The 66,561-nt window shown below is 46.1% G+C and overlaps 1 protein-coding gene and 1 pseudogene across 1 annotated transcript; both read left to right on the top strand.

Moving 5' to 3' along the window:
• Positions 1 to 4,403: 4,403 nt before the first annotated feature.
• LOC144099603 (U2 spliceosomal RNA) lies at positions 4,404 to 4,524 on the top strand (annotated as a pseudogene).
• Positions 4,525 to 16,172: 11,648 nt separating this feature from the next.
• Acat1 (Acetyl-CoA acetyltransferase 1) lies at positions 16,173 to 37,003 on the top strand. Its single transcript, XM_077629928.1, has 12 exons — positions 16,173 to 16,226; positions 17,449 to 17,566; positions 17,731 to 17,826; positions 18,702 to 18,802; positions 20,553 to 20,645; positions 27,187 to 27,237; positions 27,850 to 27,951; positions 29,396 to 29,543; positions 33,971 to 34,084; positions 34,648 to 34,712; positions 35,573 to 35,730; positions 36,842 to 37,003. Exons 1-12 carry the CDS (start codon positions 16,191 to 16,193, stop codon positions 36,960 to 36,962), a joined length of 1,203 nt encoding a protein of 400 aa, XP_077486054.1. The 5' UTR covers positions 16,173 to 16,190; the 3' UTR covers positions 36,963 to 37,003.
• Positions 37,004 to 66,561: the final 29,558 nt, after the last annotated feature.

A 66,561-nucleotide genomic window follows, 5' to 3' on the forward strand; every position in this document is an offset into this window, starting at 1 on the left:
CTGGCGTTCCACCTGCTGAGATAGCAGCTGTTCTAAGCGATCCAACCGCTCTGTCAAGAGAGCAACCTCAGGGTTGAGCACCGCTCTCTCTATGACGCGTACTCTCGCTGCGGCTGTCGTTAACGCCTCATTTCGTTCCTCATCCAATGCGGCCGCCACGGCTTGGTCGAAATTGCTCGGCTTGCGCGAGAGCACGAACCGGCGCACGGGGTCTTGCAGACCAGCCACGAACAAAGCGGTCATTTCCTCTTTAAGTAGATCCTCCGCGTATTTCTTCCTTAGCTGGTCTCCTTCCTCCTCCCTGCTTAACGTATCGCGTGCTAGGCGCTGAAGCCGCGACGCAAACGTTCGCACGTCCTCCCCTACCATCTGTCCGGCGTCACGGAACCTCTGTACCCGCACGTGACGTGGTTCAGTGTCGAAATGCTCAAACGCCAGCTTCTTAAATTCCGCAAATGATTTTGTAGATTTTACTTTTTCGTCTCGCCATGCAAAATCATGAGCAGCTCCATCCATCTTACACCTCGCCATTCCCAGCATTTGAGCATCGGACCATCCCCCCATTTTCCCAATCTCTTCTAGCATGGAAAAGAATTCGCAGATTGGAACCCCTGTCTTATCTCCTGTAAACGTCGGAATGACGCTTCCTAATGCCAGCATGCTTGCTCCGAGCGACGGCTGTGGAGTGGGAGCTCCCTCAGATACAGACATTTTTTTTTCAAGCCCTCCGGTGCCTCAAGCCTCTCAAATGGGGGTAAAAGTCCCACAATCAGTCCCGTGATTCCCTTTTGATTACAATTTCGAAGTCATGAATGTCGCAGCATTCAGAGGACATTTGCTTTTGAGACCCCACTTCTGACACCAGTGTGATGACCCCCCATAATGCGCAGGTCCACACGGGACGGAGAGGCAAAGAGACACCGTATGGCTCAGTTTAAACAAACAGATATATTCAATAATTACACATGATTAAGCTTATACATCAGAGGCTGGGGCGTCCGAGCTTACGTGCCGACAACTTCATGGGGACGATGGAGGGGCTCCGGAGTTGAGCTCGAACGGTTGCTGGCAGAAGCTGCACGCCGTCGGGCTTCGGCGCTGAAGGCCCCCTTGGCGAACGATGTCGTCCTGAGCGTCCTTCTTCGGTACTGCTTGTCGATTTTTATATCCTCTTATCCCCACACTCCCTAGGGTGAGGACGCCCACGCCGGAGTGGGGGGGGGGGGGGCCTAGGGCTTTCACTTGGGCGCACAAACACACCACCGCACTTATGATCTCGCCCCCTTCACGTGTTGAGTCCGAGGGAAAGAAGGTTGTCGTCGAGGTAGCGCATAGCGTCGGCTGTGGTAAGGCGCGCTCTGGCCCGCTGTCGGTTCCCGCGGGTCACCTGCCTCCGTTCTCCATCAAATGACACTCGCCCCTCAAGGCCGGAACGCGAGGTCACTAAAAGGCCGGGAAAGTGGTCCCTTGTCCTGGGATGTGCTCGGGAGGGTTGATTGATGATGCCCGCCGTCTTGCCACGGGGCCAGGCCCGCCGAAACGTGCCCCCCTGGAACGGCCACGGCAATTGGGGAAGATAACGCCCGTCTCCCCGCGGCGGCGGCGGCGGCGGCGGCGGCGGCGGCGGCGGCGGCGGCGGCGTTCGTCTCGTGCCGACACTATGGAAAGGGGGTCCGGTTGTGCTTAAACCCCTTCGTTCTGGTCGTCTCCGTGCGGTCCACGGCGGCAGGCCCGAAAGCAATCCCACTCAAGTTGCTTGCAGCCATATACAGTAGAAACATGAAAGGGGGTCCGGTTGTGCTTTCGCCGCCACTGGGGGCTCCGTCTTCGCCGCGCCGTCGAACGCGGACGCTCGTAGCACATACAAGGAACGTCACACAGCACATTCTATTGTTATACAAAACATTTGCCGCCCTGGCAATTTTTTGCACAACAGAACGTGCTGCTTTAATTTCTTTTTTATGTGGAAAATCTTATGGCATCCCGGGTCAGTATCTGGACTATGAGACCCAATTCTGCATAACAACGTCCATGTTGCCGATTTTTTTCTATATTTTCGATGAATAAGTTTTCAACTGATCTCATTTTACTCTACGTTACGTCTCTATGCACGTATATTCGAGTCGATACAGCCAGCTGTTTTAACTTAAGTGAGCTCAGCATTGCGTACTTAAACTACCCTGCAGCCTATTCAAGCCTGTCTCCTATAGCTCTTTCTTCATCTTCTGTGTACTGGGGACCGACAATGTAAAAACAGACAAACGAATAAATTAGGAACTATTGCTAACCATTCCGGTTTAATTCAACTTAATGCGTCCTGGCAGAGTGCAAAACTCGCTTGTAAAACGCTGTGCAAAGCACCGAAGACCACTGTGCTTGCAATTCAGAATATAGGGCCGCTGTGACGAAGCGCTACTATTGGCCCACTCTGCGGTCCTAAGCCTGAACGTGAGAACGCACAAAATTTAGCCACACAACATTAAGTAAAGCTTTCTTGAAACAAGTCTAAGTTTTTGGAATTTCCTCATCGGGCTCGCGTCAAATCCTAAGTGTTACGCATTAAGCGGTGAACATTTTACTGTAAAGTGGTCCCCAATGCTGAACACTATTCGGTGGCGCCGGAAGCAGTTTTTCCAAAGACGTCTATGATTGTCACCCTTGACAAGAGGATACAAAAAGAAATATAATGGTATACAGGTAAGTAACTTGAGTCAACTCTTAAGGAATCATCGTTGCGCGCAACGAGGGCTTTATCCTTGAAAAATGAAAAGGCGCCAGTTGGTGTTTGGTGTCCATGAAACCAGTGGCATGAATCTCCCGCTTTGACGACCGTGTCGTTGGAAACTTTCGTGCGCTGGTCTTTTGCATTTCTCTAAACTCGAAGACGAGCTTGCGTCGGAGTACGCATTCGTCTGAAACGAAAACGAAAGCATGGAGTTATTCCTTTCAGCAAGCAAGCTAGAGAAAAAAAAAAGACAACCTCTCGACTATAGTACACGAGGCGGACAACCCTCGCTGCCGCCTGCGTCGATTTCGCAAAGTGCACAAGCTCCGGCATATTCTGCTAACGATTGTTCTGAGGGGTATTTCGTCTTGGTTGCTCAATACGCCCAAAGGGCGTCGGCTTCTCCGCTCGCGTTCGAGTGGCCGATCGGTTGTCTAGCACCTCTGCCGGTCCGCCTGAGAAACTGCATGAGAACGCTTTGAGTGGTGGCGATACGGCGTCGCGGGTCTGGTGATGAGCAGAAAAACGCATCTTCAGTGTCGAACACGCCGGTGAATACGCGCTCAAGCTAGGCAGCAGCAGGATTCGTTTCGACACGAATTGGTTTGGTTTTTGTGGGTTTCACCTCCCAAAGCGACTCAGGCTATGAGGGATGCTGTAATGAAGGGTTACATATATTTAGATCACCTGGGGTTCTTTAACGCGCCCTGACATCACACAGTACACGCGCCTTTGGCATTTCGCCTCCATCGAAATTCGACCGCCGCGGCCGGGATCTAACTCGGGTCTTTCGGGCTCGCAAAGGCGCCAGTGTCCTGTGCGATGTCAGCACACGTTAAAGATCACCAGGGGCTCGAAATTATTCCGGAGCCCTCCACTACGGCACCTTTTTCTCCCTTTCTTCCTTCAGTCCCTCCTTTATCCCTTCCCTTACGGAGCGGTTCAGGTGTCCGCCAATATGTGAGACAGATACTGCGCCATTTCCTTTCTCCAAAAACCAATTTTCAGTTTTTTTACATTTCGAGAAGCTGTACCTGGCAAACAGCGGTTAGTGTTCGGATAACGTATATACTTCAAGAATGTCATTTCAGATTGGTGCATTCAAAACCAGCAAATCGGCCACAGTTCTGCAAGTGCGCGAAAAAGAAAAAAATCGTTTTTCGAGGAATGGCTGCGGCTGAGTGCGGCTGAGCCAGGTTACACGGATCTAAAGGCAACCGAACCAGTGGCCGATGCCGACGCGGAGACATTGGCAGCATCCGCTGCCCTTTTCCGCTTAAGGCCGCGGTGGCTGAGTGGTTATGGCGCTCGGCTGCTGGCCCGAAACACGCGGGTTCGATCCCGGCCGCGGCGGTCGAATTTCGATGGAGGCGAAATTCTAGAGGCCCGCGCACTGTGCGATGTCAGTGCACGTTAAAGAACCCCAGGTGGTCGAAATTTCCGGAGACCTTCACTTCGGCGTCCCTCATAGCCAGTGTCGCTTTGGAACGTAAAATCGCATAAACCAAACCTATTCCGCTTAAGATACTCTTGCTGCCTGTGCCGCTGCTTCTCCAGACGTACATCCCGCTCTTCCTCGGTTTCATCAACTCGACAAGCACACTTTCACGACTTATCCCTAGCCAACGCGGCTTTGTGACGCTGTCTGTCGTGGGATTCGCTAAAAGCATCCCGGCGAATATCTGTTACGGGTCCAATTGGACTTATTTTTGGAAATTTGGTGGAGGGTTTGAAGGTTGCTTCACTTCCGCCACCGGTTGGCCCGGTAATGCACTGCCTCCGGGATCGGCCTTGTTTTTAGCGCGTCTTTACTATCCTGTCTTTAAATCCCATCTTTCAACTCTCCTACTATCTGCACGTGGTAGCGATTGTGGCTCGGCTTGAGCCAGTGGGCAGGCCTGTGCAGTTTCCTTTTCTTTCTTCCTGGCAACAACAGACAGACAGACCCGGCGCCTCCAATGATCTGTATAACTCGTCCCGGTGACCGCTTCTGGCTCCATGTATCTGCGGTGTCGTTGTTATTGCGACTGAAGGAAGGGTGAAAAGGAAAGTGCATGGGCCTGCCCAAGGGCTCAAGCAGAGCCACCATCGCTGCCGCTTGCACACAATAGGAGACTTCAGAGAGAGAGAGAGATAAAAAACTTTAATATGCAGAGGAATTCGGGCCTCCCATGCCCCTGGGTCCCCGCACGACCTCACCACACCACGCTCATGCCTAAAAAGTCCATGACGCTGGCAGCGCGCCTGGCGACGATCTTCTGACTTGCCGGATCCATGGAGCGTAGTGAGGCCTCCAGTCCTCACATGTTCGGAGTGGAACCGGCCCACCGTGTGGAGGCGAAGCCGGAGAGGCCAGGAGGATATGGTTCAGGTTTGCCTTCGGTGCATTGCACAGAGGGCAGGAAGGGGGATGGGTCGGTAGTGGTAGGGGAGAGAGGGGGCAGGTACGGTACGCGTTTGCAGACGGCGCCAAAAGTGTTGCTTCCTGGTTGTGAGAAAAGGGTTGGGGGGGGGGGGTATATTTGCCTTTCGGCACGAGCATACGCAATTAATTCAGCAAAGGTACGCGCACGCTCCTTTGAGAGACCCCCGATGAGGTCCGCCTGTGCCCGGTTTCTAGACCTTCGGACTAGAGAATCGGCGGCCTCAGTGCAAGGGTTTCCAGAGTGCGCGGGCGCCTTGGTTGCTCAACTATCCAGGACCAAGGAGCCGTGGTGTCAAATCCAAGCGTCATTCAACCTTCAGCTTTGCATGCGAGAATTCTAGCTTTTCGCTCCAAAAATTGCTGGTGGTTTGTTATTGCTAAGCACAGAATGTTGTGCGAAAGCAGCTTTTCGCAGGTGGACACCAACGCTACGTATACATGAAAGTACGATTGAGCTGTCCTCTGACCCAGGAAGTCAGTTATGCGCCTTTCCTTTCTTCAAGATCAACGCATTCTACAACTTTGCAAACGTCAACTCCAATGAACCCTATGAACGCCATTGGCCTATTGCTGCAGTTCCGCGCATGTCCAACACTCTTGGACAAAATTTTGAGTATTGGAAAATTTTAGGGTACTTTCATGGAAATAGTGAAAGCAGTGGTCGATTCTTCGGATGTGTAGCAAAACTTTTCTTTTTAAGTTTTTCCATCGCTGTCATCTAGAATTTGAAACCACTGACCTCCACTAGGGGGCTGTATGGCGCACTGGGCCCCGAAAGTGAAGCTACAGGAAGTAAGTGGCCTTGTACCGGAATTCAGTCTTTGGCAGTGCACGAAATCGGAGCTCAGCACCGTTTTTCAGTTTAAGTTTTCGTTTTCTACTTAGCATTTCGTCTTTTTGCCATTCTCGTCTTTTTCCACGACAATGACTGCCTGTTGCGCCGTCATCTGCATGAGGACACCAGCAAAGTCTTCGAGAAAAGGGTCCAATGCATCGCAGTTGGACGACAATAGCAGACAAAAGGACGTCCCTACACACAGCGCGTACGGAGCCTCGTCTGCTCTTTATTGCGATGCACGTTCCAATGCTCTAAGCCAGTTGATACCATCAATGGGGGATAAATTTAAGAAAGAATAGGCGGAACTCTTCACCAGGCAGCCGACTTTGCAGTGACCATTTAACCGAATTATGTTCAGAACGAACCAGAGCCGGAGCGGGACTACTGTCTGCTAATGTGCCGACAATGTTCTGCTGGTACACATTAGCGCCTCCAAAAGGTATGGTACTGCTTTTTCGACGGAGTGCATCATGTACTGTTTCGTACTGTAGCAACCTACGCCTTAATGACCTTTTATTCATGATGCTTGGTGCAGTCGACTTCTAAGAGCGCTTGTCGCGTGCGCTGCAGCATTCGTCTTTCAGGTCAGTCGTTTCTCTCGCGCTGTGCAGCCGAAACGCGGCTGTGCTATGGGGTTAGACTAAAAGCACGTCTGGAAGGTAAATGACACTCTAAAGCGATACGCATCACCTGCCATCGATGAAAAGAGACATCGTTCGCCTCCAACTCGAAGCTGAAACTCCACAGCTGTATAATGAGTGGCTCTTCGAGTGTCAGGATTTCTGCGCCATCGTTCACCTTCTCTTAACTACACGAAAATTCGTTTTGATGTGATCTAGCGTAATCGTCATTCCACTACTTCTTCTAATTACGCTCGGAAGACAAGAACAAAATAATAACATAATGTTTAATGTACGTACCCCTTTGCCGCGGCACGGTGAGATCTGTATGCCTGTTTTCTTCGATTTCTCTGAAATTAAAGGGTTCTCCAAACAATTCTCAGATATCTCGCGTTGAGCTTGCTTATTCCTTTGATATTACAGTAGACGCTACACGAAAGCAACGCCAAAAACTGCAGGACGGACGGTCGAAAGACGGGACTTTTTGCTTTGAAATACACAGCAGACACCGAACTTCCGGGACATGGCGCCCAACTTCCTGTGGCTTCACTAGCGCCGCTTCAGAAAGCGGGAATGTGGCACCCTGCCACCTAGTGAGATCAGTGGTTGAGACTGCCTTTGAAAACCAATAGGGAACGCTTTTGACGACAGCCTAAACATTACCGAGCAGCATGCAACCTCACCGTAACCAAGGTCACAGGAAGGTGCGTGCGGTAGCGCTACACAAATGCTACGGGGATGAGCCCGATGCCGTTTGGGTGGATGCCACCTGCGATGAGCACGGAGCCACTGCGGTTGTCCGCAAACCCCACAAAACCCCCGAAACTTTCGAGCTTCCTCCAGGCACCACCCCAGAGGAAGGCGAGGAGACCGCTATTCGCAATTGCTCTAGCATACACAGATGCCAGTCACATCATTAGTCATTCAAAAACCGCCATTGTTAACTACACCAGGGGCAGGGTTTATCCTCCTGCGCAATGCCTGCTGCCCATGCCCCCCCCCCCTCTCCTCCCCCAACGCGCGGAAATCATCTGGTTGCCTGCGCACTCGGGAAATCCCGGCAACGAAGCCGCCGACTCCTTAGTCCAAGGGTCTAGAAAGCGGGCGCAGGTAAACCTCGTGGGGGATTTCCCGAAGTATCGAATATATGCACTCGTTTCTGAGCCCACCGCAGACTCCCGCGCTGAGCGCCACATCTGCCCGCCACCCTGCCTATCCCTCATTACCATGGAAGAGTCTATCTAGCGTCGCCCGCCACCCTGACTATCCCTCATTACCAGGGAAGAGTCTATCTGGCGTCGCCTGCAGACGGAACGCTGCCTACACCAGCCCACATTTCCCAATTTAAGCCAATACCCCCATATGTATCTCGTGCTCTCACCCCAAGGCCAACTTTACCCACATTCTCCTATCCTGCCCGGTCGTCCCTCCCCCCGCCGCGCCAGGCAGGTCGCTGTCAGCCTGACTGCATACGTCGTGGACCAAACCCACACGAAAGTTTAGACCGTGAGGGGGGTCGTATGGAGACCAAGCGGGCCGCACGTCTGGAATTCTCTTGCAAAATAAAGCTTTACTACTACCGCTGCTACTACTACTACTACTACTACTACTACTACTACTACTAATACTACTACTACCGCTGCTACTACTACTACTACTTCCGCCGCGGTGGCTGAGTGGTTATGGTGCTCGTCTGCTCACCCGAAAGACGCGGGTTCGATCCTGACCATGGCAGTCGAATTTGAATGGAGGTGAAGTTCTAGAGGTCCGTGTACTGTGCGATATCAGTGCACTTTAAAGAACCCCAGGTGGTCGAAATTTCTGGAGCCCTTCACTACAGTGTCGCTGATAGTCTGTGTCGCTTTGGGACGTTAAACCCCCTAAGCCCATCGAAACTACTACTACTACTACTTTGAGCACAGATGGGAGCTGATGAAGATGACGACGTGCAATGCACAGCGCGAGAGTGTGTTGCAGTTTGACATAAGGTGTTATCGGCTGCACCAATAGCATATAGTGCTCTTGTGCAGTGGCCAGCGAAGTTGATTTGTTCACGCCGCCGCCGGTTCCAAGCCCAGCAGGGGCAATATTTGTTGTTTCTCTGCAAGTACGTGAGAGGCTTCAGACATTCATCGGCTTTTCCAGGATTGCTTCTGTAGTAGTAGTTTCGCGCTAAAAATGCTCGTCCATCCCCCCATATAAAATCTCCAATACATTTTATCTTGTACAAGACACATCGCTGACGGGTGGTGTGGACTGGGCGTGAAGGAACCGTTCGCATTTAGCTTGGTGCGACCCTCGCGTACTTGTTTGCTTCTACTCTCTCAGTGAAACGCAGTTTGTGTGTGCGCGTCTTGCAGTTGCTTTCAGTGCATGTGCGGTCTCCACAGCGCCGTTGAACCTTTGTCGAGCCAATAGTTGTCGTTTCCGATCCCTCGGCGGATGCTGCAGGTGCTCGACGCCGCTCGACGCTTAAATGTTCGCAGCGTACGAACAAAAAATAAAGGAAACATGTGCACTATATAGGGCATGTGCTTAAAGCTTAAACCATTCTCTCCAGACCATCACACCACGCAGGCGCTTGCTCACGGGATCGGCACACCTCGTCACGTACTTCGGATCCCACGTGTAAGTGACCGTATGTTTGATTCGTATACTGCCGATATCGCCGGCAATATGGCATGAGGACACAAGTAAGTGCAATGGTCTTCGCGTAGAATAGTAAATTTGCCAGAACCGAAAAGAAGAAAAAAATTGACTTTGGTTTAGCTCTGGTTAACCCTAGTTGAATTGCGAAAGCTTCGTTTCCTCGGCACGTCGTCTTCGCAGCGTCTCATTCCGACGCTCTCTAGAACTGAAACCGGTCTCTTCCGCAGTTGAAGAGTCCCTCCGGGACGTGGCACGACTTCTTCTAGCCGCTTTAAAAACTACAGAGAATGTTTACGGCATTCGGATCAGTTCGTAAGCACGGATATTTGCTACGTAGAAGACGACGATGAGCTCGCAGTGCCGCGGGACGGTGCGCTCGAACTAGGCCACCTGCGGACGCGCAAGAGGCAATTTTTCTGGTGTCAGAAGCGCCGGATTAGTGCCACGTCGAATACGACGAAGAACGGGTAATGCTGCGGGACGGACCTCTCGTGCTAGGCGAACAGACAATGCGACCACGGACGATTTTGTTCGGAGTTGGTACCCATCGGATTAGTGCTTACGCACTAATAACAATTTGATATGGAATGCTGGATCTAACGTCCCGAGGCTTCACTGGGGCTGCGAGATATGCCGTAGATGCAGGGTTCAGGTTAATTTCCAACACCTGAGACTCTTTTAACACCCACGGGAAGCGCACCGCAGTCGGAGGGTTTTGAATTTCACGTTAATCGAAATACGGCCGTCGGGGCCCGAATTCCATACCGCGTAGTATTGCTCAGCTGTCGAACGCCATAGACCCCAGAATATCAGGTATGCCCAGCACAGCGCCCAGATTTCCACAGTATCAGCAGCTAGCGCTATCTTACACAGCTTAACCGAATGGGCATACTTAAACTTGTAATTTTGTGAAAACTTGAAACTCCCGAGATAATCTGCTCGAACATGACGATTATCACTGCCTACTCTTCCTACTTGCTACAAAATCTGTCCTAAATTATATCTCAGGAGCTCGCACTATTTAAGAGGGCCGCACAATATTAATGAGATGTGCCAAAATTTTCAGTGATTGCGAAATTGTTGCGGTGATTTTGATTAATCAGCGCAACGCGGCATTTGCTGGCAGCTGCGTGAACTAAAGTGTTTCTCTAGACTTTCTGGGCTTGCTTTTATAAAGAAAAGATATGCCAAGAACATACCATCAAGAACTGACCTAAAATAGAAGCTAATGAGGAAACATTCTCAGCGGTCTCAGCAATAGTGTGACACGTCTTCGTTGATCCAAATCATCGCTAGTAAGAATGGAACGGAAAACATTTTTGTTATTTTATCTCTGCATGCGCATGCGCTTCGTTCCCTGAATAGGTAGGCCTACGTGGCTTTTTTTTTTCTTTTTTTTTGCTGTGGGGACCTAAGCGGATGTTTATTTGACCGGTGTTTCGACTATCATAAAGAACTCGGCAAAGGCTGTCGCAGGCAGACGATGAGATATTTGAACCGTACAAGTTCGCCAGAGGTCGTCCAGAAGTTTCCGCCCAACATTTAAGTATAGAATTTCATAGAACATGAGTGGCATGTATAATTCGCGCTAACGCGGATTCCTTTAGGAGTTCTCTTAAAGCTTGATTAGTTATTCAGCTCCTTTTTACGCTTCCCAGTTTCTTTGTTCTCATGAAAACAGACATTACAACGCTGGCTCTAATCTTACGCCCAATCATCTCAGGTTGGCGATGAAAGATTTGGCGCCTGTAATTGCAGCGTTGGACACATGAGCACAAAAGCAAAAAATTTCTTTAGACTGTCGCATGAACTGTGTGAAAATTATTCTCCAGGTTCAACTCTCTTACACTGTCTACAAATAGTTTATAAATTTTGTCCTTGAACTTGTAATCGACGTTTCACGTGGCAGTTTTTATATCCTCTTTTTATACAGTAGGTACACAGTCCGCGGACTACTTTCTTAAAGCTAATGAAGTAGTGCACATCTACCATGTCACTGTGCTCTGTAGAATCATTGGGCTTCTACCGCACGAGGCAGATTTAGTGTTGCTCGACGGCGGAACTTATCTCTGATCCGTCAAGGCAACGTTTCGGTCCAAGACCCTTTTCCGAAGCATATCACCCTAGAAGAGCCGAGCACCAGGCCGGGGGAAATCTTGTACCCGTTAAAAAATTGACAGTGGCTTAGCTCGTCTATGTCAGGATATACGTAGCGAAAGCTAAGGCATAGCTTGGTTAGCCTTGGTTAACCTTGATCGCAAGTCCAGATTAGCCTGGTTGTCTGGTTAATTGTTGTCACGTGGCTCGTCACGCGGTTGGTCACGTGGTGCGGTGAGACCACTGTGGGAATGCGAGCACGGCGAAACTGCCAGTGCGTGGCCAATGTAGCTTTCGCTACAAATATCAGGGGGTACCCGGCTGGACTAGGGATCGAACCCAGCACCTCACGCCAAAGGACAGTATAGAAAATTATTGTGCTCATGTAACACATGTTCACATGCACACATGTTCATATTTCCCGCACCGAAGATGCTGTTAGAGAAGATCGTCAAGCTTGCAACGTGTTTGTAATGCAGGAGTGCATTTAACGGCTACGTTTGCACCTCTATTTGTCCGTTTGTCCGTCCACGACAGGTGTAAACGCATAGGTTTGAGTGGGACTGAATGCTGATACTGAAAACAGAAAGAGGAAAGTGCACAGGACTGTCGCTTGGCTACAACTACGCCACTATCTGTGCCGCGTGCAGACTTAAGGGAGTTGATAAAAATGGATGGCAAAAAAAAAAGATTGAATGAATAGGCGCGCTGCACCAATTTCGTGACTTGAAGCGAACACGCAGGCTGCTGCACAACAACACAACAAATACCACCTCCCCCCCCTACCCCTATGTCACCTGGCATGCAGGTCTTGGAAGCTTATGAAAAGCATGAATTGTTCATAACACAGCTAGGTTGTAATTAGTGCGACACTAATATCAGCGATGCAAAGAACTGGCGCTGATTCCGGACGTAGCGATGCACGGAGGAAAGCAAAGATTTATATGAAATACATCGTACGAAAAAACTTTATCCGCTTATGAATGCACAATATCCCGACGAGATGACCAGGCGAGAAACTTCTTGAAAACGTTGCAGGTTTTTATCCTTTTTGAACCCGCGGTGTGTCCTTTTCATTTCTGATGCGCTCGCTGTTGAGTTCTCGTGTATAGCCTCCCTTCGTCGTGCTCTTGTACGTGTTCTTTCTCTGCGTCGGTGATAGCTTTTGAGTGCTGTTGACGCTTCGCGTGCAAAAAATGTGTATAAATGTGTCTGTGCTAACGTTAGCGTCATCGGTTCTAACAGCCGTCTACCCGCCCACATCTGGAACGCACGACACCACTCGAAAAAAGAATGACATTAAAAACAAGTTCTTGCGCCACGACGCTGAGAACAGTGGACATATCGTGCGCGCTGCTGCCATGTAGGCGCTTACAAATGACACAATGAAATATAGTGCTAAAGGGTCGTTTATTGACAGCCTTCCTTCTGTTTTAGTGTGAAAGCACTGCTTAACACTGAGTTCATAGTCCTCCTACTCTCTTTGCTCCTCATCTTTTTTATCCCCTCGCCCCTTTCTCCCGTGCAAAGTAGAAAACCAGTTATTCTTCCGATTAACCTCCCTGCATTTCCTCCTCCTCCTCCTCCTCCTCACTGCTGAATCCGGTTCCAACCAAAAATTTGGCGAAGCCTGAGAGTAACTCGGGTCAGCCCGAGTAAGTTTGGACGGGCGTCGCGCCAGCTGTAGCCAGTAAGGGGGGGGGGGGGGGGGGTGACCTTACGGGTGACCTTGGCCCTCTCAGGGTCCGCTGCTCTCACACTATTCAGGAAAGGAGTGCTGTCGTACCCCTGTAACAGCACTTGTTTTCGCATCTCTACTCGGTTTAATTAACTACTTTAAAACCCTCCCACTTTTTTGTTTTCTTGCTTGCTTGTGGATGAGATCAGAACGTTAAGCAACACGCATGCATCTCTGCTGTGCGGTAGTCTAGGCGCAGAACGAATTAGACCAGAATATTTTTCTTTCCTGTTGGCCTTTGATGAAATTTCCGCTCTTCGATTTAGTAAGTCGATCCCCTCATCATTTCGGAGCAAGCAGTGTGCTTATTAAACGCCAGTCTACGGTGCTTTTAAATCACTACACATGAACTCGATCAATTTTGGCGAAATCACCACTGTATGATTCATGGCTCAGCGCAAACTCTAGAGTGCATCGCTCGCTGAACACCGCTGTTAACCAGCCGTCAATTCATTCGGCTGCTGCGCCTCATGCCACGAGAGCGAACCTTGGCCACGGCAACCACATCTCGATGGAGACGACATGAAGAAGCAGTCGTCAGCAGTTCGAAGCCATTCCCTATTAATGAGCCCCGGGAGTCTAAATAACGTTCCTACAAAATATTTCGTAGCCCACATGCAGCCTTCGGACTCAAAACACCACATACCATGCCACCAATTTAATCTGTAGATTGCTGAACCGTGTCGGGCATTGATCTGAGCAAATGCTTCTTAACTACATTACGCTGCCATTGGGATCCGCAAGCTCACATGAAACAGAGCGCTGACAAATGTGCTGGTTTGTTTTTGGCACCACCACTCGCTATAAGCACGGTGCGCTGATCGTGGACTAACTGCAGACAATGATAAGCTCAGCTCACGTAAAATAGTAAAAATGTGGGAATTTCATTTATGAAGGCTTACGGCAATGTACAGTCAGTTAGAACTGAATGAAAACGTTCATGGCTTAGCGCGAGCGAAGAACAGCCTCGTCGTGCTGTTTAAGCTCCACCACACTCAGCGTTGTTTTCCTTCCGCTGTCATTTCATATGTGTCTGCTCACGCTTTATCGTCCACGATTGTTTAGATATTCGCAATGATTTCCAGCAGTATCTTAACTTTGTAACCAACAGTAGAGTCGGGTTCATTGCCGCGAGCGGTATTCTTCTGGGTGGACCGATTAATCTTATCTTTGTGCTTTCGTTTGTCTTGATGTGCAATCAAGCATTGTTTGCGGGCATCTAATCCTATACCCTGCTCTCGCAAGGTCCAGCTTTCAAAAGCAATTCTGACCAATCGAAGGGCGAGGCACGCTGTCGTAAACGTTCACAGCAAAAAAGGGGATCTTTTTTGTTGTCGTTCTTGGTAATTCGCTTATCTTCTGCAAAGGAAAGAATTTTTCCTGGTATCATGGGTAAGGACAGATTTCTAAAAGCTCTAAGTGCGATTTTGTTTTTGGGGTTTAACGCCCCAAAGCGACCCAGGCTATGAGGAACAGCGTAGCGAAGGACTCCGGCAATTTCGGCCACCCGGGGTACTTTAACGTGCACTGGCATCGCACAGTACACGGGCCTCTAGGATTTCGCCTCCATCTAAACTCGACCGCCGCGGCTCGGATCGAACCGGCTTCTATCAGATCAGGAAAGTACAGTTCATCGAAGAAAGGTTTTGGCCTCGAATTTTTGTGTGTGTGTGTGTTTTTTTTTTCAGAAGCATTGAAAGCGTGGTACTATATTACTCTGTCTATTGAACATTCGGCTCATATTTAATTGTGATGCATGTGAAGCATATTGAATTTTATTTTTTTTCTCAAACGAAGGAAATTGTCTTTTATTGTGTTTCTTGTTATTAATTTCTTGGGTATATGGTATGTACTGCTGTAAATCCTTATATGTGTTTTTCCCTTGGCAACAATACCTTGTAAAGGCGTCCTGGGCCCCGTCAAACTACTCATTTAGCTTTATTCCAGGGGGCTGTCCAATTTTTTGTGGAAAATGAATGAATGAATGAATGAATGAATGAATGAATGAATGAATGAATGAATGAATGAATGAATGAATGAATGAATGAATGAATGAATGAATGAATGAATTTGTTTTTTACCATCAATACTGGTTGAGTTAAACATTTCGGGTAAATGTGATCCTAACTCAGACTCGTGACCTTCTTCAGGATATAATTATTCTTCAGAGACAGTTTTTGTAGCTTTTATTCTTCATGTTTAATTGCTCTTCTCAAGGAGCACTGCTGTTTTGTGACTGTGTGCATGTATGCGGTTGCTTTCTTTCGTCATTACTTGCGACGATCATCATTTTGAAAGAGCGCCTCTATTCCATCCAATGCGCCGAACTGAAGCTGAGTGCGCAAAGCTGCAGCGCGAACTAAAAAACATGCATAGAGAAAGGAACTCGAAACAACATGTGCATCCGCAGACTACAGTCAGCGCATGTCCTCATTTTGCGTCGCTTTCTATGTATTTGTTTCGTGTTCGCGCTGCAGCTTTAGCGCACCCACGATGAACACTTGCTCGACCAACTATCCTGTTTCAGTGAACTGGAGCTGCGACATATGCCATAATTTGGGACGAAGCTGGATCTCTCGAGCCTGATCGTGCTTCGCTGTGGAGGCCCTATGACGTCATACGATAACCACAGAATTGCTCAGCGTGAAGCCTTGGTCTATAGTTGGTGCTTGCAGAGTGTTTACAGCGCTAACCAGACTCGGGCACAAGCGTAGTCAGGGTAGCGCTCTTTTTTGCCAGGACACGCATGCCCAACATTAAAAAAAAAATGACTGCTCTCGAGTCTGAAACAACCTAACCATTAATTTGTTCGCTAATTTTCCCGGAACGCACAAACTTTGCCTTTTTGGGGGCACCTTTTATTTCTGTACCTACCACGTTACGGTTGCCTGATTGTTTTGTTTGCTCTACGTTTCCTGAGCGTTAGTGAGAGGAGAGTAACGTCGCATCATGTTGTGAGATATTGTTGTTATAATTGTTTTAATTGCATTGCCGTCAGTGATGGAGGTTGTTTTTGCTGGTGTGACTATACTACTGTTAACACGAACAGTGGGCGCTTTCTATCTTCGTTGCAGGCTGCCACTGTTGTGCTGCACAAGATGACCAGCCACGAAAACGCACGCCATGGTTTGAATGTAAGCGAGCATGTTATAAGCTGTTTTCGTGGCTCTTCCTTAAAAGCCGCACATGAGCGGACGCTTTGAATCACCCACAAACTTAACCAAACAAGCACGGCTAGCGACTTCAAGCATAAAACTAGTCTAGTGGTTTCGGGGGTAGCTGATGAAACGTTATATGGGGTGCACAGCACAGGTGAAACGTAACATGAGCACATGTCCCGAAAGGCTCAAGGGCTCAATAGCCAAACCGTTTGGCCTGAAGAGGCTGTACGGGCCTCCGGCAAAAGGAACAAGAGTATATTAAGTAACACTACATGTCTATAGTACCAATTTGGACTTGTTGGAAGTATTCCTTGCGGGGATCAGCACGAAAAGACAATGACACGAGCGCCAAGGAAAAGGACAGTCGAGACCTGTCCCTTAACTCTCGTGTTGCCGTCATTTCACGTTGCTGCCACCACGGAAATGGGATGTACTGTGCACAACTTCCAAATAATTTGCTCCTAGAAAAGCAGCCACACTTCTTCATTGAAAGTTTTCGCCACTGACAACGAAGTTATGACGAACAGGATAAAATGCTTCGAAATATAAAACTCTAACCCGGACAAGCGGTGGTCCAACGTTTGATCCTCGAACCAGAACGAAATATTCTTTAACTTCGAAGCTCCTAAGAGACCCATTCATCTTTCCTATACAGCCGCAGGCAGCGCATAGCTGGATAAACAATAATTTTATCCTAATGTGAAAAAAGCTTCAAAACTCCAAAATCAACACATGAGAACGGTAGTCACAAAGAAGAGTCATCAAAACGAAATTATAGCAGGATAAAAGAAGTAACCCGTTCTCCATGAATAAAAACTTTTACCAATAACAAATCTAGGAGGTTATGCGTATTGCAAACGCGCAGCCAATGATGAAAAAATGTCGAAGTAAAAACGAAGGAAAATTATGAGGCATACAATTGCTCTGTGTGGTGATTTCCCTTTAACATTTTGGGTGCGCCAATTTACTTAGTGCACGTAACATCGCCAACGCAAGCCCAATTAGATTACGGATCTCACTTATGATCCAAGGGCTGAGGGCCATCTAGCTATTTACTGCAGTTTTTAAATCAACTTTCTGCTGTTTTTTTTTTCGTAACAGGGACGTGAGGATATCGGCGCTTTTTGTAGAATGTTTGAAAACTTTTTAGTCTTCAATTTCTTGATTGAGAGCAATCGTCATTTATCTTTTATAGGAAGTTGTGATTGCTTCGTTCGCAAGGACACCCATCGGAGCATTTCGTGGTTCACTGGCCTCGCTGGCAGTTACGGAACTTGGCTCCATCGCTATCAAGGGAGCAGTAAAGAAAGCAGGTGAAGTATGAACAACGTTAATGACATCATTTCAGCCCTAAGCAACAATCGGAATACCAGAAGTGGTTGCCAGATGTTTCTTTCACTGCGCCTTGCGTTACACCTGTGCTGATTTTACAGGTGCTGTTAACAGCGGGCTAAGTGCGTATGTTCTCGATTTTCAGGCATAGCGTGCGAGCATGTACAGGAAGTTTTCATGGGCAACGTTCTGTCGGCTGGCGCCGGCATGAATCCGGCAAGACAGGCAGCACTCGGAGCAGGTAAGCACGGGAAAACAAACATACCAGCATCTTCTTGCATGAGACGTCACGCAACGGCGGCTTGTCCGCAATGTGTTCGAGCGGAGTAAACGGCTGAAAACTAAACTGTAAAAATTAACGCCAAATAACATGACTTGTCCTACGCATCCTACAATATTCTTCAAGAAACAAAAAAACATGGAATGCTGCGTATGATACGCTTCTAAAGGCCAATTTGATATCGTCTATGAAAGCCCAGAAGAAAGTAACCGCACCAACCTGTGTGCTGTACATTTTTATCGCCAGCTATTCTGAGTCTGTCACCAACAAGCTCGAAGTGCATTTTTCACTAAGTTTATAAAAATTACGCCCGGCAGCTGGCCGCTTTTGATTCGCAGTAACAGCCCATCTAGCTCTGGTTATTAAGAGAAGGCGCCTAGACGAACGCATACCAGGCAGTATATGAATCCTAGCCCGACTGCTGAAAAACCTGTCCAAGACTCTAAGTGTTGTCGTTATAATACATTTTCGAGATTTCTTGCAACACTGCTTAGATGTTTCTTCGAGTTATAAAACAAGCAACAGATATTTCACTGCAGGAAGCAGACAGTTCACTCCGGAGGCAATATATCTATACTACATATTCTTACGTTTCCATACTGATGGGCACATTCATTAAAAGTGAGAGCTAAAACTAGTATACCCTCGAGATGACGCAGCGAGCAATAAGATACAATGAGATGCTCATAGACGAACAGTCCAAATAGTAGTAATAACTGTTCGTCGCCGTTCTCTTGAATGTCTCTTTTTCTTTTTGCTAACAGTAAAATATATAATTAGCTCTTTGACCAGCCTGTTCACGAACTCATCAAAACCCGTGTTCCCTCTCTGCACAGGCGTACCAGAGTCGGTGCCATGCACTACAATCAACAAGCTCTGTGCCTCGGGAATGAAGGCTATCATGCTTGCAGCACAAAGCCTGATGTGCGGCTCCCAGGTGAGGCCTGTCATATTTGAGATTTATTTATACTGCGTACCGTGTGGTCAGTGCAAAACCTGAGGGACAGTTGAATAGAGAAGTATTTGCGCTGCCACCGTCAAAAGCAATAGCTCCTGCGTGATGAGAAAGTAAATCCGGTAGAAGCTGCGCTGTAACCGTAGCGGTGGTTTATAGTGGTTTGAGCATCCGCCTCGCATGCGGGAGGCGCGGGGTTCTATCCCCAGTGCCGCCGGGTACCCACCGGTGATACAATGGGTACAAGCTTTCCCCTGCCTGATGCTCGGCTTCTTTAGGGGGAAATGCTTGGGTCTGTAACGCCGCCTTCTGCAATGAAACCTACCTTGTGTCACGGCGCTCTTTGGCCAAAGCTGCCCTTCATCATCATCATCATCATCATCATCATCATCATCAGAAGCTGCGTTGTGGCCGTTGCTCCTACTTCAGCTTAAACTTTCATCTGGCCGCTCTTCACCGTATCGCTCCTGTGAAGGCAAAATGCAAGGTTGCAACCTGCTGAGCGAGCAACTGAGTAGGCATCAAGAAGCGAAAAATTCGCACTTATTATGCACCTGTGCTTACAGTTGAATTCTTAATGTAATAGAGATGTGGAGCTGCTTTGTGAATGACATGGTGAGTTACCTTCGCGATGGTGGTGAGGCGGGCCGTTTTTTTACAACACTTAATCTTCACTGCCTTGTTTTCCATTTGTACGTACATTGTAAACCGTATACTGTTTTCTTTCATAGATGAAAGAATGAAGTGAACGCATTTACTTGGAGATTTATTCCAGTTATATTTCAGTGTGTGTTCATCGACTTTGTTCGAACTGTTTCCTCGGTGTGCAAACTTAAACCCATTGCCTCTTATACTACGATTAGATTTACTGAAGTGGATTTCACTCATAGTTAAATTTTTGTTTAGAAAATATCTTTTTTTTGTCCAGAGCCACGACCATGATAACGAAAAAGTGATCTGCTAAAAGCGAGTCAAATAATAATAGTCAAGATCATTATCAGCCTGATTGCGCCCACTGCAGGACAAAGACCGCTCCCATCTCTTCACTTAACCCTGCCCTTTGCCAGCTGCGCCCAACTTATGCCTGCAAACTTCCTAATTTAATCCACTCACTTAACTTTCTGCCGTCTCCTGCTACGCTTGCCTTCTCTTGGAATTCACTCCGTTACCCATAACGACCATCGGCTATCTTGCCTTCGCATTGCATGCCCTGCCCAAGCCCATTTCTTCCTCTTGATTTCGACTACGATGTCATTAACCCGCGTTTGCTCCCTCACCCACTCTGCCCGCTCCCGGTCTCTTAACGTTACGCCTACCATTTTTTTTACCATGGCTCGCAGCACTGTCCTGCATTTATGTTTAACCCTCTTGCTCAACGCTTCGGAGCCCTCGTCTTTCCGTTTATGCCTGAGAGAATTGCAGCGAACTGCACGATTTGCTGTTAACTTAGTTTAAAATTTTGTTATTTTAGAAAATATATTCTCCTGTGTCCTTAACAAGCCTGGCTAAGCATAAGTCTCTAAAAAATTGGAAATAAAAATTATGAGCTTAGGCTTTGGGACATCATTAAATTTGGTCAACCAAGGCGTACCAGGGACTCTGCATACACTGCCAAAAAAGAATGATGCACTGAATTCTGCAATGGATTTGCCACAACATCTGTCTGCACACCCCTGGCTGAAAGCCATAGGCGGGTTGGCACTAACCGCATTTTCGTTCCCTTTTTCTGCAGGAAGTCATGGTTGCCGGAGGAATGGAAAGCATGTCGAACGTGCCGTACTACATGAAGCGAGGCGAGACGCCATATGGCACCATCCATATGCAGGCAAGTCTGAGTTCTCTGCAGCCTAAGATCGGCATCGGAGCGAAATATTCCTGCACGTCGCAGCCACGTGAACATGACCTGACAATGTGTGGCGGCTTTGAGCATGACTTAGTACAGAATACCTTTGTAATCTGCGATTCGCCGATGACACTGCTCTGTTAAGTGACGTAGGGGACAAACCGCAAATCATGAATAATGACCTGGACAGGCAAAAAAAAAGTGGGTCTAAAAATTAATATGTAGAAAAATAATGCAATCATCAACAGAATCGGAAGAGATCAACAGTGTAGCGAGACGCTGGAAGTAGTAAAGAAATACGTCTACTTAGCTCAAGACGGCAGATCCGGACAACGAGAGTGAAATAACTAGAAGAATAACAATGTGGTGGAGCGCATTTGGCGCTTTGATCATGAAAGGCAGTGTCCCAGTATTCCTGACAAGAAAAGTACATAATAGCTGTATTTTAACGATACTCACCCATGGGATGTGGTAGAAACGTGGAGGTTGTGGGAGAGGGTTCCACTTCAGTTAAGGACAGCGCAGCGAGTTAAGGAAAGAAAATTGGCAGGTGTAACGGCAAGAAACGTGAAGAGGTCATATTGGGTCAAGGATCAAACACGGGTTAATGACATCCTCGTCGAAATCAAGAGTAAGAAATGGGCTTGGGCAGGGCATGTTATGCAAAGGCAAGATAAGGGATGATAGTTAATGCTGACGGACTGGATTCCAAGAGAAGTCAAACGTAATACGAGACAGCAGTAAGTTAGGTGGGATGATGATATTAGAAACTTTGCAGGACTATGCTGGCCCCGCAGCTAGCGCCGGAGCGATTGAGTGCAGAGATATAGAAGAGGCATTTGCACTGGAGTGAGCATAGTCAGGCTGATGACAGTGGTGCTGATCACAAACACTTGATTGTGGAAGGCCAACAAAGGGAAAGAGGCCGGAAAGCTCTCAGCAGGCATGATGTTCCTTCATCATAACGCGCCGGTGCATACGCCTCCTTAAAAGCTAAAGCTGCCATTCGACAATATGGGTTCCAAGAGCTAAATCACCGACCCTACCCAGCCAACCAAGTGATATCTTTTGGTCATCCACATGATATTTACCTGAAGATATCAGATGTCCACATGATGTCCATGAATGCCCATATGATGTCATATGGACATCCTCTGGACACTCGGTTTGATAAGGATGGACATCCACAGAATGTCCGAGGGGCACCCTCAGAGATGAGAGGATATCCTATCAACATCATCAGGACACAGTTTAAGCTTCCTTTCAATGTCCTACTGACATCTGCTTTCTGTCTTCTCGATGCCCTCCAGATGTCTACATTGATCGTTGTCGCCCACAGAATAATGATGCATGCACCCTGAATACTCCACCAAAACCCTATCGATCATCAGGATAAGGTTTTTTGCAGGACAATGGCACTGTGTTGTGAAAGATATCATTTACACTATGTCAGATCCATTCAACAAAACCAACATTATAAGCATTTCTCAGTTTTTCAGAAGAAATTGCAACACATTCTTTCACAACTGCACCATGGTTGTAAACCTGGGAGAGGTATACAGCATCATACTATTGCTTAGTGCATACACAATAAACTTGAAATGGCAAGGAAAAATACATTTTTGAATTTTTTTATTGAATACTGTTTATTTTCTTCACTCAAGACTCCCGGTCTTGAAGTCTTCACTCCTGACTTCCAGAGAGCTGTGAAAATAAGAGCACGAAATGATGATTAGAAAAATTATGGAGTAGTTTCTGAGGAAATGCTTATTGCAGGAAAGCTCACCATAACTAAAGATGATCAAGAAAGTGGCTTAAATTTGAATCATTTGTACTAGTAAGTATACTAAAGGGCAATTGCAGTTTTAGATTTCAACGAGCTTAAATAGGACAAATGTGTGAAACTTGTAGGCAAAGCACACAGTCTTTTTGGGCTAGCATTTGACATAGTGACATAACCACCGATTAAAACAGATAGCACCGGGTGGGGGCACACGTTGACATCTAAGTTGCTGGTACATTTTCGAAGTAGAAACGCTTGCTTTGAAGGAAAAAAGAGCACGTCTAATAGCAAAGCCTTTAAAGCGTTGCTTGGCAGCATCTGACGATGCACGGCAAGCTCTGAGTGAATGCAGCAGAAATAACAAATCTTAAAATCCGCGACATCATTCCGAGCTTCGCAGCACTTGTCCGGTGCTCTGAGGAAAAAGCTTGGGCTTTAATCATCAATTACGTTGTCATTTTCAATGCTAGCGCAAAATAACTTAGCATGCTTTGCCTACTGTCTATATAGATTTGAATCCTTAAATTTCAACAAAATTCTAAAAAAGTGTGGTTGTCCTTTAACTTATACGGATGACAGATTAGCATAATGCACATAGAACACCAATATAACATCAATCATTCATTACAAGTCCGTACACAGAAGCCACAAAGCTGCCTACGGCTGCTAAATAATTTTGAAGTGAATTTCTCATATGCTGCTTCGGTTTCATTCATCGAACAATGGCTTTGACATGTAAGAAGTGTATAGGTTATGTGAGGCATGAAAAGTGCTGCAATGAAACCACTGATATGCTGTCGTTCCAAATCTTAAAGCAGGCTGGCTTAAGCATTATAGTGAATTAGAACGATGTATCAACAATTATACTTCATTTTTTTTCATGCCTCACACGACCTAAACACGTCAGAGACAACGCTCGGTTGGTGAAACTGAAACAGCATCAAGAAATTCTATTATAAATTATTTAGCAGTCACAGGCAATTTTCAATGAGTGATGCATATATACTAATGCATTTCAAAGAAGAGAACACAACCAAACATTTGGCGGCTAAGCTGATATATGTGGACAATACTCACGTGAGATACTGGAAGACAGAAAATTTGCAGGTGGCTGAGGGTAAGGCTGGTGCACAGCTGGTGCCGGCTTCTTGGGCCTTTTTTTTTTGGGGGGGGGGGGGGGGGGGGGCGATGGTGACTGATCAGAGTCAGAATCAATTAGGCGCTTTGGCTTGTGGACTGGTCGTCTTGGCTGTTCATCATCACTTGTGGCAACGTCCGATGTGAATTGAGACCTTTCGAGCCGCATCCTTGCATTCTCATATGAGCCTTAAAAGAAAGCAGGATCATTTTCAGTAAATTTTTCCATAACACAGTAGCTAAATACAGCTTGTTTATTTCGTCTGGTCTGGTTTATGGGGCTCAACATTCCAAAGTGACTTAGACCTTAGTGGAGGGCTCTGGAAATTTCCACCACCTGACATCGCACATGGACCTCTAGCATTTCACCTCCATCGAAATGTGACCTCCACAGCAGAGATAGAACCTGCGTCTTTCGGGTCAGCAGCCGAGCACTATAATCACTGAGCCACAATGGCGAACTTATTTATTGTTCAAGAACAATTAACATGCGAAAAACACAGACGAAAGGGGAGAAAAACAGGACAAGTGCTGGAACATGTATCACCAACTTGCCTGCCTAGCTGTTATTATTTATTGCCTACACACATTTGTATAAAATAGTAAGGGTGAGCATAGTTGTAGAAAAATAGTACATTATATATTATGCATGCTAGTTTGTGCCGAGCTAGGTGTTTATCGGTTACACAATTGTTCCCAATGACCACTATTGTTCAGAGATATTCACAAATAGCTAAGGTACATGCATACAGGTTATTACATGCATTTTCAGTGGCTGTTATAAGAGCCTTAACACAACACTAAAGTGAGGTTACTTGAGATCACCACTAATGAATCATCCCACAACTTACAGAATACACCTTTTACTTCAACTGGATGCTGTGCCCAGTTGTCTTGTGGCTTTGCTGATGTTCTCACAAGCTTGGTGACTCTATCAGCTTCGCCACCTGGCCAGCAGCAGATATCACCCTCAATCCAAGTTGAGGGGACCACTTCCACCTCTACAGTTTCTGTGAACTCGATTATGGCGAATGCCATCTGAAATGCATAGAAGTAGTATTGTAGGGTAAAACCTATAAAAGCAGCAGCTGGCAGCGGAAGCCCATTTCCTGTTCTTATGCGACAAGGAAATGGTCCATTGTTAAAAACATTTCTTGTTACCTGAACTAAAAACTACCCATAAGGCAAAATTATAAGTGCAAGTATTTCGATGCTCACTGCCACATTTAGAGTCACTGCTAGGTGCAGAATGCGTGCAGGAATCCTAGCTTGAAGCACAGTCATTTTGCAACACAAAGCTGCTTCAGCCTGTTCCTCGCTGCTAGGTGCAGAAGACGGTTGTGCTTCGTGTATGCCTCTCCAACACTGGCTGCAACATAAGAGATCGCAAACGGTCTCGCCCTGAATTAATATTCTCAGATTTCCCGATGACGGGGTGCCGATATGTACCGAGCCAACAATGGGTACATTAGAAGCTTGCTCTCAATGCTGGTCGACAAGAGATTCGCAAGTGGGCGATGCGTTGTGACCGCACGTGTGCTCTCAAGTGCTCCCGATGCCGGCCCTCGCTGCTCCGTCGCGTTCTCGCATTCTTGAAGTAGCGAAAACGATTTCTCAGTTATTATCCTGCCAGCACGAACAGACCAGGATTTGCATTTCACTTTGGGCATGGCAGCAAATGCGTCGAGGTCAAAACAGTAAGATTAGCGCTTACCTTTGAAATATGTGCTGTTGCCGGCTTCAGGACGAAATCCTAGTACCCAACTCAGAGGAAAACAAATGGCTGCAGTCAGGCGTGGGCTTGCCTAACGTCGTAATCAAACCGCGCGCCGCACTACACAACCACCACCTCGTAGGAGCAAAAAAACATATGGATGCAGCAGCGGTGGCAGTCACGCATTTTCTGCGCGCGCCGCCTCAATGACAGACTGACATACGGCTTATGAATTGGTAGCGTAATGCGAAGCGAAAAATAGAAAATATTTATTTATGCTATATATCCTTAGAAATTTTAACATTTATTGTGTTTGTGCGCAACAGCTTTGGCTGCGGCATTTCACCCGCCGTGACAAGATGGCGGTGTCTTTGAAAATTGGTTTTGGGGGAAATGAAATGGCGCAATATCTGTCTCACGGCCGCGTTTCGATGGAGGTGTGTTTAAAATTTTATAGTGACTTTAACTTCTCTCAAGAGCAATTCAAATATTCTCTCGTATTTCGATAAATTCTTAACCCCGCTCAGCTAGCTCCGGAGCTTTCCACCGCAGGGACATAAGCGAGTGGTGCTTTTATGATGCAGTGCTATGCTCCTCAACACTACAGCCAAGGCTGAAGAGAACAGAATTCCCGATCAAACTTTTTTGCAAGAAAAAAAGTCTGAACCAGGATATCATGTGAATATCCACGTACTGACGTTCGAATTTGAATTTGAATTTGACAGTGGAAAATCGAATGGACGTCGTGAGGATATCCGCAAATGATATTAGATATTATGATCATTTGTGGACATCCTCTGAATATCAATGGTTGACTGGGCTACAGTTCAAACCTTGCTCTCTCCAATTATTTTATATCCTGGCATATAGAAACATTTCTTTGGGCCAAAGATTTTCGAGCGATGAAGATTTCAAGAATATAGCAATAACTTGATTTGATGAGCAGCAAGATGACTTCTTCCCTAGTAGCATAAATTCACTGCGACAAACGTTGAACTGCATTGAATGGTCAGGATACTACACTGAATTGCTTTTAAGTTACTTATTTTGTCATGTTGTTTCGTTGTTGATCAGGTGGATAATTTATTGAACCCCCTCGTGCAAAACAAACCAAAATGGATAATGCAGAGGCTGTGCAGTTTCTAAAGCATTTCGTGCAGATTCGTAACCATTCGTAACCAGCATTTCGTAGCCATACTCTGATGCTATGTACTCAAGTCCTGCTATAGATGTCTACCGCAGCGCGGTCATAGGCTAGGCCCGGGAATTGAAGCGTACCTACGGTAATTATAGCACGAACCTCCACAGCGTGAAATTCACGTTCTAGAAAAAAAAGAACTAATAATAAAGGCAGATTGGTAGTAAATGTAGTTTTAATTACCGAAACAAAAAATCTTCTTTAAACCTTTTCATCAACCCTAGGAACGGAATACCGACCATGTCCTACTGAAATGCAAAACAGAGGGCATATCTGAATGACTTTCGAAGAAATGGCGTCTGATAGAAATCCAGTAAGGGGTATCAATCCATGTACTAAACTTTGCTTACTTCAAAACCAGAAAAAAAAGATAGTGTGTAGGCTTTGTCAAAACTCTCCCCTGCGCATACAATTAAAGACGAGAAAATGAGTTGCATGCCACAAGTCTCTTCCAGAGAGATAGAGAACTTTCAGTCGTCCTCTCCTGAATTCTGGCATCCTCCATTCTGGTCACAGGGACATTACTTTTGCAAACAGCAATGCTTCGAGCGCACTTGACGTCACAAACAGAAGGTTTACAACATTTCATCTCGCAAAATCATGCTAACCTGAGGTCTGATCTGTTTTGTTTAGTTACTTATGATAACATGCTCAACCATTTATTTCACGTTATTCGCGATTCTATTTTCAGGATGGCCTTTTGAGCGACGGATTGACTGACGCCTTTCACAAGATCCATGTGGTATGTTATATTGCCAGTATTTCATAGGTTCTCACCACATGACGTGGACTTGCCCGCGTGTTTTTTTTGTGATGCTTAGGAACACCGAAAACAATACAAGACATGAGCTCCGCAAAAGACGTACAGACGAGCGACACGCGCACACAACGTCGTCGTGTGGGTCTCTTTCCGTGTCCGTGTTTTTGAGCTGTTCTAAGTGTGAGCAGCTACCAATGCAGGTTTTTTTTTTTTTTTTTGATCAGTTGCAAAAGAAGGTTTATCACCGCGAAGCGTTCAGTTTACATACTTGTGAGCGTGGCTGAAATTTCGTAGAGATACAAAATTGCCAGTATTTCATCCAGCGACGGTTCTGTGCTTTTATGTTGTTTTTATTTGCCTCACAAAATGGCACGTACCCACAAGGGGAATTGGCCGTAACCAGGCGGTGACTACTTGTATTGCAATTACATGCGGCAAGCATAGGATGACTTAAAAAATTGGGCAGCTCAGTTTATGTGCCTCTCGGCTTCTTCTTTTTTGCACGGAAAAGTAGAGTCTTTTGTTTTTCCGAAGGTGTCATGGTCGAAAAGGCTGATTAGTGTATCATGCTTATCAGCATGCGCTTCTTTTCAGGGCGCTTGTGTTGAGCATACCGCCAGAAAATACGAAGTAACCAGGGAAGAACAGGACCATTTCGCCATTGAGAGCTACAAAAAATCTACCGCGGCAGTGAAGGTAAACATCGATTTATTTGATGGTTGATTGCATGAAATTGAAGCTGAAATTAAATAAGAATTAAAAATAAGGTTACAATTAAATTTGAATGAAAATTATATTAACTCCTGCTATGAAATAGCCCGTCAGTACAACGAGCACAAGGTGTTACTTATGAGTATCTTATTTATGAGTATTTTATTTATCTGTATCGTCTCTTAATGCTCCTCAAATCTCTTCGTTCGTACTTTAAGCGGTCACCAGGCCCTTCGTTCTTGAGTGAAACTATTTATTTCAATGTGTCCACCTTTAATCAGTTACACCCGTTCTGTAGCCTGTAATTCTCATTCCAAAGAGTATTGTGCCCATTAACTCTTCTAAACACGTCCCGAAGCGACACGTCAGCTATGAGGGAAGGCGCAGAGTAAAGAGTAGGATTAACATACATAACCTTTGGTTTTTGAACGTGAGGACCCCATCGCCCAGAAAGAGTACATGATGGAATTCAAAGATGTTGCATTTCAGCGAACATAGGAAGTTCTCAAGTTCCCAAGGACTCATCATCCTTTGCCGTACCACCACCAGTCATTGACTTCCGGCACAATACACTACAGTCTGTGCATGACATCACACATGGTTGAAGGCAGCTGTCCTGCCTCTCCTATCACCCACCTTACCGCTAGAAAAGACAACAAAAACACAAGAGAGGGGTCATTCAGAGAAATCACCAACGCAATGCGTCAGGGGTGTCGTCAACACGCGCCTTCAACCAGCGCGCACGGTCTATTGCGAAGTTGACAAAAGAGCATCATCGCTAGTGGAACCTATATAGAAAAATGGTCTCGTTCTGAGAAAAAAAAAATAAAGCGTCCCAAACTTGAACGAAACATCTCCTCAATTTACTCCTTCGCTTAACGAAAACGTAATATCACAGGAAGCAAAACTTATCGAGAACCCTTTTATAATATTAGTTGCACCGACATGGCACATATCCTCGAGGGCTCGAAAAATAACAAATTGACTTGAGCAGCCATTTCATGTGCTTGATCACCTTCAGCGTTATATAATGCTGTGACTCTTCAAGAGCTCCCAAGTTGGGTAAATAATCCAAGATCCTGACAGCACCTTTCTCTGGTAGAAATTGCTTTAGCAATTTGATAATAATGCTCGATATTAATTTTCATGCCCACAATACTCCCGTATTGTTTTTGTTGTCCTCAATATACAATGGCGCCTACCCACAAGAGAAATTGGGCACGACCAGATGGTGACTACCAGTTTTTTTTATTATTGAATGCAGCAGAAACGAGAGGATATCCGAAAAAAGGATAAACTCAGATACAGTGACAGACATAATTAAGGGTGGTAAAGGGCCCTAATAAACTTAAACTTCTGGAAGGTAGAAGTGTCATCAACGTACAACTTTTTTTCCTTCTGTGTTTACTCCCCATGACACCGTGAACAGGATGGTGTGCTAGCCCGGGAAATTGTGCCAGTGACCATACCGGGCAAGCGTGGCAAACCGGCCGTGGTGGTCTCTGAAGACGAGGAGTACAAGCGGGTTGATTTCGATAAGCTCAGAACCCTTTCGCCTGCATTCGACAAGGAAGCCGGTGAGATGATCACTCCATTACTATTGATTCTAACCAGAACACAAATCTTGATCCGAACTTCAGTGGCCGCTGATCCGCATGTTGGAAGAGAAATAGAGATTGCAGGATAGGAAAGGGAAGGAGTACATTCGGCAAGTGCTTTGAGTTAATGAAGGTCAGGTTACTAGCATCACTCAAGGTCAACTTAACTAAGACTTGCGTCAGGCAAGTACTCACCTGAGGGGCATATATTCCTAGAGGCAAACGAAGAAGTCTGAAATGTAACTAAGGACAGAGCGACCGATGGATATAAAAATTAGAGGGATAACGTCATCGGGTTGGCGTCAACGTGGAGATGAAATCAAGAAAAGAAATCGCTGGTGCGTGAAACATACAGTGCGGAGAATAGATAACCGATGGTTCATTATAGGCTACTGAAATGGATGGTAAGGAGAACGAAGGTGTAGCAGGCGACGGGAAAATACGTTAGTGGAAGTATGAGATAAGAAAATTTGTTGGGGCGATGATGATTATGCTGATGATTATTAATGCGATAGCATTGCGGCTGTCGCCTTGCAAAAACACCGATTTTCCACGTAACGAAATTTTCTGATTGGGCGAGAGGGTCATGATGTCATTATATCCGCCAAATTTGAAAATCAAAGGACCAGAATGTTCGAATACCTTCCATTGGGTTATCATATGGTATTATATTAATCCCACTCAGTAACGCACCTTAATCCTCACTTCCCCACTAAACCACCTTAATCCACCCACTAATAACCGATAATCCTTCTTTGTCCACACATTAATGCCAATTCACCTTAATCCATTTTCTGAGGTGGTCCTACTTCCAAAAGTTTAGGGGTCGGTGAAATGATTTAAAGGAATCTCTCACGCTAAAGTAGACTTGGAATAAGAGTAATAACTCATTAACATCCATCCTGCGCTTTGGGGGATGTCAATGAGTAATTACTCTCTTACTATTCTGGAGGTCCTTTAGAATTTTGATGGGTTGGCCAACTTCCAAATGATATCGCATTTTATTAACGAATGGGCTTGAGAAGGTCCTCAAGTTTTTTAGTTTTTTTTGTATTCACGCGAGGTCAGAAGCCGTATAATCATGATTTTCTTTTCTTTACATGTTCATTACAGAGTGATAACCGCATGAGAGACGTTATCTGAAAGTAAACGGCGCTGGCGCTGTAATATCACGCAACCCAAAACCTCCGTTTTTGAATACTCACCGATAGGTATATTAACTAAAGGAAGACGGGTCCCACAAATTTCCTTATAATTTTGCCCTCACCCACACAAGTATTGATCAATTCCAAAACTCATTTCCAGTTTTATAAATGAGGCGAGAGTATTAACAAGCTAAAGTATTTTTAAAAATTCGCCATTTTGGAGCAAACATGGCAGCATGAATATTTATGCGATGCCTTCAAGGAAGAAATTGTTAAATATGGCTCTTCATGGCGTATGACACCTCGCTTATTTTCAGTGAAGCACATGCTGATCCGGGCCTGCTTAGAGAATTCTAGGAGTTCTTTGAGGTGAAGCGATGCTTCATACATATTGGACCTATGACTTCAAGTAAAGATCTTTCAGGGAAAGATTAAACGTGACATGTGGCTTCTCGCGTGTACTGTCTGAAAAAAAAGTAACCAGACTGCATGATTTGATTCTCAGTCCTAAAATGAAGCACTTATGCCACGTCTCGGGCTTTATATCGGTGTAAGGTAGGAAAAACTCTTGTCCTCACCTTCCCAATGCTTTGATCTTTAGGGAAGCCGTAAGAGCTCCAATATACGAGCGAGAAGCAAATGACGAAAACTGGTTACGTTTAGTAAAGACGGTACATCATTTTAATGCTTTTAGCAGATGCTCTGCCAAGAAATAATCCGTGACTGGTATTATGCAATGATGATTTTTCTTCAGATTGATTTATATTTTCATCAGCCACCGTGCCACGGTTGATCTCGCGGAAATAGTGGAAGCACGGCAGCGTATCCGCAAGGATGTATAATCGCAAGAGATCAAACTTGATTATCAATGTAGTAAACAAATATGGTATATTTTCATGGCTCAGCTGCCTGCCTGTGCTCCCAGATTCCCATGAGCAAAAATTATTTTGCTATAAGCTGCACGCGCACATGACAGCCATTAACGTTGTCTACCGCAGCCTGTCGGAATAGCACGCTCTTGTTCGTGATAATGATAGGCTTCCGCGAAAGCCAAGCTATCAGGGACCGCCGCACGTGGTGTCGACTTCCAGCCAGATGCCCGAAGTGCTGCCACGGCCGAGGACATGTCCATATAAGGAACCATTCTTATGCAGGACGTTTATTAGTTTAAATTAATTCCATTCAGTTGAAATTGCTAGGGTATGCGGAGTTTAGCGCCTCATCGTGCACTGACATCGCACAGCTCACGGGTTTCGCCTTCATCGAAACGTGGCTGCCGCTGCCGAGATTCGAACCTGCGACATTGGCATCAGCAGCCGAATGTCATTTCCACTGGGCCATCCCGGTGGGTTAAACTCAAGTGGAAGCAGTCGCAAATATTAAAAGCCCAGCAGCACAGCTGAAGCTCTGTCGTGCCTACGGGATGCTGGTTACGTTATACAGCGTATTTCATTTTATTCTTTAAAGATTTTGCCTGAAAGAATGAATTTAATAAAGTTATTAAAAAACTACTATTTATAAATATGTTCGGACAATGTACCCGCTAGGCAGCATGATCGAAATTTAATGACGGTGCACTGTAGTCGTTAAAAAAAGTTTTTAAAAACCTTGATTCATTAAATTCAAACATCTGCATATCATTCTTTTTATCCACTACGCCAACTGGCAGGTACCGCGGCGTATTGGGGGACTGTGGCATAGCTTATGCAACTCACGGAAAAGTCAAAGATATTAAAATATCAACTTAATACTTCAACTACCCCCGCCTATTCTCTTATCAGCGCATATTGGTGTCATGTAGATTTTGTTCGCTTTCCTGTCTTTTCTAAGCTTTTCAAGCTTCGCCAAAATTCAATACAAGTTCCTTCTACTCTTTTTCCGCATACACAAACTAGCTGTTTAACTCCATTTGAAAGTTAAGGAAAGTTACAAACGACTGCTTATGTGAAATGTCAGCAGACAGCGAGCACTTCGTAGATTATAAGTTGTCAGATCTAAGAGTACCTTGTTGTCCAGGTTGTATTGGCAGGAGGTGCCTCTGACGAAAACATGGATAGGAAATGCAAAAACGCCCATGTAACGTCTGATATCTCGGCGCAAAGAAGCCCAGGTGGCTGGATTTAGTCCAGGTGCTTTTTACTAAGTGTAGCCGTTAGAGTACCTTATTCTTTTGCACGCAACCCTTAATCATTCAGGACCAAGAGACGCGGAAAAGGCGCTGTGCCGTTTGGGAATTAAGATTCCATAGTGACTCGCCTTGGTCAGGGCACAGTGTACATAGCATTCCACGTGAAAAATGATTGAATCCCAACAAAGAAGGGCGTCAGGCAAGCTCCGCCGCTATTCGCTGCATGTTATTAGAAGAGCCAGCCAAATGAATTTATGAACAACGCTTATTTAACTTACTATTTTCTTATGCGTTTGTACTGCTAACGACTGAGCTAGGATACCGTCTGCAGTGCACAGCTGAAAACTTAAATCTTCTAAGTAGAACTGTAGCGAAATATTATATGAAAAAAGAGAGTAGTGATGAACAGTGTGGGGAATAAAAATGGTTTGGGATAGGCAGCGAAGCATTATAAGCTGTATAGGACTGTCTCTTTCTAGGCCAAGCAGGCAGCTCGGATGCCGACCATAATATAGAAGCAGTTAGGGGAATAACAATGGGGTTTAGTGCATGTGATAGAACCTCAGCTTTTAGAGATCAGCTTAACGATCATCCCCACCAGAATGTAGTATTTAATAATTCTGCCTCGACAGTATTCATCTGCGGTGCTGAACCATGGTGGCTAACGAAGAAGCTTGCAATCAAATTAAGAACAGCGCATAGAGCTATAGAAACTGACAGAGGAACTCAAAGAGACAGGTAAGGGCGCCATTGGTAAGGAAATAAACACACTATTACGGACAGGCTACCAGGAATCAGAAAAGGGAGATAGACATGAGTGACATAAGCAATGCGGTGAAATGATAATTGATGGTTTGATTCTAAAAGAACCAAACCGTAGCCGGGAGCGGCAGAGGGTCAGGTAGGTAAATATCAGATTAGGAAGTTTGCGGAGAAAAATTAGCAGCACCTGGCGCCGGACGCGGCTGATTGGGGATCGGTGGAACAGGCATTTTTCCTGCTGCGGACGTAGTTGGCCTGAAGATGACAGTGTGTTTTTGGTGGTCATGGTGATGAAGGTGATGATGACGGGTGGTGGTGGGGCTCCTGGTTGTAGTGATGATGGCGACAGATCAAGCGCTTCGTCCCTGCAGGCACAATCACGGCGGCCAATGCGAGTACGCTGAGTGACGGAGCAGCTGCCTGTGTGCTCATGACTCGCCAAGCAGCCGACAGGCTCGGGGTGAAGCCGATTGCGCGCATCGTGGGTAAGTGAAAAATATGCAGGCCAGGGCCCAGGGTGGGTGCACGAACGTCCGACACACGGACGCCGCCCAGTCATGGTACACTATGACACGCTGGCTCAGTCATGATAGGCAACGGATATCAGGCCAGCCAGTTGCGGCCAACGCTCATGCTACTAAATTTTGAGAACCTCGCAAAGCGTAAAGCATTAATACTGCTCCTTTCTTTACAGCTGTCATTGCTTGCCGGCTAGGGTGACAGACTAGAGCGTTCAAAGTGGACTGCGAATGTGTGCGGCAATAGCGCTTACGCCGCGTGAAGGAGAGCCTATCTTTGGGAAGCAGAGAGTAAGACAGTCAGGTGGCTAAAAAGCACACAGAAGAGACAGACGCAAATGCGAGGCAACTACTGCTTGCTGATACTCGTGCTATGCTGCCTGTCCGTCCGCTTCTCCTGGTCGCCACACTCAGTTGAAGGCGCACTGCATGGCACTGAGGGCGGAGGAAATAGCCAGGACTCTTACCATCCGGCCTGTGAGAAACGCACTACTTTTTTCGCCGCTTCATTTTTTTTTTCTCATATGCAGGCTTCGCCGATGCAGCGCTGGAGCCGCTGCACTTCTGCGTAGCACCTGCACACGCAATGCCCAAGGTCAGGTGTGCTTTCTTTCACAGCCGTTTCTACACTGATCTTGAGAAACTTGGGCTTCTCATGAAGTATCAAACAGTAGGCACTCACTATTAGGAGTAACTGAAAGGCACTTTTTACGCTCCCGTCAAATTATCCTTAATTTCCGTTATCTTTCGCATAATTTACTTGCGAAATCTACGAAATGGAAGCGTAGTTGCCGCGTCCAATCTAAACCGATGGAGAGTGGGTATAAGATTTAAGAAAGGGGATGAGCGGCAAAGTACTCCCCCCCCCCCCCCCCCCCCCCAAAACCCGAAGATCCCCCCCCCCCCACTCTTAAGCGAGGAATTGTGTTTGGGAAAACTGCACTGGTCCACAATTCTTAAAAGCGAAGAAAGGTCGAGATATGTATGATGCAAACAGGAGCGCCCTATCTTTAGAGTAGCCCATAAATTCGTCTCTCTTTTAAAAGTTTTTTCTGGACTAGTGACAGAGTTCATTGGAAATCACCGAGCAAAGCAATTTTGTCCGACAGCAGACTGAACTTTGCTTATGCGGACATTTCAGGCTCGAAAAGCTGGCAGATGCAGCAAGACAAACGGTGCAATATAGTTCAAGTGTGATTGTTTTCGTCGTGCACGATCTATCTACTAGGTATGACCTATGAAGGAACTATATATCTTGTCTATCAGCCGCAGTGCTTTGCGGTGACGTGAAAGTGACGTATATATAGACTTCTGTGGTGAAGGACTTCACTGCGGGCTAAGGTCTGCTCACGTTTCAATAGGCTGGACCCGGAAACCACTCATGTGTAAAGCGCCATGCATGGATATTTCCCCGCAGCATCGCTGAATGCCTTCTTGTCGTTCGCCTTTTGGTAGGTGCTGAATCAGGCCGGCTTGAAGATGGAGGACATGTCTATGATAGAAATCAACGAAGCCTTTAGCGCTGCCGTTCTTTGCAACACGAAACATCTCAGTCTGGACAGTTCAAAGGTCAACATTCATGGGGGCGCCGTAAGCCTTGGACATCCACTTGGGTGAGTTTAGTCGCCATCGATGGTCTACGCGAAGCACATGCTGTGATTATAGCTCTCCCAGCGGCTCAATGGTGCATGGCACTGAACGGAGTCGACTGAAACAGAAATCATTCTTCCTCTCTTGCGCGAGACACCGGGGTGCGAATTGAACCAGCGAGAATGCCCCACCCCATTACTCATCAACCGACAATAACTACGTTCTTGCACTGACGTCCCCCCGATGGCCGTACATTGCCAGAGGATAATGCATAGCACATGAGCCCTTTGTAAAAAATGTAGTTGAAATGTCAATGTGCTTCCTAAAGGGCCATACAGTAGGAATCCTATACGTTTAGTAGCTGCCTATGTGCTGTATCACTGTATTGGCATGCATTGACATTGCAAAAGAGACGAACAAAATTGTCCTTGCGATTTCGTTGAACATTTGCTCTGACCATGAAATGGAGAATAAAGTAGCGCCCTCACCTTAGAAATATATGTAGCGCTGGCGATGCCCACTTAGACATCGGCACAATGGGCTGCAAAACACTCGAGCAAGGTGGCTTGCATATTTTTAACAATGGCTGTATATTTTGCTAACCGGATCATTTTCAGCCGATTTGCGGACGCTACGAATCGTGGTGAAGTGTAGCTACCAGGAAATCGCGTGGAAATTTGTTTATGGCGCGCCTTATCACGCGTTGCGAAGCAATTGTAATACATTAAGGGCTTACATGCGAATTTCCTTATACAAGTATGCTCAACCCGCATAGCACTGAACCGGTGTTTGTCCTGAAAAGCAGAGCTTTCTTGTATTGATTTGGTATTCGTCTGAAGATATTAACGTTGAGTCATAAATATATTAGCTTAGAGATCCACAAAAATGTGACAGTCGATCAATGCAATTTATCAGGAAGGTTATGCGTTGTCATTGCGATTCCTATTGTCTGACTGATTTGCTTTGACCAACTGAAATCGCTCACGACTATTGTTACCGGGGCTTGTGCGAGAAATTGGAGTGGGGTCGCTAAACGGCGGCAACGCTACGCCGAAAAAGAGACGGCGTTACGTGGATGCCGATTTTATACTCGAGGTTACTTGGCTAAGCAGGTTTGCGCGTGCGCTCACGCAGAATGTCCGGAGCACGGATCGCGGGCAGGCTGGCTCTGCACCTGCAGCCTGGACAGTATGGCTTGGCTGGAATCTGCAACGGAGGCGGTGGTGCCTCGGCCATCCTCATCGAGAAGCTGTAGTCCATCTTCCAGAAACTCTCCTACGTCTCTTAGCGCAATAAAAAAAATTATTGTCGTTAGATAACAGTTAAATCATTCGCCTTACGGTAGTTTGTTCGGAATACGGCATGTGTTTACGAGTACCTCGCCTGACGACGCTGTTTTTGAGCACGCAGTCCTGAAACTATCAACTAAGTGGACTGGTTATCCCATTTCGATAAGATTATGGAAATCATTTGTTTCTCATTACATGGATTATATCTTTCGGCAGTCGAATAGTGATGCTATTGGTTTTCCGTTACATGCGTGCTTCCACATGTCAAGGTTTACCAGGGAACAACGAAGGCAGAGTGGAGGCGCTTTAGCTCTGTACTATATGCAGATGCTATTTCGTACAAGCTCACAGGTACCACCATTCGTTGTATTTACACTGCAAAAGAATATTGGCACAGGAAAGGGCTAGCTTCTCTCCTTCCCAGCATAATTGCTCCTAAATTTCCGCCTTACTGCCCTACTCTGTATTTTGCCTTACATTACTTCTATTTCACTTACGAAATTTTTACTTCGGGTAACAAATATTCCTGCCACCTATGCTCTATCCATTAAATTCGAACCAAAGCCACCCGACTAATCATAAGCAGCTTCTTGCACCGTAGCATCAGTCTTGCCCGCCATAGGGATACCATTTTATTGATTCTCAACTTGTCTGCACATTAACTTGGGGCTATGCATTTTGAACATGTCAACAATCAACTCAGATCGGAGAAATTCCATTGGTTATAGAGACGTTACGCCACCAGACCATTAGAGAGTTAACGAGACCGGGTTCGTTTGTGTGAGGCCTCCATCGGCCAAACCTGGCAAGTGGCGAGTACGTGTTGACCAATGTCTACGAAGAAGAATGAGACAACAGCAGCCTTGCGTGCAAAATAAACAGCCTCCCGAAGAAATATCTTGCAAAACAGAGGCTTACGGGAGGTGTTCCTTCCCCACACTGCTCGGTAAGAGCAACCTAGGCCGCATAGGCATCATCAGTTGATCACGGCAAAGGCATCAACGACTTAGAATGCTGCAGCATTGCCATCACATAACTTAACACATATATCAATGAACTTCTGTTCTGATACACTACTCCCACAAGTCACCATCCAGACATGGCTCATTGGATATTGGCCAATGTAAACAAAGGTTCATAACTCGGGCAAGGGCATCTCTGAAGTCCACAGCTCGATGCGTTTGCACCGCCCGCTATTGAACACGGCTAATATTAACAATATAGTACTCAACACCAAACATAAGTCGAGGCATTTTATTTTTAAAATCACAAGCACGAAAAAGTCTTTCAGTGCACCGAGAACGAACGGCGCGTATACTGCGCAAGTTTGTCCAATGTCACCGACAAGGCCCTGAATAGAGACATATGCTATTGCACGCTGACCGGAGACCTTTCACACATGGCAAGCAGCTGCAGAAACCAATGGTTGCCCACTAGCTGGTCGCATTTTTAAAATGACACCGACGCACACACCCTTGTACAGCCTTCAGCGGTCGGTTGTATACCCCTCCAAACACGAATACGCCTATATGAGAGTAAAAAGAGATTAAGCTGTCCTAGAGCGCACACCCCTTTTATGAAAGGGAGTTCGCTAGAGGAGAGTTTACTCCCTTTTTTACTTCTTTCTGTTTAGAGTGGCATGAATCGACAATGCATTTCACTGAAACGTAACTGAGCCGTTGTGCAATCTGAGCACCCAGCTGCGTTGACCAAGATGAAAAACACGTGGTGTCGGCGCAGCTGCAGTTGCTGCCACGGCAGAGCAAATTCCGCCGTGGTCTGAGGGACCGCAGTTCCAGAGGCACAGGTGAACGCCCGTAGGAAGGGAAGGATAAGCGAATCAACGAAATTAGAGCCAACACGAGCTTTCACTTCAGCCTGGTTTCTTTCAAAACCAGTATAACGGTCACAGTTCTGCAATGCGCGCAGGCAAGATTGTACGTATGCGTGCAAATTATTTTACAAAAGACAGATCTGTTTTATATAGAAAATAAATCATTACGCTGTTTCTTGTGCCACATACATACCTCATGACTGGAGCGTACCAGTGATGAAGCAACAGCTCACATTTTGTCTTGCGCCACCCTCGCACCGGTACTCTATTATAAGAGAAATGCAGTTGGCGCGTGTGCGTCTCTTGTCTTTCCTGTCAGCGCATGTGCGGCTTCCACAGCGCCCTAGAACCTTTCTCGAACCAACACACGTTGTTACCGAGTACTTAGCGGATGCTCCAAGCAGATGCTCAACGTTCGTACCTGATCCATAATAGCAGAATAAGTGTTCGCAGCGTAGGAACACACAAAAAAAAATAGACGAAGAGTGTTTGCCGTATAAGGCACGTGCATAGAGCTCGAACTATGCTCTCCGCGACCGTTGCGTCGAGCCGTCGGTTGTCCGCGGGATTTGCACATCTCTTCAAAAGCTTTAGAACCAGACCGTAAGTACCGGTATGTTTATTTACATTATATACTGTCCATCTAAAGGGTTGTATGGCAGAGGAGGGGGGGGGAGAGGAAAGTTTAACGAGGGAAAAAATATTGGTAGTTCAGGAATAGTATAAATTCCAGAGCACGAAAGAAGATAAACCAAATTCTTATATGGGTACGTTGGGTGTAACGTCTCGAAGCTTCTCACAGGGTTAGAAGAGACACCATAGCATTGGGCTCCTGGTTAATAATTTCGAGCCCCTATGTTTTCTTAACGAGCACAGAAATCCCACAACACTCGGGTTCTTTGGCATAATTGCGGCCGCCGCAACCGGAATTTGTTCCCGAGTCGATGGGCTTAGCTACCGAAAACCATATATTAAAGCTCAAGCTATTATGTCTAGCAGCATAAGTAAAGAAGTGCAGATATGCTTAAAACACACAAACGAAGTTAGCTATATGTAAACATATGAGCACAACATAGAAAGCGGGTGCAACAAAAAATTCAGAGAACGCTTAAAGCTGCTTACGTGTTGTGAAGACGAAAGCATGCTGTGAAGGCCGTAGTGTTGCTGCCTGCATCGGTCAGGCTACTTGGCTTTACTTTGTCGCGACGACCTAGGGGAACATTAATTTGACCGCCGTCGACTGCCATAAAGCAATCGAAATGGACTGTCGTAAGCAGACTATGATAAATTTGCTGCATACAAGTCCGCGAAGGGTACATATATTCCTAAAAGAAGAGGTGGTTCATGTTTATTTTACGACTTTCGGCCATTATTTATGCTCCTTGATGCAAACGACTAAAATGTTAACAAAAATTGTTTACCACTTCACTCCAGTACCTCATGCGCTAAAACACACTAGAATTTTACTTCCGAAGCATGTGCCCTGATTTCGTGTGCCAACATGTTAAGCTTGTTCTGTTCTCTTACGGGTTGATGTCAAGGATATTTCTACAGATTTGTATTTTTAAATGGGGTCACTTTCATGCCTTCGTCGTTCTCGAGCTTCACTCAGTCATTTCAAACTAAGAGCCTTCGTACTACTTTTTCAACCAGCTATAAGTTCGTTTCCAGTTTATAGCATAATGCCGCTCCCGGACTGAATTTACATGCGCGTAGATCCATTGGTAAGCAAACAACTATTTCCTACCTTCACTGCAGCGCGAAGCTTTCTGCGCGAAGGTATGCACTACACAGCTCAATGCAGAATGCGCTGCAGAATTACGCGGTCGTTTTCAGGGTACCAGTATTTTGTTTTTGACCACAATGCTTAAAAACTTACTTTAAAGCCCGTAAATTTACCATGCCTAGTTTCCACACAGCCTTGTTTAAAATGACTCAATGCCTTCGAGTATGAGCTTCCTTCCACAGAACATGAGTTACATGCAAAATTGACGCTGACGCGGATTTCAAGGAGAAAGATCTCAGCTTTACGGAAAGTGTGCCATAACTGTCACTATCACACTATTCGCTTCAGACAAGGGAGGAAAGTACACACATATAAGGAAGAGAGGTGTATATTGTGTTAGCGATACGTCTGTGAATTTATACAAATTGGAGATGGCATATCTTGAACGGTTCTGTTGATAGTGGTGTGTGTGAACTGGTATCTGCACGTGATCTGTATTTTCTATCTATTTGCTGCGCTGCCAGTGAATAAAGTTAGATGAAGTTTAGCGCTAGTCCTGTGTTCCTCTTTCTTGTGTTTGTCTTGGTTGCGCTACAGTTCTTTTGTTACATAATAATAATAATTGGTTTTTGAGGGAAAGGAAATGGCGCAGTATCTGTCTCATATATCGTTGGACACCTGAACCGCGCCGTAAGGGAAGGGACAAGGGAGGGAGTGAAAGAAGAAAGGAAGGAGGAGGTGCCGTAGTAGAGGGCTCCGTAATAATTTCGACCACCTGGGGATCTTTAACGTGCACTGACATCGCACAGCACACGGGCGCCTTAGCGTTTTTCCTCCATAAAAACGCAGCCGCCGCAGCGGGGCTCTTTTGTTACAAAATTCACCATCTAGCCCAATAAAAAAGTTCTTCTAAAAGAGGAAAGTACAGCAGCTTTGCTTTTTCGTGGGTTGCGTGCGTATTATTAAAAAGGCCAGCTGTCCTCTTATTCTTTGTAGAATTTATCAAGAAATTTCGTCTATTATACTGTTTCCAACGTACTTATCCAGTTCTCATGAGCATTTAAAGTATTTCCGATACAATAAATTATGCACACCATGAATTATGAATATCTTTTAAAATGTATGAAAAGTACAAGCCTAGTCAAAAGGACACAGCCCAGAGGGTTTGCTTCAAAGCTTTTCGGCGGGAACCCCTAGCACATCTAGCAGCACAAATCTTGGGAGGATTGAGGACGCGAAGCCATTCCTCTTTCAAGTTGCTACGATCGCCGAGGATGCATAACGAGGCATACAGAAAGCCTCGGAGGCAAACCCTTAAGGCCGTATACTTTTGACGAGGGATGTACGTCCAAAACTCGAATATTTTCCGAGATATGGCGCAGAACGATAAAAGCTGAAAACTGAGAGTGATACCAGCTGATAGCAGCAGATGACTTAATATCGCTTGCGTATATAGCCTTTCATGAGGTAATTTTTTTTAACCACAGTCAAGATTTTTTCTAGATATAGGCTGAAGTGAGTGCGAGTGACGGCGTTAGTAAGTTAAGATCCAACTGAGAAAAACAGACCGCTTGTTAGAACGATTCCTGATTCCTTAGTTGAGGTAAACTGGGACTGACTTTGATGGCCGAAAGTTGGAGTGGGAGGCTGTCACAAACCGGTTTTTCGTGTGATACTCCTTGAATATCTAACCAGTGATATGCTGGCGTAAGCTCTCGCAGTGGCGATCTCTGCGGTGTTGAGATGTAGTACGTGTTCGCCCTACATTAATCATATCGGCAGACGATGCCAATGTGCCCCGAGTTAACGGAAAAGATCGTGCTTCCTACCTTTGTTCCAGAAGGTCATCGTTCTCTTTACACTTCAGGAGTAAGAGAGTTTCAATCGCTACTTCCCTGTTTCTTTCTTCTCATGGTTCACAAAGCTAACAACGTTAGCTCTAATCTTACGCCCCGTTATCTGCACGTGGTAGCGATTGTGGCTCGGCTCGAGCCAGTGGGCAGGCCTGTGCACTTTTATTTTCTTTCTTCCTGGCAACAACAGACAGACAGACAGACCTTCACTATGCAAGTTTGACACTGGTAATGGCAGCGTTGGACACACGATTACTCTTTGTTTAGGCATACTGTGGACCGTCTAAAAACTTTTCTTCGTGTACAACTATCATAGACGCTGTTACAAATCGTCCATAACTTTTGCCCTTGCACTTCTATTTAGCAAGCAAGGTATCAATCTTTCTGGCCGACCTCTTTGCCTTCATGTCAATAAATTTGTCTATCTTTTAATAGACCTTTTTGCAGGTAAGTTTCATAAGTCTTCTTATAGACTGCAGGTAGACAATCTTCAGCCTATAGTTGTGGAGAAAACGGTGAGGCAAATATACCACGTGGCACTGCGCTGTAGCCTCATTTTCAGTGGCAGTGAACTGTGGGGCATGGCACGGCATACGTTCTCGGCGGAAACAGCTGCTCACGCAGACGATCCAATTAGAGCAGCTCGTCAGCTTGCACCATATATTTTTCTATTTGTTTGCTTTAATGAGATTTCCCTTCTGCAATTCGGGCGGTCGATCCCAGCCTCTCCTACGAGAGAGAAGCGTGATTTTCACACGCCAGCCTACGACGCATCCGAATCTATATACACCTACATGTTCAAGTATGGTGAATTCAGCGTCTTAATTGCTATTCGGGGATTAACGCAAAGCGTAGAGCACAGCGCACGCTCAACATCAGTCGTGAACGAGCTCCCGGCCTCGGCGTAAGCAGTTCCGTGCAGGAAAAACTCGAACGCCGCCGTATGCTGTGTCATGTCATTGCGCAGTGCAAGGGTGATGAGTCATACCCAGCAATTCTGGGCAAAAGCATTTTTGACCGGGAAAGCTTTTATGTCCGCAATTTTTTCATATATTTTAATATTTCACTATAACAATCAATATATCCGCTGATCACCCGGCGCCAGTCATGGAGTTCTTTTTTTTTCTATGAACCTTTTTGCCATCGTCCAAAACGTTCCCTATTGATTTTCAGTGGCAGTCTTAGCTGTTCGATGCCCTCGATGGAAACACTTTAAAATAAATATTTTCCTACATGTCGAAAGAATGAGCATTACCTTCAATAATTCCATAAGAGAATCTGAGAACATTCTAATTTTCAAAAATTTTGTCCGAGAATGTTCAACATGCCCGGGTAGTGTGGGCGTCTCATGTGTTCACTTGATCTTTCCACTCCATCGTGTGTCACTATCGTGCAATGTCAGATTACGTTAAATAACCCCGGTGGTCTACGTTAATACGGAGCCCTCTACTACGATGTTTTTCAAAGTGCACATGCAGTTGCGGGGTGTTAAATCCCACCTAGTTTACCACCAGTGCATCTGTGGGTTGTGCAGGTATGACAAGGAATGGGTCTCTGAAATGCAGCTAAACTCTATTGGGGTAACGTTAGGATACAGACGCGCACACGAACGGGCCGGTGTCAGAGTGGTGGGTGAGGTTTATTGTTGTCGCGAACACTCGCTGTAAGCACGGCGCGCTGATCACGGACAAACTAATCAGTATGTTCAGTTAAATTCGTAACATCAGGAAGATTTTTTTAATTTTATTCTCAGCGCCAGCGAATTCTGAGTCAAAGGGCAGTTGTGACAAGTGTTCTGTTAGTACAGTAGACAACATCGCCTTAGCTGGAGCAAAAGCACATGCATGTGGCGGAAACAGCTGCCACACAGACGATGTGTTTAGAGCAACTCGTTTCAATGGGTTTTTTCTACCTTTTTATCTTAGTTGTATTTTGACTAATTTTCTATTCTGCGAGTTGGCCGGTCGATCCCCGCATCTTTTCCAAGCGAGCAGCGTGATTTTTACACGTCAGCGTGCGGCACTTTCAAATCACTATGCACCCACTTGTACCACTTGGGCGAATTTCATCGCTGTGCGATTCAGGACTCAGCGGACATTCTGGACAACAGCGCTCACTGAAAACCAGTACCGAACCACTTATCAATGCACTGGGCTGTTGCTTGTGAAGTTAGGGAAGAGAATTCCTGCCTTGTCGGCGGAATTTCTACCGAGGCAACATGCAGAAGCGGCCGTGTGCTTTGCGAGGTTATTGCCTGTCAGCGAGTCCCAGCTGCCACAAATCAATGTGGAGGCCTTTACTACTATGTCCCCTATAGCCCACGTTTTGAAGCTGCTATGTCTGCCAAGCTTTCACTCGGATCTGAATCCCTCAAGCCTGATCGCACTTCGATGCGTAAGCACTGTAACGGCATACGGAAACCACATAATTGATCACCAATAGTTATAGCCGGGGCTATAGCTATAGTTTATGTTATAGTTGGTGCTAGCAGAGCGTACAGCGTTAGCCCGACATGGGCACAAACGTAGCAGTGTCACGCTGTTTCTGATCATGACAGTCGCGTCGCAAATTTCCAAAATCATTACTCCCAGGTTTGAATTATCCCTACCAAACATTTCCTCACATATTTTCGTGAAAACTGAATGCTTTGCCTTGTTTATCGCGCCTTTTTTTTTTGCACCTGTCACATGTTGTTTGTTTCTTTCTCTCTCTCTCTCTCCATCGCCTAACCATTATTGAGAGGTATGGGACAAAAAACACAGGCGTCACACAAAGTTATAAGATAAGAATGTTTTAGTGGCTCTTTGAAACGCATTGGCGAAAGTTGTTTGTAGTTTGTATATAAAATACTCTGATCAGGCTTTGTGTGCTCTGTCTTTTTTCGTTGTAGGCTGCCACAGTTGTCTTTTTAACCAAGATGGCCAACAACAAAAGCGCCTGCCACGGTTTGAACGTAAGAGCATGCAGCGCTCTCCTCACGGCTATTTCTTTAAAGAGCTAGTGAAGAGGTTTTAGAACTCGACGAGTTTAAAGCGTTCGAATATGGGAAACGTGCTGGTAAAGCATGCGAAGTATTTTTCTGCTAGCTTTTGTAATGGAGGTGTCACCGCCGAATAAACGCATGTCGATGTATAGGCTTCTCTGCAGAGCACAGCAACGGGCAGATGCAGCATTGATGACGTGACGTACGGTGGCACTACGTTTCCAGCGAAGAAACGGCAGTTTCAAGGAACGAAACTAACGCCACCGAAGGTGAGGCCCACGAGGCATTGTTTGGCTGCATCGGACGACGCACGGAAGCATGTGGGCGAAGGCAGCGGCCATCTGAAAGTTCGGTAGCCAGACATCATCACGAGTTTCTCCGCATTTCTCCAGTGCAGTGAGGAGAACCCTGAACGTCGTCGCCGTTTTAATCGGTGATTACGTCACCATTTTAAATGTAGAACGACTTTTGTATGTTTCACCCAGAAGCTTCATACATTTCAATTCTTATATAACCTCGAATTCTCCGTAAAAAATTTCACGTAGAGGCGTTAGATCCCTGACAGACTTGACCCCAGCACGCACGGCTAGCGGCTTCACGTAACAAACTTGGCTAGCGGCTTCGGGCAGTTGGTGAAACACAATATGCGGTCGATAGCAGAGGTGAAACGTGACCCGAACTCTTGTCCTTTGTCTCTGCTTCTGCATCAGTTTTTTATACAGCTCTGTGCGCCCTTTATTTGGACATAAAAAGCAAATATTAACGATCTTGAAAAGAAAGCCACCACAAAGTACACTTCATTGGCGTCGAACGACTCCACAACAGTCCCGTGCATGACTGTGGCTGCTGAAATACCTGCTGCAAGGAGTACGACTTCATAGCGTCTGTCCTCCTTCCGTGGCTGGCTGTGTTTCGAGTGGTAAATTTTGCGCACTGCGTTGTCAACTTGTCTAAGTTCACGCGCTCTCAGAGTGCGCAAGTGGCGTCAGCAGCAAAGAATGTTCAGAAGAGCGTGTTGTCGGGCAAGTTGGCTTTGCATGATATGAAAGAAGTCAGCGCAAAACCTAGACAGAGACCGAGAAGAAACACACCAGCGCTCGTCTGTCGTCTGGTGTGTTTCTTCTCGGTCTCTGAGTTTTGCGCTAACTTCTTCCATATCAAAGAACTTTGTTCTGATATTAGTGTGCACTGGCACGCGACAATAAGAATATTCACAAGGAGTTCGAAACTGTACACTATTTCTCAAAAGCAGCTTCCAGTAGCGTCAGCTCATCTAAACACAGCTCAGCTATTCAGGACACGGGGTCTGACTTTGAGCCGCACCGTCAGGCCGTTAGAAAGAATTAGGGTAATGGTAGTCCTTCCTCTACGGAGATTTCGAACTTGGGGCGTGCCGAAATCGCTCAGCGACAGGGCTTGAAATCAATCCCTTTGGTCTGAAAACTTTTGGCTCAGGCTGTGCGAGCCTTCGACAGAAGGAACAGATACAGATTAAGTAAGACAAGCGAGATGTTTAGAGAGGTTATCGGGGTTGAAAGCATGAAAAGACGACGACACCAGGACTAGAGGACTGGGCAGTGGTGTGTTTTTCCTTAACTCACGCGTCGTCGCCTTTTCGCGACGCTTTTGCTATGGAAACGCCCTCTGTGGTGGGTGGCTTCCAACTAAATTATTCCTTGGAAAGCAGAGGTTTTACACAAGTCGGTGTCTCCGCCACTTGAAAACAAAGTTATGAAAGAACGAGACCAAACAAGCTTGAAAACTCTAAAATCGCAATCAAAATTACGCGTACAGGATACTCGTCGACAACACTGCCACCAAGGTCGAATTGGAACAGGGAACGAAGTAACGCATGCTGGATGCTCAGAAAAAGTAAGAAAACAGCAAATATTGGTGGGTATGCGTATTCCAAACGCGCAGCCAACGGGGCAAAAGTGTGCAAGGAAAAACAGCCAAAGTATGAATTCATAAAAATGTGCTGTCCGTGTCACATTTTGGCACGTCAACGTACTTTATAGTCTCTAACGCCTCCAGCGCAAACTCAATTAGACTGCTTGCTTCACTCATCATCAGTGGGTTGAGGGCCATCAAGTTGCTTGCTTTTTGGCCATTTACCCATTTGTCGTAACTAGAAACAAGAATACATTTCAATACACCGAATAACTTATACATCTAACCCTGAGTTTTAATGGTGAAACAGCGGCATTCGGATATGAGTCCCTTTTCTGGAATGAGTGTAAGTTCTCTCAATCATTAAGTCCTTGACAGGGAAGAACCGTCATTTATCTTTTCTAGGAAATTGTGATTGCCTCGTTCGCAAGGACACCCATGGGTGCTTTTCGGGGTTCGTTGGCCCCCCTGCCAGCGACAGAACTTGGCTCCATCGCTATCAGGAGAGCGGGTGCGGTGTGACCAGAGCGACTTCGTTTAAGTCTTAAGCGAAGTCGTATGGGTTTTTATTTCTCTGCGCCTCGCCTCGCACCTCTACTGAAATTTCTTAGTGCCGTTAACAGCAGCCTACTTGCGCATGTTCGCCTGGATTTTGCAGGCATAGCGTGGTGGTCGCTGAAGACGAGGAGTGCAAGCGGGTTGACTTCGATAAGCTCAGAACAATTTCGCCTGCATTCGACAAGGAAGCCGGTGATATGATCACTCCATTCCTACTGAATATAGCCAGACCACAGATTCGGCACCGGATCTCAATGGCCGCAGATGCGGTTGATGGAAGAGAACTATAAATTGCAGGATAAGAAAGGGGTGGGTTGCACTCGGCAGATACCCTCCGCTCATCAAGCTTCTACCATGCTTCAAGACAAACGAAAGTAATGGTTTCATCTTGTCAGCACGTATCTTTGAAGCTGCCGCTTGAGACAGGTGAAAATGCTTGAAGTGAAACTGAGGACAGCGCAGCGGCCGATACAGATAAAATTAATAGGGATAATGCCTGCGCGATAATATCAGCGTGGAGAATAAATCAAGAAAAAAAAGCACAAGTGCGTGGGTCATATAGTGTGGAGAAGAGATAACCGATGGTCCGTTATCGGCAAGAGGAGTTGGGTAACATTAAGGGAACGTAGCAGGGAACGGCAGATATTTAGATGGGCGGTTGAGATATGGAAATTCGCTGGGCCGATGATAATTGTGTTGATAATTAATACCTTTGAACTTACACAGTGTCTGAAAATACATAACGCTCCTTTTTATATGTTTACATAATTATTTCAGAGCGGTAAGTATATGAGAGACTTTTTCCGAATGTAAGCGGCACGGGCGCCGTAATATGACGCAACCGATATCCCAAGCGCTTGCCTTCTCGGCGATAAAAATTTTATTTTCTTGCACAAATTTTCTTAAAATTTTTCCCCAACATACATTATTGCTGGTAAATTCTTAACTTGTTTTTATATGTGTAAAAGACGCAAGGTTTAGTCTGGTTTCAATCATGGAGGTTTCACGTCCCAAAGTGACTCAGGCTATAAGGGACGCCGTATAGTGAAGGGATCCGGAAATTTCGACCACCTCGGGTTCATTAACTTGCACTTACATCGCGCAGTGTACGGGCCTCTAGAATTTTGCCTCCATCGGAATTCGAGCGCCGCGGCCGGGATGAAACCCGCGTCTTTCGAGTCAGCAGCCAAGCGCCATAACCACTGAGCCACTGAAGCGGCAAAAGACGCTAGGATTTTGAAAAGTCCCGTATCTTTAAAACATGAACATTTTGTAGCAAACATGAATGTTTGCGTGATGTCTTAAACCAAGATAATATTGAATATGCTGCACACTGATGCATGACCCTTTGTCTATTTTGTGCGTTGCGTATGCTGACCCCGGGCCATTTCCAGCGTTCAAGCATTTCTGTGAGGACAGCAGTGCTTCACAGAAAATTAAACTGCTATGTCAATGAAGTTTTTTTCAGCATCCGTGTAAATGCGATTTGCGGTTCTTTGCGCATACGTCATTATAATGTTTTTATCAGTCGCGCTTCCCACAAAGATTGCGCGATTGGTAGAATACAACGATGATTTTTTTCTTCAGACTGAATGCCGTATTCATCAGCCGTCCAGTGCTCAAGATATGAAAGTGTAATATATAAATGCAGTAAATTAAAGCTATAGGATCCTGGCTTAGATGCCAGCCTGCGTTTCCTCAGAGCAAAAATTTAATTGCGTTGAGATCTGCATACATATTGTGTCATTACGGTCGCCCGACACAGCCTGTGGGAATATCGCGTTCCTGTTCGTGATAACGATAGGAGTCCCGCGGAAGCCGAGCTATCAGGAGCCGCCGCACGCGGTTTCGAGTTGCAGCCAGACGTCCGAAGCGATAGCGCGGCCATGGGTGCGTTCAGGAGACCAGTTTTACCCAGAATGTTTATCAATTCAAATGAATTCAAATTAAAATCAGATTGGCATTGTATGCGGAGATTAACGTCGCGAAGTGACACATGGAATATGATGTTTGCCGCAATGGAGGGCTTCGGATTAACATAGACCACCCGGGGTTCTTTAATGTGTGTTTACATTGCACAACACACGGATGTTTTAAGGCGAAAGCCTTTAATGGCTCATCGTTGTTCGCCCGTCCCTCCGTCCGCGAAATTCGTCACACTATAGCTGTCAATCAAATGACGTCACTCGAGCAGAAAAATAACATGGCATTATAAAATAACGAAAATAAATAGAAAGCTAAAATGAAAACAATAAATAAATAAAGTTATTAAAACAAAAACAAATAAAACATTTAAAAATAATAAGTACGCCAAATATAAAATGAAAATTAAGAAATTCGAAAAAAAATAAAATAAAAACAACAGAAAAGTGCAATGAATACAGGCGCCGTGAGGAAAAAACCCGCGTTCTAGACTGTTCCATGCTTTCGCATTCCTGAACGTAAGCAGACTTAAGTGCCCTCAGAATTTTTTGTATTGCACCTCCATCGAAACGCGGCCGCCGTTACCAGGATTGGATCCTGCGACCTTGAGACCAGCAGCCGAACGCCCAAGCTACTGAGACACCGCGAAGGGCTAAATTAAAATAAAAGCATCCTCTGGAATAAGGAGGCTAGCAACGCAGCGGGAGCTCTGTCGTGCCCACGGGACACCGGTAACGTTACACAGCGTGTTTCGTTTATTCAGTAAAGATTTCGCCTAAAAGGAGGAAGCTTTTTAAACAACCATATTATTTAGGAATATGCTTGGGCAAAATAGTCGCCAGACCGCATAATCCAACTTTAATGGCAGTGCTCTGCAGTTATTACAAATAGCTACAAAAACTACATTAAGTCGAATGAAACGCATTGTATTAGGCTTCTTTTCTTCCCTCTCCTTATAATTATTTTTGTCCACTGCGCTGACTGGCAGGTCTCACGGCCGTGATGACGGAGTATGGCGTAGCAAAAAAAAAAAGAACAGAATAATAAAATGTGAAGTTTATTACCTCGGCCGTATATTTGGTGATGCATGGCGGTGTGGTGCACCGAGGATTTTGCTAGTTTTTCAGTATTTTCCACGCTTCATAACCTTGGCCGAAATTCTGTCAGATTTCCTTCTCCATTCCTTGTGCGTTTACAAGATGGCTGGTTAACTTCATTTTATCATTAAGGAAAAATGAAAACAGCTGCTTAGGTAATTTGTCTCCGGACAGCGGTCGCTTGGTTGGCCGTAAGCTGGCAGATCCATGCATGAGCGTTATACGGTAAAGGTTCTTTTCGCGATAGGGCATTTTGCTTCTTCACCTATTCGTCGCAATGTGTGCAACGTGACGTGTGATATAGCTGTCATTTGCCAGCTCCGATACCAAGGGAGGCCCTTACCAATGGCAAGGAGGCCTGAAAATGAAATAGAATCTCCACAAAACACTTCTTCTTGATTTTTATTTGTTGGTACACTCTTTCAGGCTGCGTACAATGGTGAATGCAACCAGCGCAAGTAAAAGGTACAAAATGCAACGAACGATTGATTAAATGATGAGAAAGTTCCGTGATTTTTCATGGAAAGTGTAGAATTGGTTGCCCTATTGCGAAATAGAAAACACATTGAAAGGACTTGCATGAGCTAATAGAGGTGGGATGTTATTTTTAAGGAAGCTTTAGTAGCTTCTGAAAATACGGATCATTTCTCGCTGCATGAAACGGCTATCTTAAGTAGACAAGCTTTTTTTTCTTATTTATGCGTTCCAGCTGTGTTGTTGCCCTCAATCGTTCGGCAGTCCGCAATCATTCAACTCGGCCTTTTCGAACCTCGCGTCTGGGATCGAGCCAGGTTTCAAATAAAAAAACGTTAGTGTAACGTTTCAGATCGTTGCGCGCTAAAGAATCCCAAGTGGCCTAAATTAGTCTGGGCGTCTTCTACTAAGGCGTATATCATAGAACACGATGTTGAATATCGGCGCAGCACTCTGTTAATCAGCATCTACGGGGGGAAACGGAGAAGGCCGTGTGCTGTTTGGGAATTAAGAGGCCTTAGTGACGCGCCTTAGGGACTGCATAGCAACCGTAGCATTCCATGCGATAAATGATAGAATATCAACCATGAATGTCGTCAAACAAAGTGGCACAATTTGTCTGCTGCTATTCGTTGCATGTGCACAGAAGCTACTCATAGCGTTTCATTGGGAAGAGCTGTCTTAGGAGTTATATATCAGCCGTTTATTAACCCATGATTTGCAGATGAGATCGTATTTCTCAGAGGCTTTAACAAACTACAGCGCATCATTGAAGTTTTAAATGCGCCAAATAGAACGATAGTAAAGATAGTAAGGGAAACAACAAGGTATTTATCAGCAATGCGGGTGGTGGTGGTGAAACATTTTATAAAGTAGAGCAAGCCTTAATTGTTACATCCTAGTGATGGGATTGCTCTTGGATGCGTGTCGTGGCCGGAAGGTGATGCTTCTCAGCGACTTCCAAAGCCCAGTCCACTAGCTGCCGTTGGGCAGCCGGGTCAGAACTGGACACCGCAGACTCCCATCGCTCGAGGTCTGTGAGTTGCCAATCGGCTGGTGGAAGGAGCTCAGAGCAAGAATAAAGAATGTGTGCAAAATCCGCTTTCGGAGCGCCGCAGAGGGTGCATACTGGCGTGAACAGTCCCGGGTGAACCAGGGCTAAGTGGGCAGGGGAGAGGAAGGTGCGAGATTGTAGCTGTCGCCACGTCACCTGCTGCAATTTAGTGAGAGACTTGTGTGGAGGGGGATACGTTAGCCGTTGCTCACGGTAGTGAAGAGTGATCTCGTGATACGCGTCCATTCGATCTCGAGCGTCTCCCCAGGCGTCGGCGGCTCCTGCTCGGCTGACGAAACCTCGAGCTAAAGAATGAGCCGCCTCGTTACCTGGGTGGCCGGCGTGGGCCGGGACCCAGAGAAGCTGAATAGGTCGGGTAGGGGCGGGAGACCGGCTTAGAAGCCGGAAAGCGGGTTCGGAGATGCGGCCTTTCGCAAAGTTACGGACCGCGGTCTATGAGTCGCTGAAAATGTGGGTCGCCGATGTAGTAGCGATGGCTAAGGCTACGGCTGCCTCCTGTGGAGGCAATGAGTGGAGGCAATGACAGTGCCTGCCGTAATAGGGGTGTACGAATTGGACACTACCGCCAGGGCAAAGGCGGAAGAAGAGGTGCAAGAGGCTGCGTCGACGTAGACGCTCTCCGGCTGTGCGCCATAGTGTTTGTGTAGGGCTGCAGCCCGAGCAGCACGACGAGCCGCGTGATGCTCGGGATGCATGTTCTTGTGTGTGTGTGTGTGGGGGGGGGGGGGGGGCGGGGGTGAATGGTGATGAGGTCCCGTGTGCGGTGTGGGAGGGAGAAGGTGTGGGTATAATTGCCAGGGGGGTGTAGGCCAATGGCGTCAAGAATGTGACGGCCGGCTAGGGTGGAGGAGAGCCGATCAAGTTGGGCAGATCGATGGGCCTCGGTGAACTCGGCGAGGGTGTTGTGTACGCCCATCTTAAGAAGGCGTTCATTCGACGTGTGCTGGGGGAGGTTGAGGGCCGTCTTGTACGCCTGACGGATGAGGCAGTTGACTTTGTTCTCCTCTACTCGGGAGAGGAAGAGATAGGGCAGGGAGTATACTACCCGGCTAAGGACGAAAGCCTGGATCAGGCGGCGGAGGTCGTGTTCCCGCATGCCTCGGTGTTTCTTAGCGCTTCGTCTGATGAGGCGAACGGTTTGCTGAACGGTAGCAGTGAGCTTATTGATTGTGGCAGTGTTCTGGCCATTGTTCTGGGGAACCATCCCCAGGATGCGAACTTTGTCTACCTCTGTTATGCGGGTGGCATCAATGGTGACATCGATGCCAGGTGGGGGAGTTTTGTCCAGTCTTCCCCGAGGAGGGCGAAGGACCAGAAGTTTCGATTTTGTAGGAAAGCATGCAAGGCGGGATGGAAAAACTGTTTAGGATAGGTAATAGAAGCCGCCATTGTGGAGTGTAATTAAATATCTAGGCCAAGCAGTGAACTCAAATCCCGAACATAAGGGAGATATGACTATACGAGAGTACAGATGTGGTGGAGCGCATGTGGCAGAAAAACTGAGGAGATGGCTGCGAGCTTACCAACATGCCTACAGAGTGTAATGTGTGACGATTTTTTCTTGCCATTATTTAAACACGGGGCTGAAATTTAGAGGCTGAAATAAAGGCTTTACATTTAATTCAGCACAGTACAGAGAGCTGCGGAACGCAATAGAGGCAACGTGAAATAGGAAGCGGCCGCCGTGAGTCAGGAAATATGCACGACCTGCTGTAACTGAGGTCAGGAAATGGAAATGCACCTGAGCGGGACAATAAATGCGTAGAAATGACAATCGATGGACTTATTCTAAAGGGAGCAAAATGTAGAAGGGGCCAGCAGAGTCAGGTAGATAAATATGAGGTTAAGAAGTCTACGGGGATAAAGCCGCCGCACCCGGCGCAGCACGTGGCTGATGGGAAATCAGTGAGAGAGGGCCTGACGATGATGGTGATTGTGACGATGATGGTGGGTGACGTGCATCGTCCCTGCAGGCACAATCACGGCGGCCAATGCGAGTACGCTGAGTGACGAACCAGCTGCCTGCGTGCTCATTACTCGCCAAGCAGCCGACAGGCTCGGGGTGAAGCCGATTGCGCGCATCGTGAGTAAGTGAAAAATCTACAGGCCAGGATCCAGTATAAGTAGTTACTCAAACTCTTACCTGAAAGTGCTAGGTACACTAGTGTTCGCCTTACAGGCGCCGGCCGGACAGGATAGACTATGACACGATGGCTCAGTCATGATAAGCAAGGGATATGAGGCAAGCAAATGACGGACAACTGTCGTGATTAACAAGTTTTGAGAATCTCGCAGAAGGGGATGGAGTTACAAAGCTCTTTGTACGCCTTTGTGCGCGGCTATCAATACTTGTCAGCTAACGTAACCGGAAAGTGCCTTTAAAGTGGACTGCGAATGCGTGCGGCAACAGAGCGGACGTCTCGTGATTAGAAACGTAGCGTTTTGAGACAGAGATGGAGGTGAGGAGAATAGTACTGGTAAAATGACCTAGATTTAGGGACCGCGCCTGACACAAAACAAGGCTGTCTGAAGATAAATAGGAGAATCACTTGTCCTGCAATTGACTTGATTGCGATGTTAATGGGGGCTTTTGTAATTCTGTCATGCTGATAAACAGCGAATCATGTTCGGTCGAGACTGCGCAAAAATTAAGCGTGGCTTCAAACGTGGATCATTTCCCAGAAAGTGTTTCATGCTAAAAGACACACAGAGAAGAGAGGGGGGGGGGGGGGGCACACAGAGAGAGACTGCTTATTGATATTCGGGTTGCGCTGTACGTGTAGCCTTTGGCGTAGCCTGAGTGCCACGCTCAGGTAAAGGCGCGGTGCTTGCCTTTACCTGAGTAGAAGACAGGTTTAAGGTCTTGGCATCAGGCCCGGCAAAACACGGTAGATTTTTCGCCATTTAATTATGTTTTTTTTTCTCCTATGCAGGCTTCGCCGATGCAGCGTTGGAACCGCTCCACTTTTGCGTAGCACCTGCATACGTGATGCCCAAGGTCAGGAGTAGTTTTTTTTTTTGTCTTTTTGGCAGAGGTAGTGCAAAGGTTTTCTACGCCGATCTCGAAAAATGTGCGCTTCTCATAAAACATCAAACGGGAAAAACATTTTGTTTGCTGTACTCACAAGGCATTCACGGTTTCCATCAAATCGAAGCAGAGGAGGATTGGGGATATTAAAGACAGAGGTGAATTTAAGGATAGAGATGAAAAGCACGATTCCCCCCTCAAGCGCGAAGTGTTTTATGCAAAAACCACACAGGTCCCCAATTTTTTTAGGAAGAAAGCTCAAGATGTGCATGATGCAAATAAGACGAATGTCCCACTCCTAGAGTTGACCATAAATGGGCCCCTTTGTTGGAAGTTTTTCACGGACGGCAAAAGGGTTCACTGGAGATCGCCTAGAGTAGCCTTTGTCTCGCAGGAAACCCAACCTGGTTTACGTGGACATTTCAGGGTTACAAAAATTGGCAGATGTAGCAGGACAAACTGTGCAACGCAGTTATAATTGTAGTCGTTTTGGACGTGTGTGGCTGATCTGCTATGGTCAGCTATGTTTATCGGCCGATTTTCTCCACGGTGATGTGCAAGTGACAGACTTTTGTGGCGAAGGACTTCACGGCGGGTCAGAGTATGCTCACGCTTGTATCAGCTGGACTTGAAAACCGCTCCTCCAAAAATAACCACGTAAGCACCTTTCCGGCAGCATTCCTGAGTGTTTTCTTCTCATTTTCCTCCTTTTCAAGCTGGCTTGAAGATGGAGGATATGTCTATGATAGAAATCAACGAAGCCTTTAGCGCTGCTGTACTTTGCAACACGAAGCATCTCGGTCTGGACAGCTCGAAGGTCAACCTAAGTCGTTTGAAACAGAGATTATTCCTCTTTTCTTACTTGATACAGCGCGGTAGGAATTGCTCCCGCACAAAACCCCACCCATCAGACACGAACCCATAATAAATAAGTGGCTCTCAGTGATGTTCCCACAATGGTAATGCTGGTGCCCGAGGACAATGCATAAGTTATGAGACTTTTTTCAGATATTTAGGTGGCAGCCTAACGGTCTTCCTAGAGGTCCACAAAGTGGAGATCATGCAGAGCGAAGTTTTATCACTGGATAGTTGGTGTAACATCGTACAGACACGCGCTGACACCAAATATTAATTACTAAAGCGACGTTCCACACGACTGCGCCATTACGTTGAGCTATTGTCTTCCAGGAAAGGTGAAGGCAACAGTTCCCGCTCCCTCAAAATATAAGCATTGCTGACGATGTAAAACGGGCCACACTGCAAGGCACTAGAGCAAGGTGGCTTACACATTTTTTTACAAATGCGATATGCTTTTCTAAACCTACTCATTTTCAGCCATGTTGTCAAGGCTACGAATATTGGTCAAGTGCAACTACCAGGATGTTGTGGGCTAAATATGTTTAAGATGTGAGTTATCACGCGTTGTGAAGCAATTTGAATGCATTGAGCGCTTATGCAAATAAGTATGCTTAACACAGATTACACTAAAACCTTGTTATTTTTTCTGGAAACCAAAGTTTTTTTGCATGGGCCTCATGAAATTCAGATAATGCTAACGGTGGATTTGCAAAGGTTAACTCAGAGATCCACGACGAATGATCAATATCGCAAAGCGCATCACTTATTAACGTTTTCCTGTGCGACTAGCCCCGAATAACCTGCCGGTAACACATTTAGCAGTAGTACAAGGTCACAACATGTTATTTCTTTCAACTCTAAACGAATTAATAATTCAATTGAATAGGTATAGCTGAACTATGAAGGCCATCTGTAGGAGTGCAGCATGTAAAAGCATCAACCAACTAGCCCGCCAAAATGCCTCTGAGTGAATTACTCATGTCATATGCTATTTGTGTAAGCTATCGTTTGCGTTGTGCGTGTCACGAAGCCCCCCTAAACTTGTGTATCTATCGTACTTATATATAAACTGACATATCTACATGGTGGTTTTTTAAACCTTTACAGCTCTTTATTTTGAGAACTGTGCCTGTATTTGATACATAAGGAGTGCGTCTTTCGCACTTTTCATGCATCAAATAGAGTCACAGGGAGCGTATTTGATGATACAGAAGTTAACTTGATTTTGGCGACGAAACCACGCACAGCGGCACCGCTTCATAATTAGGTAATAAGGGAAAGCCAAGTCAACAGCTTTAAACTGCGTATTTTTGACGTTCGATATTTCAAACTACATTGACAATTAAAAAAATGAAAAACAGGACTCAGCTTCGATGTCGAAGCCCATCAATTTAAGCTAATTAATCATCAAATTATCGATTCGTATGAGGTACATAATATGCGCTATGCTGTACAAGCTAGCTCAGCAGACCCGACCGTCGTTTATATCACTGTTTTCTAAAATGAAATTCTTTAAATATTAAAAAAAACATCGCCCTGTATATGAAGGCTTGGACGAAAGTCATAAGGCCACAGGCTTTTCACTTGAGCCGCATAATCGAGCGATCACGGAAGCATTAATGATCAAAGGGCCTTGAAATGCTAGCGGAAGCTTTCTTCTCGAGGTAGAGCAGTTTGCAGCTTGACTTTTGCTTAGAATTATCCGCTACACGGAGCGTTCAATGGACCAATATTTCGCCGCAAGTAAACACTGTGGCCTCAAAACTTTTGAAGGGGAGTGTACTTTCGGAGCTGCATACATACTGTTATATCTTAATATCCGTAGTGGCTGCTGGCGCGCTGATGTATGGTTCACGGTGGTTTTGTCTTACCAAGCTAAAACATCGGCTCCAGCATGTTTAGGTGGGACAAGCTGATTACAACGGCGCTTTTCGATTTTCTCTCGAGGTTACGACGCTAAGCACCTTAGCGGGTGCGCTCACGCAATACTCTCTCGCAGGATGTCCGGATCACGGATCGCGGGCAGGCTGGCTCTGCACCTGCAGCCTGGACAGTGCGGCCAGTTGGCTGGAGTCTGCAACGGTGGCGGTGCGGCCTCAGCCAATCTCATCGAAAAGCTGTAGGCCGCCTTCCCAAAAACATCATACATCTTTAAGCGCAATGAAAAGAATGAAGTTTGGACGGTGGCACTTGATATTTCCCCTTCCCGCATGCATCTGCATGCATTTACACGTATCTACATCTGCGTCTATCTATTTCTATCCTCACCTGTAGTCACAGTTACGTGTATGTACAGTCGCGGAAAAAATTCTGTGGACCATGTGTTCCTCAAACGCAACCGGCGGCTGGAGACCACATTTGTGGAGATGTAAGGACAAAATTTTGACTTTCACCCCCGAAAGTGTGGTCCCCAGCCGCCGGCTAATAGCAGAGCTATCGGATTCGTTTGAGGGACACGTGGTCCACAGACTTTTCTCCACGACTGTACATGAACATGTACAAGTACCGGCATGTACCTATATTTACGTGTATTAACAGGTTGAAAATATTTAGGCTGTACAATTTTCGCAATGTATTTCTGGCTAACTTGCTGTATATTCTCGAAGCGTACCCTCCTGTAGTTCTGTGCCGCGACCACAATTCTGCGCGTATTTCTGCCGCAACTATCGTGTCTTACCCGATCTTGGCATGTATGCCCGTTCCACGAAGACCCAGATATAAAAACAATAATAGTCCTCTGAGCCTGCCTTAGGACAGCGCTCGCGGTAAGCCACTGTGCTGAAATTGGAGTGAAAGGTAGGAAAGGTACAACGTGCACAAGCAGTCCTAAATTCATCGTCTTCATACGACCTGGTAACGTAGGGAGATTATAAAAGACATGAAACATCAACAGTTCACCTACTATACATCCTGCACAAACTTCCAGCTATCTGTTCTTCCCGCCTCGCGCAGTACTATGGATCCGATAAACATGTAGCGAGCAGGAAACCCAGAGCCAGCCGCCTTATCTGAACCGCCCCTCCAGCGGACAGAGTCAGCCCTCTCTAATCACACAGCGACCACTGCACTTGTAAAAGAAAGCATCTGGGTACTCCGTAATTAACGCGACAATGTACCCTCACTTCGGGAAGTAGAGCTACTGGCCATCATGCAAACCATACCGCTTTCCTCACACCCGACTCCGGGAATGCTCATCCGAACGGCAAGTAGGGATACCTGCAAATCAGTAGGCCGCGCCATGAATCCTTTCCCGTCTATATAGAGCACTTAATGCCACGTCGAAACTGCAATGGTATCACAGGCCACAGTCAGGCTTCTTAAGCAATTTTTACCCATGAAAACATCAGGATTTTTTTTTCAGGAGAAATGAATTGAACTGAATTTAAATTGAAGAGATCTAGCTCAAAGCACCCATACGTTAGATCCCGGGTCTTTCCACGGTTTCAGGGAATGATTTGCACGTACCTTGACATGCATGACTACACGAGGTCCATCCGTCCCATGACGCAACGAACGTGATCACCAAACAAACCAAAAACTCCTTACGTGACTACCGAATACCATTTTGAATAGTGGAAATTCCAACAAAGCCCTTTACCCGGCCCTTACCATTAATTCCCTCTCGTGTCAATATAGCATGGACTGGCTAGGCGCTCAAACTTGCCCTCTCGACACTGACCGCTACCCACTAAATACAGCATAACCCTCGGTACTCCCACTGCGTGTTACTGCGGGTCACAACCTGATAACACCCCTTGCGTTCTGGGAAGCACTACAAAATCAAACCGACCTCGCCCACTCCGTGTCAGAAACTAAAGCTAGAAACCGTCCTATATCGTCACCGAATTAGCTCTCTCCACAGCCCGGGCTTCTCCACACATAACTAGAAGCTCTTGTTAGGCACGGTGGAGATTCCATGACGGTATTACCATAGGCTTAGTATTTCATGAGTGAGGTTTTTTTTCCCTCCCTTCTGTGTTTTCTATAAACGCACACTAGACCCACTAGGCACCTGAGGTTGCTCAGAATGACTGCGTTACTAATTAAAAGAATAGAGATTCATAACAATTAATTTAACCCTTGTCACACAGCTAAGCTCCACATATTTGTTGGGATTTAAAACAGGTGCGGGAAAATTTATCTTGCACTGGGGCTCGAACCCGGGACCACCAAGTTCCCGGGGCAATCACACCCCCAATTAAGCCAACTAGCATTGGTATTAGACGGCAGGGGGATAGCTAATTGAGGGTACGCTCCCGAGAATCACCGTGATGATAACTGATTCGAAGTGCGAACAACATTAGTCCTAAGTACTTCAAGGGAGTTTCTCAAGGCTGGCTAGATTTCATTTCTTCTTCTTCGTTATTCAATACTGCAAACCTTGTACAGGCCCAAGCAGGGTGGGTTGAATGGCCAGAAAACAAGAACTAAGCCAATAAACATCAAAGTGTGGCGAAGGGCAATAAAGAATAATTCCAGCTGGTCACAGTGCGAGGAAAAAATAAAGACTTGAATAAATCTGTTCGCGCAAAATACGGCGTCAGGGAATTACGAATTAGAGTACGTACTCATTAGAGCCCACCTCTGTGTGGGCTGTAAAGCACTTACTGTTCTGAGTGAAATTTACTCCGCCTCGGCGAATTCCTTGGAAAGCAAGAATAGAATTGTATCATAGATAAACGTAATCTTCAAGCATGATTTCACTAAAGCGGCATGTGTATATCCTGCTTGTCGCTGAACCCAAGATTTGCAGCCTCCTCATTGCCTTCCAGGGCAGTCGCAAGTGCCCTCTTACAATGCAAAACTGACATGAAACTTCTACGACAGCCAACATTGGGTTACTGTCCTTTTGCGTTGGGGCGTTGGGTTTATTATTTATTGGGCTTTGGGTTACTATATTTTTTTAATTAAGGCGTGTCCACATTTCTGTGCAAGGAATGCATGCGCCTTTCCACATCTGAAAACCTCCTATTGTTAACGAGAGACCAAAAGGGAAGCATCTTGATTCCATCGAAACGCGAAAGGCGCCCATGTACTGCGCAATGTCAGTGCGCGTTAAAGATCAGCCATGAAGGAGGGAGTGAAAGAAGGAAGAGAGAAAGAGCATCCGAAATAAAGGGCTCTGAATTAATTCCTGCCACCCGGAGTACTTTAAAGAAGCCAACATTGCAGAGCACATGGGCGCCTTTTGCATTTTGCCACCTCTGATACGTGACCGCCATTGCCGGGATTTCATCTCGTGCCCGCATGCCCAGCAGCCAAATGCATTAGAAGCTGCCGCCACGGCGGTTCGGGATTACAACTGCGCGTCTGTAACGCTGACCCGTAAGTAATTGATAAAAGTATGCACTTTGTAGGGCTTGGTGTTCGCAAAAAGCCTGAATGGTGTTAACTATCTAAATTCAGTGCCACATTATAGAAGTCTTGGAAGATTCGTTCTGGCTTGCTTCGGCTCGCGCCTAGATGGGAGGGGTTTCCTTTTGTTCATTTTTTTAGTCGTCATACTGTCTGCCTCTTGTGTAGCTGCCCTTCAACAGAGCCGTTGCGGTTGGTGCGACTGGATTTTCACAAAGTGAAATAGGTCTTCGCGTCCTCCCGACCTATCCAAGACAGTGTGTACTTCTCGCAAACAAGCTCCTGGCGGGTTTCATCCTTTTGCCTTCGTGGCGTTTCCTTATACAACTTTCTTCCTTGTCTGAATGGGTGTGTGGGGCGTGGTGTGTTCTTTCATCAGCAAATATGTGGTGCTATATAGTTTAACGAAGTTTATATGTGAAGGTGACTTTTCGCCCCTCTTTCTTTCCACTTGTCAGAAACAAGGTATCTGAACCTGTATAGCGTCCATCAGCGTTCACAGTTGTGCTCGTTTAGAGCCTACATTAAGAATACCGAAGCAACTTTCTTTTTTTGTGCGTGTGTGTTTTTGAAGGGTGCTTCGAATTCGAATGCTTGGAACCAGCTTAGAAGGTTACGGGTGTCATTTGATTTAATTACAATATTTTTATTACCCGTTCTCATTATTATTGAAGCAGCAAAACATTTCGGTGCAGCCTGCCGGAGACGAAAAGAAACAAATTAAAACTCGAATTACCTAACAGATACACATCAGCATTCGAACCAAAATTTTTCTAAAGCGCATTTTATGTGTTACTGTGATTTGTAATTAGAATTTAGGGCCATTATTATGCAGTCACAGTTTTAAACCGAATACATGACGCACCTGGAAGGAGCGCGAAGCTAGAAAAAACGCTGAAAAAAACGAGTTCATTATATTGAATTTACTCCCTAGTTCTCCAACAGGATAAACGCATTGCTCCACCAGGTTTCACTGCGCCAGTTAACTTAATTATATGCCCAATCACATGTGCACATCCACCGCATTATATCTCATTATCAATATCGTATCCTAGGAAAATGTAGTCTGCAATCGCAATCAGTTTGCTGCTCTACTTAATGTAGTCTTGATAACATTTTGCATAGGTTGCTTAGCATTTCAACGCGATATCGTTAAAGGCCCCGTGACCCAGAAAATCCGTGGTCGGCTTTGTCGGCTTTGTGAACGAAAAATCACTCGCATGACTCTGGCAGGTGGTGCCCAGAGAGAAACCTAGCAGGCAGGTGGCCACCTAGGTCACGTGACCTCTCGGCGTCATAGCAGACTGCCCACCGGATAGTGAGCACACTGCCCACCTTGGCAGGTGGCCGTTAAATTAATGATTGGTCGCTCGGAAAGAGCAGTCTGGGCCGCACAAGGCCCACAGCGGGAGAACCTTCTATCTCCGGGCAGTGGCACATCGCTTGACCGCTGCACCACTGCACCACTGCACGACTGCGCCAGGAAGAGTATGAGGACTTCCAGGGATCTATGAATGTCAAGTAGAGAATGACCTTCTGCATATATGGGAATTAATCGATTACGCTATCGCGTCCTGCCCTTAAAGCAGCGCTTATGTGTCTCCTCCAGTTTTTTAAGCGTAACACTTGCTAGTGTCACTTCATGGTTGTTTTTCCTGGTCGGCCGCGCTGCACGTAAATGCCAAAAACCGGTGACTGTTATGCTTACACGTGCTTGTCTCGACATCCGGCGCCGATGACCCCGCTTTCCTCATTTGCCTTCCTCATTTAGCCGGCGCCGTCGTGAGGTCGTAAATCTCGGAGCGCCACGGCCAAACGAGCAGTTGCTGCTCAAATAGGAGGAAAAACTCAGCCGCTGACAGCACGGAAACTGAAGTGGTTCGCGTAAGCCGCACAGGCCGAGGTCTTGGATGAGCTATGCGAGCCAACCGCACAAGCCAAACTGGTGTGTTGTCAAAGGGAGGTGGCTTGCGACAACTGTACGTGCCTCTGGTGAAAGCACTCCGTCATGAAAATTTCTTTTCACAGTCCATACACGGTTTATACGATGTCCATTCAAAATTTTGTATCACTTGCGTATGGTAAGGGCTCGATTCCAACTTTCAGTGCTGCCGGTTACCCATCGGTTTTCCAATGGGTGTTAGATGTACCTCTAACAGCTGTATCTGAGGGCCTTTTTAAGACCTCAGGCCTTCACTGTAAGAAATACTAAAAAATGGCCCGCACTCTGAACACCATAAGCCTATTAAGGGAGTGAAAATGACATAAGCTGTTCTCTAACTAGCCCCCTTTTAGGGGTATATGGTATATGCTGCCCAAATTCCGTGGTATATTTTGATAACTAAATATTCGAAATGCTTTCCCTTGGCAACGGGGGTATATTCCCACTACAAAGCATATTAACCTGATGCAGTTAGCAATGGAAGGATGCTTTTAAGCTCAACACAGGTGGTATTGAGGTTAGCAAATGGAGAAGACTGAAACCTTATTGATAATCTTGATAACTACTAGAACTTTGCGCGTTTTGAAAAGGAAATTTGTTTCCATTGCAAACCTTACGTATTCCGTAATTTTAGGCATGAAAATCTACCCCAGTGCTTGGACAGCGTATCCTGCACCACAAAGAAAGTGCGCTAGAGGCGAATTCTTGTTTCGATGCATGATTCGTTTATTTGTCGAAATGTTACGAAGAAAAAGACAAACACTTATGGACTCCATATCCTCAGCGAAATGATAAAATCGAAGATAAGCTGGTGTATTTGCCTCATCAGTCATCGCTTTCGTATCTTGAAAAAATTCCAGGCATCAGATTCTTGATCACAGCCGCAGGATGCATTATACATCTTTAGCATATATCTTGTCCATTCTCGCGAGCTAGGATATGAAACAACGTTGCGGGCGCAGGATGGTGATTATGATATCTGTACGCCTATTTAACTGTGTATACATTGATTTCAAAACAAGCCTGCAAGTCGCGAAACAGCGAATAGTTCACCTTATTCGTTCTGCTTACGGCGGCTCTTGTCTGCGCTGTTTCTGAGAAGAGGGAGAGAGAGAGAGAGAAAGACGAACGGAAAGGCGGATAGGTTAACTATAGGCGACTTCCGGTATGCCACCCTACACGTGGGAAGGGGAACGGAGGGAGAGATAGAAAGGGGAGAGAGCAAAGGGATATGATCACTTTTCCACATGTCTGTTGGCCGTTACTCTAAGGGTACACAGGGCACACACTGATAGTTCACAACCCTTGCACTCAGTCCTGAGTCCTTCAAGAACTTGAAAAGTGCCTTCAAAGCTCTCCTCTGCGATGAAGGCTTACTCCAAGGACCCAGAATCTTGGCTTCAGTAAGGGTCCGAGGATCTAAACGGCGGAGTGTTGCAGCCAGGAGTGCACGCTCACGCTGAAACCGAGGGCAGTTACAAAGAAGGTGTTCTATAGTTTCGTCGCACCCGCAGATCTCACACGCAGGAGCGTCTGCGATTGCGATTAAGTGGGAGTAGGCATTTGTGAACGCCACTCCCAGCCACAGGCGACACAACAGCGTAGCATCGCAGCGGGAGAGGCCGCACGGAGGACCGAGTTGAAAGTAAAGGGTCTGGGCGGTGCAGACGGCATGCGGAGATTCCAGGAGAAGACCATGACGCTAAAGCTCGTTTCGGCCAAGCATTCTGAGATGTCTTGCTGCGTCGGCTCTTGTAAACGGTATCTGGACAATGTTGGCAATGCCGTGAGCTGATCGAGCTGCAGCGTCAGCTGCGGTTTCTGAGAAGAATGTGCAAGTGAACCTGAGTACAGCTTGGACGAGATATGCATGGTGCTTCCACTTTCACGGGTGTGCTTCTACATGTGTCCATGCTCCACTCTGCAGTAGTACCATGAGGCATTAAAAAGATTTGGTGCAGCAAACGCAAGTGTGGCGTACGACGGTATGCATATCGGCTCCTGCGTATGCACACCTGAGGAGGTTTAGTGCCGTATTCTGTGTGCCTAGGCTAACGCGCCAAACGCAAGCGTTTCATTTCAACATTATTCCGAAGGTAAAGTCATGGGCAGCAGACAGGAGCAATCCCCCCAAAATTATGATTTCTTGTTTTTCTTCCCTCAATAGAGCTTTTCCTACCTTGCACATGCAAAAAAATTAAAAATAAAAACTTGTAAACCTAAGCTTACTGGCTTGTTGTATTAATCAGCTAAAGCTGTAATAGCTTTGGTTTAGCCATTTAGCCCTGCATTTGGCCGTGGAATCTACACCTTCAGCCGTAAGAGAAACCGAAACCGTGCTCATGTGAATCAGTGAAATCTGGTCTGGCCACGTGTGACACTCCACTATACTTCCACCCTCTCTATCTTCTATCTCGCATTTTTCTTTTTCCCGAAACGTGGAAAAAGGATTTTCCGGTCTCCACCCTTCACATGCCACATTTGGTTGATGGAAATTTATTTTAATTTAATTTAATTATATGAAATAATTCATTGCCTAATAAAGGTCTTACGGCTGCCGCTATAGATTGCGAGGTAGATTGCAGGGCTACATGACTAAATCGAAGCTACAATTGACAGCTTTAATAAGGTGGATTGTTAAGCTAGTTGGTACATGACCAGCAGCAGAGAAAAACCAGACACAAAGAAGAAACACGCACACGTGAACGAGGCTGCACTGAAAACTGAAGATCTATTAGGAATGTCGCATAGTATACACCGGAAGAATCAAAGCATCAGATGAGTTTTTATCATTATCTGTTTGCAACGCTGCTCAGGAAATTCACTTCTTTCTTCGATAGGCACACTGAAGGCGAGCTGACGCATTGCTCTCCGGATTCGCGGATTTCCAAGGCTTCCAAGATTTCTCGGGTTAGCTTGTCTCGGTTGTTTTTAAGTATCTGCACAATGTAGATCAGCAGGGCTTGTTA

The sequence above is a fragment of the Amblyomma americanum genome, chromosome 7 (genome assembly GCF_052857255.1).
Source record: "Amblyomma americanum isolate KBUSLIRL-KWMA chromosome 7, ASM5285725v1, whole genome shotgun sequence".
In the NCBI taxonomy this organism is placed as follows: domain Eukaryota; kingdom Metazoa; phylum Arthropoda; class Arachnida; order Ixodida; family Ixodidae; genus Amblyomma; species Amblyomma americanum.

What these genes read in the sequence shown, in the direction of transcription:
- Acat1 (XM_077629928.1), top strand. Translation starts at nt 16,191, where the DNA reads ATGACCAGCCACGAAAACGCACGCCATGGTTTGAAT. An exon ending in ACGCACGCCATGGTTTGAAT is followed by an intron (nt 16,227 to 17,448) that starts GTAAGCGAGCAT and finishes TATCTTTTATAG; the next exon opens with GAAGTTGTGATTGCTTCGTT. An exon ending in GCCGATTGCGCGCATCGTGG is followed by an intron (nt 34,085 to 34,647) that starts GTAAGTGAAAAA and finishes TCTCATATGCAG; the next exon opens with GCTTCGCCGATGCAGCGCTG.